Source organism: Mesocricetus auratus, unplaced genomic scaffold (genome assembly GCF_017639785.1).
Source record: "Mesocricetus auratus isolate SY011 unplaced genomic scaffold, BCM_Maur_2.0 Super-Scaffold_100045, whole genome shotgun sequence".
Taxonomy (NCBI): domain Eukaryota; kingdom Metazoa; phylum Chordata; class Mammalia; order Rodentia; family Cricetidae; genus Mesocricetus; species Mesocricetus auratus.
The window spans coordinates 4,862,008-4,934,096 of record NW_024429222.1 but is presented as its reverse complement, the minus strand read 5'-3'; the positions used below and the strand labels follow the sequence as shown (position 1 = coordinate 4,934,096).

The 72,089-nt window shown below is 44.0% G+C and overlaps 1 long non-coding RNA gene across 3 annotated transcripts; it reads right to left on the bottom strand.

Annotated features, from left to right (window-relative positions):
• Positions 1 to 14,547: 14,547 nt before the first annotated feature.
• On the bottom strand, positions 14,548 to 56,861 carry LOC110342657. Of its 3 annotated transcripts, none has more exons than XR_005873071.1 (5): positions 56,653 to 56,861; positions 32,495 to 32,641; positions 22,288 to 22,343; positions 17,866 to 17,974; positions 14,548 to 15,445 (listed from the first exon to the last, which is right to left on the bottom strand). It is a non-coding gene; the product is annotated as an uncharacterized LOC110342657 (long non-coding RNA). The 3 variants fall into 3 exon arrangements; XR_005873072.1 differs by having other exon boundaries at positions 32,511 to 32,641; XR_005873073.1 differs by lacking the exon at positions 17,866 to 17,974 and having other exon boundaries at positions 32,511 to 32,641.
• Between the last annotated feature and the right edge of the window lie 15,228 nt (positions 56,862 to 72,089).

Here is a 72,089-nt window from a genome sequence, read left to right as displayed (position 1 = left end):
GGTTCAAGTCGTCTCTCACCTGATAGGAGAGCTTTTTGAAGGATGTTATTGACTCTGGACCCTTGGCTTATTCCAATACAATTTCCACATGCTGGTGAGATGATTTCATTAGCCTCACCCCGACCATGGTATTTCCTCGTGTCAAAACAACTTTGATTCTTCTACACTAAAAAGGTAACTTTAAATACAATGTTTTGGGACGTGTGACCCTTAATAGCATTGCGTCCCTCCTCTACCCAGCCTCTTCTCTGCCCTATGAACCATCTAGTCAAATCTTATCACATACTACACTTTCCTTCTTGTTATTGCATAGCCTAGGCTAGCCTCCTGACTCTACCTTCAGAGCACTAGAATTACAGGAGTGCACCACCCTGCCCGGCATGCACCGTGCTTTCTAATGATTGGACTGCATGGTTTTAATTTTGGTTTTTTTGTTTTTATATTATCTCCGATGCTCCCCTTACCGTGAAGCTCAGCCCTGCTCCTGTTAGAATTCTTACTTCACAGGGTCCTTCAATAAAATACTGCCAACTCAGGTGTTAGTCCCATTTTAGCTCCTTATGTATTTATATATCTCGGCTTTCCTTTTAAAAACCATTTTAATTATGTTTCTCTGTGTCTGTGTGAACGTACGTCCCTTCCATGCTGGTGTGTAAGGAGGCCAGAAGAGGGTGTCAGAGCCCCTGGAGCTGTGATCGCAGGTAAGTAGCCTGAACAGGGTGCTGAGAACCGAACTCAAGGCCTCTGGGAAAGCAGCAAGCTCCCTTAGCTGCTGAGCCGCGTTGTCAGCCTCCTGTTTCAGTTTTCTTCTCTGGTCCTGTAGAAAGGGTCTGACATCAATAAAGGCCTTAAACTTAATAACTATTCCTCCCGGTGTTTTGGAATGAGTTAACACACAAATGAATGCAAGTGTGAATAAAGAAATGCTCAGGCTCACACTCCAGTTGCTTCTAAGGGAACGGCTTGGGGAAAACATCGTAACCTAGAGCAATTTGCTCAGACTCCTTTTGCTTCAGCCTCGTGTGGTGATGGAAAGTCTAGATTCTGAGCACCATCTTAGATTTGCTACTTACTGTATGATGCTCTCAAGTTGCTTGCCTTGTCTTGCCTCAACTACTTTGTCTATATATGGGAATGGTGATACGATCGTTTTTGAATAGTCAGTTTTTGTAAGGATGCAACAAATCTGTATAGCTAAAAAGGAACTCTGAAGCTAGGAGTGTGCTGAGTACATTTTTAGCATTACCCAGCCTTCTTTGGCTCCTAGTGAGGTTTTCTGTCTTCCACAGGGGAATCACCTTGGGTAATAGGAAGAAAGAAAGACAGAAAGAAAGAAAGAAAGAAAGAAAGAAAGAAAGAAAGAAAGAAAGAAAGAAAGAAAGAAAGGAAGGAAGGAAGGAAGGAAGGAAGGAAGAAAGAAAGAGGAGAAAGAGGTAGGGGAGGGAGGGAGAGAGAGAGAGAGAGAGAGAGAGAGAGAGAGAGAGAGAGAGAGAGAGAGAGAGAGAGAGAGAGAGAGAGAGAGAATAGAGTAAAGACAGTGGGCCCTGTTCTAGGCCACTGGAGTCTCTTGGCTGCCTCCAGGCTTGACTTAGTTCTAATGAAGACACTTTACTGCGGGCTTTTATAGAGCAGATAGCAGAGAATGGGGTGAAGAGACCCATGGTGGACGGCGAGGCCCCCCACTAGCTAATCATGGTGAGGAGCCATTGGTATGTGAGGACAAGGGGAGGAGCTGTAGGACAGGCTACATCGGGTGGTGGTCTCCAGAGAAGGAGCGGAGCTGCAGGAGCCCTGCACTGGGCAGGACCCCAACCACTCCTGTCCTCTTTGATCTTCTTACAGCAGCCTGGCAGAGTTCAGCAGCATTCACTGGCTGGGGCTGAGACGTCCCAGGTCCCTATCCTGGAAAGCACACTCCAGGGGACCAGTGGGGCGTGAGTGTAAGGAATCAGAGAGGAAAAGGTCAGCATTCATATCCTGGACAAGCCTGGTGCTGGCTGAACATGGAACACAGGTTGTTAAAGCCAGCTGATTACCCTTGCCTCAGTTTCCCCTTAACCTTGTCCAAAAAACGCTCAGTCAGACACTGACAGAGTCAGTCACTGCTACCCTTCTATTCAAGTGCCAGGATCTGGGCACAGGGTGTCTAGAACTACTGTGAGCTCACAGATTGGGCAATTTGATGGTCAGCGTATTGGCAGCCTCCCTTCTGGAAATCTGTGTCCTGGCTCTACTTGAACCTCCATCTCTGGGAGTGGCAGTGTACCCCCTTCGGTTTGGGAAGGAAGTTCACAGCTCTTGCTTTTGTGTTTGTATCCAAGAAAATGTGCCAGAAGTAGCCCTGGAGACTTCACCATATGTCAGATCAAATGACTCTGCCTGATTTGCATAACCCCAAGATGGAATTTGGGAGTGGAAGGGTGCACCTCACCCCTGATAAAGGACCCTGGTCCTCACTGAACCCACCAGCTTGTTTTCCCATAGACTGTGTCGGCATTTTTAAGCTTTCATTCCAGCCGCTTCCTTTCCAAAGGGGGGAAAGATATAAATCACAGGCGCAGAAGTAACTAGCAGTTGTGACATTTTGTTACAGAGTTTAATTACATGAATCATAAAATATTGCTACAATTTTCCAAACTGTTAAACCTTAATTAATATGAACCCACAGGGACCACCTTGATCGCTCTAAATATTCTGAATCACAGCTCCTTCAGTAGTGCCTTCATCTGCCTGAAGTGCTTGGCAATGTGTAAAAAGTGATTAATTATTAGAAATGAAACCAGACAAATTAATTTAATATAAATGAGGCTGTACATGGTTTGATTAATTCTTTTTAATTACCTATATGTTATTTTTTCAATAGTTGAACAAAGGACCCCATTCTTCTCCTGCATGTTCATATTCATTAATCTCATTAGCAGAGTATTAATATAATTTTATCGCACATTCCAGAAGTACAGCACATTGACAAACCATAATGGATCACAGCATTAGTGTCCTACCACTACATTAATTTCAAGACATGCCTGGCTCGTCTGTAATTTACTTTGAGACGTAGTTTAAAATGAGCTGAATAAGCGTGTAATTATGACATCTGCTTCTTTTCAGGTACCTCTTTGTAAATCAGTGACAAAGGAATAGCAGGTTTAAATATGTGTTAACACTCGGGTAGCATGTATAATTGCAATATGGCCATGTGTAATGAAGATTAAATTAGACTGTACTATACCTGACATATTCAGGAACATAATTTGAACTGCAGTTATTGTTGCAGGAGAAGCACCTGCAAAATATGAATATTTGATTCAAACACAGAGATAATAGGCAAAGAAGGTGACATGGATAATCGTCAGTGAGTCCCCAAAGCAGGAACCACACTAAAGCAGGTGCCACAGGCTCTGACTTTCAGCCTCATCTCCTCTCATGTATGATGACAGTTGGTCATGAATTTCATGACGTTTTCCAGAAGGGTCCATTTCGGATGCTGCCGGGGCACGACCTCACGCTGCATATCTTGGATGCACAGCACTTCTGCTCAGGGCACTGGAATGGGCACAGTGCCCAAAGTTCCCATCAGGAGCCTCAGGCTGGAAACTGGAATTCTGGGAAAGAAATCTAAAGTCTCTGTCTGAATGGTTAATCTCAGCTTTCCCCGAGCAAGACTCTTGGGTGATAAATGAAATGGTTAGAGATATTGCCTGAAATCTGGGGTGACGCTGGAAATATCTGTCAGGACAAACACATTGAGGAAAGAAAAGATTGAAGAGGTTGGTGTCTTCAGAGGTCCATGCAGAAGGGGGATAAAGGACAACCTTGCATCTTCCATCTCAAACCTCCCTGAACCCCTAAAAGTGAACAAGTGTGCTGTCTTTTTGGATTTATTCAGTATTTGACAAAGATTTGTCACCTGCCCTGGCTAGTACACAGCCCAGGATGCTCTTGAGCAAAGCAGGATCTCCACTGCACTGTGCATTTGGTTCTTTCTTGGAATCCCCAAAGCTTTGGAGTCATGGGCTTGACAGCAGCCGACAAATATTGCCTTTTAGTTTAACAAGCACACCGAAGGAATTTGATCTATATCACAAAACAATTTTAAGAAATTGGCTTATTTAATGAAATCCCCATGCCAGCCTTTTTAAATTGATGCTGCGGACATGAGAAGAGGAGCTAAAAAAAAAAAGAAAGAAAGAAAGAAAAAGAAAGAAAGAAAGAAAATGAAAGGAATCCTGCATTGTCAAAGACGCCAGCAGAAGGCTGGCGTGGGCCTGAGCAACCATGAGAGAGGTAGTGGGGAGAGTCCTAGGTGAGGTAGAATGACTGCTGAGGACATCTCAGAGCAGCGGAGACTGCTTAGGGTACCTTCTGGGAGAGAGCCTGACAGTTACAGAACAGTTTTGAACGAACCATTGAAGGTTACCCCTTTGAAAGTAACTTAAGCGCCTCTATCTGATGATGCTTAGCAACATCACCTTGGAGGTTTATTTAAAAACAGCTTCCTAACTTCCTATTTTATAGAGAAGCAGACAAAATGTCCCAAGAAAAGGAAAGTATGGAATAGAGCTTCAATTAGAAGCCACATGACCCATCCCGGAGACTTCGGGTGCTCTTCTTCTCTGTGCCTGAGACTTTGAGTGTGCTTGGGAAGGCAAAGGCAGGTCCCAGCAACTGTGACCACACAGCACCATCACTTGATGCCTTGAGTTGGCACTCTGCCAGATCTACTCATTATAGATGATATAATACAGCATAATAATATAATATAATATAATGATGCTGCTCACTGATATGGGCACACCACAAATTGGTTGTGAGAAATTGGTTGTTCCGAGATCAGAGCACTCATGGGAAATCTTTCAGGAGGTTTTTGAACAAGACAGGAAAACCTGACTATCGAATCAACAGTGAATAAGACTTCTCCATCCGTTTTCACCTCCTCCCATTGATTTCATCACACCACAAAGCGCCTCCTCCATGCCAGACGTTACAGTAAGCACCAAACAGGGAGCAAGGAGGATGTCAGCCTAATAGGAATCACTTTCATGAAACCTTCTTAGATTCCAAAGGCGATTGCAGGGGAACAATTTAGTGATCAGTTTCTCCTATCCCCTTCCCTCCCCGCACGGCCCTCTCCTTCCCCCTTCTTCCTCCCTTCCCCTCCCATCTGCTTCCTTCTTTCCTCTCCCTCCTCACAGTCCTGCGCAGGAGGACTGAGTGGTACACAGAGGATAAACAGGCTGGAGGTGCTCATCTTTCCCTGCCCTTCTCTAGCCCTATGGTCTGCCTAAAAAGCAGTTTACTTCTAGGTAGCCGGATGAGTGAGAAGCCACCTTGCAGGACTAATATTAATAATGGGTTCCAATGCCTCCACTTCTGCTCACCAACTCTGTGTAACCTTCATGCCAGTACTTCACCACAGCATACCCAGATGACACCAGACCTCTTTCATGTTAGCTACTTGTCAATTCCTGGCCGCGTAGTGCACAATAGTTCATCAAACGTACACTGCCTACTATGCCCCCTGAGAACATCCATGGTCAATGGTCTCCAACATGCAGACAGATGCATCCTCCACTCCTTGTTAGAATTTCTTCAAAAGAACCCCTATCTTGAGGTTTTGGTTACTTAGAGACTCAAATCAAACAACCAACGACATATTTACATATTTAAATGGTAGATGAGAGTGTAAACCACAGAGACTGTATTGGCAGTATAAACGGAGACGCAGGCTAAGAAACTGTGGCAGACAGCAGAAAATGAAATGTCATTCTGTATGGTAAGGCAGCCCCTCCATATCACCTCCATAGGGAACTGTCATCTCCATCTGTTTGTGCTCTAAAGGGCCTGGGACACAAATGCCACCACCTGTCTGGAATGAGTCAGGAGCAGAAAATGAGCTTAGTTTGCATGAGGGCCTAGGATCCATCCCAAGAGCAAAATAGCCTTACCTCTACTCATAACTTGTCTAGCATAGTCTCATGGCTTTACCCCTTGAGGAGTAACCCAGCCACATGAGGAGCTTTAGTGATACCCTTATCAGAGAGGGAGAAACAATGTAAGACTTAGCAAAGAGTACTAACTGTAAACCCAGTGGGTAATGGGAGGTCCCTGGCACGAGGTTCCTCCATGTTGAATAAACTGTATAAATCCTATCTGAATTTCTTCCCTTCGTTATTGAACAGCTTATCTGCCCCCCCCCAAAAAAAGCTTACTCTGAGGACCTGTCTCCATCCTTCAGCGAAAAATGAAAGTTCTTAGAAAGTTCAAGGAAAAGCCAGGCCCTTGCTCTTCCTGTCTGTGAATTACAGTGAAGCACAGGGAGCTTCTAGCTGCCTTGGGGCCATCTCTTCTCATATGTGGAAAGCAGGTTGGGGACTCTTTTTGGTATGGGACACTTTCTATGAGTACTTGGAGCTGTAGGTCACAAGTCCATAGATTACACATTATAAAAGCAGTTGAATGGTGTGGATGAATGGGGAGTAGATGGTTCATTGGAACTTCACAAATTCTTTGAAACCATGGGGTTCTTTAAGTAAGGCATCCCATGACAGAGAGATATCTGTAACGTGTACTCTTCTGGCCAGCTGCCTGGGTCCCGTCACTACCTTAGGCCCCAAATAACACACAAGACACTATATTAATTATAAAATTGTTGGCCTTTGTTATTGTTTTTTAATGGCTAGCTCTGACTTAATTATTAACCCATAATTACTAATATATATTTTTATAAGGTCTTATCTTACTGGGGACGTAGCCTCATGCATCCTCTCCCTGCGATCACATGGCTGACGACTCTCTTCACTACATTTCCCATAATCCTCCTAGACTCCTAGTGCCACCTATCTTGCTTCCCTATTGGCCAACAGTGTTTTATTTACATATACACAGAAGGACTTCCCCCATCAGGGAGCTATTTCTGCCCAGGAGAGGGGAGTTAATGTTTTCATAATGATCAGTTTCACCCTCACAACACAGATGAAGTTTCAATGATTGTCTTGCCTCTCCCTGGGCATGCCTAACTATCTAAAAGTCAAGTGGTGAGACGGAGCAGGTAGAAGTCATGGCTGCACAATGCTATGTAAGATAGAGCTGTGGGCCTGGACTTTCTGTAGGATCTACAATAAGGCTCTATGGAGTGGATAGCTCATTGCAGAGTAGGTACCTTCATCTTCAGAGCACCTGACATGCCTGCATGTGGAGGGCTCAAATGCAAACACTGGACGGTCATATCCTGCTGGTGGGAAATTCACAACAACATGTACTACAGTCAAGCACAGGCTTTCGTTTTCTGACTCATAGACCACTTCTAGGCATATGCATGGCAGTGTTGGTTATAGGTACTCATCAAACGTGTGTGTGAAAAAGTCCATGGCAACAGTAGGCATACCAACCCCAAACTGGAAAGAAAGCATGCAAACTAACAGCAGAATGAAGACAACATGGTAAGGTCATGAAATACTGAGCCAAAATGAAAACACAGCACCATTTCAGTGAATCTCTAGACACGGCGCAGATTAAAAGAGGGTACACAATGAAGAATCTACAGCGTTCATCTAGATGTGTAAAACTCAGGGTGCAGAGCTGAGGTGCCGCAGAAGGCGGGGTGGCAGGTATCTGTGGGTGCAGGGGGCAGGAAGGAGACTTTGAGATGGTCAGAATAAGATTGTGGCTGAGAGAGAACTTGAGTATGTGGTTCTGGGACATGCGCACGCGCAAACAGAAGAAAACAAACTTACATCCGCTCGCCCTGGCCTCTTCCTTACACCTGCTTGCCCTGGCCTCTTCCTTACTGCCACTCACACTTGATCACCTATCTGCAGCATCTGCTCTGAGTTTCTGTCTTATGGAGTAAGGATAGGTTGGTGGATGCGACATCTGAGACCCTTGCCCTCAAAGTGCCTGTATTACAGTTGGAAGACAATGGACAAACAGACAGAGGTTTCCAGTCTGGGAAGAACAGGTCATAGGAGGCAGCGGCCCTTCAGGTGATAGAGGACAGGGCTGTCTCCCTGACAACACAGTCAGGGACAACTTTCTGATGGAAAGAGCCTAGCACTGAGACTTGAGGAATAAGAATGAGTCAGCTCAGGGAGGCGGCCTGGAAAAAGAATACTCTGGTAATCCAGAAGTGGGGAGAGCACAACCTGGGGGGGCTGCCGGGGGGGTAGGGTGGGAGGAGGAATAGAAGTTGAAGAGGCATGAGGAGCTGCACCGGTACAGCCAGGTTGGCCAGTAACAGAAACCATATTTTCAGTCCTCCTGGAAGCAATCAGGGGGGTTTTCATCTCTGGCCTACTGCTTTCAATCTCAGTTAGCCTCAGTGACTCATTCCAGCTATGTTAAGTCTTTCACAAGTCACAATTTTGCATCCTGAAGTTGTCGGAACAGGCTTCCTGCATAGAAAAATGGCTGCATCTACTTGTTAAAATAACTCCTTGGCGAAAGGCAAATGCCTGTGCGTGCTCAGAAGCTCTTCATTGAGCTCCTAACATAGGAGCAGACAATCTCAGACACTGGTAACATAATGTGTGTGAAGCAAACAGAGAAAAAGATGCAGCAGTGTGAGGTACTCAGAATCCAAGAATGAGGGCCAATCGTGGTGGCCTGCACATGCAATCCCAACACTCAGGGAGTGGAGGTAAGAGGATCAGTGTAAGCTCAAGGCCAGCCTGATCTACATAGTGCCTGGCTGATCACACCCAGACAGGGAGACCCTACTGTTCCGTTTATGTGTGGCTAACTGATATAATACCGTCTTTGATGCCCTCCAAACCCATTATAGCCTATGATACATTTTTAGACCAATATTTGTTTAACTTGGGGTTTGTAGACTTTAAGAAGGTGCTAAAGGTCTCACTGAAAGGGGGTGGGGTCCGGAGTAGAATGTGCAATGAAAGAGAGGTGGCAGGCACTGGGGCTACTGTCCAGCCCTAGTGCCTCCAAGGTGTCTCAGCAACTGTGACTTAGGCTTCAACGGGACATAGACCAGGAGACAGAAGATGCAGCCTTCTAATCACAGCTTCATGGATAAAACCAATCCAAAAACACAAGGCTCTGACTGCATAGCATGCCAGTCAAATTATATTAGCCTACAAGACAGTTTCTGGTAGAGTAGCAGACGATAACTTTTACCCCACCAAACAAAACCCAGAACTTTCTGGATTCCTGGAAAGCACAGTGAGAACTAAGCCTGAATAAAGCCAACGGATTCGTCATCCGAACCATGTGCAGCCTGCTTAGGCCTCTGCTTTGAAGAAGCAAGAACAGAAGCCGTGTCTCTCCTACAGAGGACACACACATGGCTGCAGGGCTTCCCAAGTTCCCTGGTTCAGCTGGCCGTGCTGCCCCCTCCTCCTCTTCACTCCAGCTCTTCTGCAGTCGGGATTCAGAGTGCTCAGCCACATGGATATACCCTCAGCTTGTATTCACAAAATGCGATGCATGCAGGTAGCTGGAGCCCAGGCTCTAGAGCTTACACAGCTTCCATCCTTCCCAAGATCAGCTGAGTAACATTGGCAAGCATACAGAACTGGGTCCTCTGGCCTCATGCTCTCACCTGAGACATGGGAATTATCATCAAAATTACCAAAACATGGTTCTTGTGAAGGTTAAATCAAAATGTGCTTTACTATGTGATTGATACATTATATAATACTTATATAGTAAAGTATTATAGCTGTAAAATTAAGATAGCTTATAAGATTGTCATAAACGGGTAAATGAATGTAACTATATCCATTTTATTTCTATACTGCATATCTATTCTGAATACGCTATGTTATTCATTTGTCTATCCATTGCCTAAGTGTTCATGTGTAATGTATATTATGTTACAGTGGAAACAGTCACTATAAATACATAAAGTATATATATATATACATATACATATACATATAGATGTATACATATGAATAATATATATCACATATTTATACATAAATATCCCTTAGAAGGATTCCTGGGTAAAAATATTGAAAATTTATGCAACCATTATAATTACAGACCACCCAACCCAGAAAGGCTAATGCTGCAGCCAGCCTCTAACACACTCCTCTCTGAGCTTCCTTTTCAGTGTGTGTAGGAAGACCTCCAAAGCGGCTGAATCTGAAGACTGTTTTCTCCTGCACCTCCTAGAGCAGGAAAGGAAGGCAGTAAGAAAATCCACCTTTATCCACTGCTTAATGAGACATCACAAACACAGAGGAGATGGCTAGTCTATGTCTGACAGTCCTTTGCATGCCATCTTCCAGCCAAATGGCTTTCCTCTCCAGCAGACGCCTTCTCCCTGCTCTTTCATTTCTTGTCTCCCTTCTCCTGGCTCTCCACCCGTTTCCCTTTTTGTTTCTTTGCAGTGCCAACTTCATCTCACTGGCAAGTAAAATTCTCACACCCAAATAGCCACACCAAACAGTCTGGAGCCCTTGATTTCTGAAATGGTAGTTCCTGGGGCATGCGTACCACATTTTCTTATCCTTTTCCAGGATCACTCAACAAGGCTGGTAATGCTGCTGCTTAAGTAACCCTAATTTCTCAGCAGACTGGGCTGGCCTGCACCTGGACCTCCCACAGGACTTTGGATTTATTGTTTTCTGAGCCCAAAGTTTTAATCAAAATCCATCCTGAGCATCTGGGTACCTGCTGAGCCAAAGACCTTGTGAATATTCACACGAAGGAGAGCTAGGTCAGAGCTTCCTAAATTTTGTTAACTTACATCTCCTTTCATGCAAAAAATTTTATGTGACCCCACATATATAGGTATATGAAATAGATATACAAATTAAGCATTTACTGATGATAAATTACAGAGAAATTTATTTTTAAAGTCTTTGATATAAAGATAATCTTACCATTTAATAAAGACAAAAGCAATTTTTCATGTTAATGAGATAGATGTGTCTATTTTTATAAGCATTAAATCTTGGCTGAACATTGGATACTGCAGGTCATAGAATACCTTCCATATTTTCAGATCCCAGATACCTTGACCCTCCAGTTATCAATGCTGACATCACAGCTTCACATAAATACAAAATAAAAAGTGGTAGAAGTAAATGTAGGGATGTCTAGGAACTTGTTGGAAGCCCTGTCCTAATCCTAACTAAAATCCACTTAAGGAATTTCTCTGAAACTCAAGTCAACAACTCAAATGGCAGTTTTAAAAAACAAACATTCTAACACAATGCAGCCCAGAAAAACTGACTTGATGCTTGTGAGCTAAGAGTTGATGATCAGGAAGTATTAAGAGTCTGCATTTTCAAGAATTTAACTGTTGTGTGTCTGTAAGAGCAAAAAAAAATATGTTGTATAGTGAAGACACTGCAATTCTTTTTTAAATTTATCTTCATTGTGTGTGCATTGGTGTTTTGCCTACCTGTATGTCAGTGTGAAGGTGCCAGATTCCCTGGAACTGGAGTTACAGACAGTTGTGAGCTGCTGTGTAGGTGCTGAGAATTGAACACTGGTCCTCTGGAAGAACAGCCAGTGCTCTTAGCTGCTAAGCAATCTCCAGCCCTAACACCGCAGTTTATAACACACAATAATCTTGAATGGTGTCCAAGATTTTTAGGCAGTGCTGTGACTATGTAGATCAGTGGTTCTCAGCCTATGGGTCATGATCCCCACAGGGGTCACATATCAGATATCCTGCTTATCAGATATTTACTTTGCAATTCATGACAGTAGCAAAATTACTGGTATGAAGTAACAATAAAGTAATTTTATGGTTGGGGGTCACCACAACCATTTCAAAGAGTTGCAGCATTAGGAAGGTTGAGAACCACTGGTGTAGAGCAAAGTATACCCATGTGCTCAGACCAAGACTGGAGTAAAGTCATGTGACGCAACATGGATGATCACTGACAAGAACATGTCGAATTCATTGCTTGTTTGAATTTGAATTAATTTTTGGTCACTATAAGCTCAGAAATCTGACTGTTGGTGAGTTTTTCCAAACTCCAGTATGCAGTTATGTAGTCACACATAGGATGAGAATCCATAGGAAACTGTGGTCCTGGTGGATTCATCTGCACAGGATGAGCTGAAAACTGGCTTTTGGCTCAGCAGGACCAACCCTGGACAGCCGGGGTGGAGACACAGGGTTAGGATGCATCATTCTGTTGCTCCCATTCATCTCTTCTTTATCTTGTTTCTCATGCCTGCTCCTCTGGATAAGATCAAAGAGAGCCACCAGAGAGCCTCTGTCTTAAGAGCAAAGCAATAAAATCCCTACTGCCCCATGCTAGGCAAGAAGCCAATTCCAGGGAGGGAGCTCTTGGTTTGTAGCTCAGACCAACAAAACAGGAGAACTCTGGGTAACCTGTCTGAACAGAAGTCCTTGAAGATCCCCTCTCAGGTCTCATCTGGCTCGGGAGGCCTGCTGATGACTCAGGGTTTTAGCAGGAAGAAGTATCTCAGAGAGAAAAAAAAGCCTTACACCCAGCACTTTACAGCCAGGACTTGAACCTGATTTCCTGCTTGTACTAGTTGTTCAAACATGTAAAAGCCCCTTCATCTGCCTATATCTCAGATTCTTCTGTGTGAACTGGATGGAACAGGGCTTGATCAAATACTGTTTCCAACAGGGAATCTCGAACTCAATTCAACCCTCTGCTGGTAAGTGCATTTACAGCTCCGTAGATCAGGGTATGCAGTACGGACTGTAGGAATTCAGGATTCCTTTGGAATATAGCCCACCTAAGATAGCCTCCTGCTTGTCTGGAAAACAAAGGAACCATCTGAGTTTTGTCCATTGGGTGCTTTTGCCCCCCCCATCATTCCCCCCCCCCTATCCACAAGCAGGTCTTCTTCCTGCCTCTCTGTTCCACAGGCACAGTTCCCACAGCCCTGCTGGGATGCAGCCACACAGGGCGTCAGTTGAGAAATGAGCAGTTATTTGCGATGACAACTCAAACCACAACGCTGTCAAGAAGCCCTGGCTGGAGGGGCCCCTGGGAATAAGCAGAAGTCCCACAACCTCCCTCCAATTTGTGTCACATCAGGGGAGGGCGGAATGGCTCCCACATGAGTAAGATCCCTGCTATTCACATACCCACAGCCCCCATGGACCGAACTTGTTCCAGAGGCCAATCAGGAAATGTTTCAGGAATTCGATGAACAGAAACATGATGACACATTTATGAACACAGGTCCAAACTTTGCAGAGGAAAAATTCCCTGCTGAAACAGAGCACGTGCTATATTACATAGCAGTGTCCTAATGCCCACCTTGCTCTAGCTCCAATGGCTGAAGTCAAGATGTTCTTTAATGGTACTAAAGCTACTGTTTGTTTATTTAGCCGCAATTAGGAGTCAGGTCTTCCAGCAGAGCCTGAATGGCCAGCTTCTACTGGGATCCCAGCTCTTTCCTGATGTGATTCCTAATGCTGTGATCTCTTCACACTCCTACAGAGAGAGGTTCATTTATTTGCACCAAGTCACACACTTCCTGATGGAGCTGAGACTTGGCTCAACATGAGAAATCATGTTTTCAGCCACTGCTTGATTTTGCCTTCCAGTTGCCAGCACTATGCAGGCTGGTGTTTTTTAGGAGTGCTTCTATTTTGTAATCCAGCCTACCGTCTTCAAGGGAATAGGATTTACTTTCCTCCTTATCCCATAATTCTTTACTTCGGCCACAATCCTTCAGCCACTGTTGTTGATGGAAGAAGCCAGATTGTTTTACTAAGTTTATACACCCATAGCTCAGCCCAGTGTTTTACACATAATACCACATAATACGTGTGAATGAATGGATGCTTGCATGCATGCACGAATGAATGAATGAATGAATGAATGAAAGATCTTCCAACTTCTAGCTCAGTGTTCTTCCTACAACTCTCAATAGGCCAACTTCTTGCAGTTGCCTTTAAATGGACTTTTCCATGAATTAACCTAGATTTAACATTGACTGATGACATTTAGGATTAATGGAGATCACCTCCCCCTGGGACATCAAAAGACATGGACCAAATTTACAAATCAAACCAAGGAGACTTTGTTTTCTCTCAACATGCAGGGACTCCTTCCTGTGATACAATTGGTAGAAAGAGGGCAGACAAAGATGTTGATACTGTATGGTTATTTGAAAATATTGGCCAGAGTAATTTTAAGATAAATGTGAAACAGACATTCTTTAGCAGTTCACACATTTGAGAGTGGTTTTCTCAGAAGGCCTACACATACTCCGGTTACCATCTGTGTCTTTGTTGTCAGGGGTTCCAAGTATCACTGTTTAAGTTTCTTTCATCTATTGGATATATGGCTTTATAAAACTTTTTTTTCTGATCCTTGTGCTGGTAGAACTTAGCTGATTTTTTGTGCTTTATAATTAGCATTTTCTAGGATATTGTAAAGTATCAGATGCTTCCATTTTGTAATATTTCCAAGTAAGTATGTCATCATTTATTTAGTTCTTCCCCTATTGTGCAATTTGTGTTGCAGCCAATATTACAGTCTTACAAAACGGCATTGTGATAAATCACTCCAAGGAAGGGGCTCTCTCTGAGCTCTCTTCTTGGACTGTGGCCTTAGGGTCAGTCCCCAGCAGCCTGCCATCTATTCTTAATAACTGGATTTGTGAACAAGAGCTGAGCCCACTAGGGGATACAGAGCAAGAGAAGAAGGTTAACTCACTAGTCACTGCAGACCCTGACAGTGTCGCCTGCCTGAACTGTGTGCCCCATTCTAATGAAAATTTGCTAAATTCTGTTCTCTGTAGTGTGTGTTTATTCAAAAACAATACATTTATTGGAACAATTAAGTCAAGGTAAGTATATAGAGAGGAAATTTAAAAACTGGCTTCTGCCACAGTCTTTCCCATTTGATTGTGATGACATGTTTTAATAAGCTGTGTGTGTATCTTTCCCTGAATTTCTCGGTACTTACATTAATAAATGGATGCTATAATACAATTGTTTTGTACAAGTAGATTCATACATAAAACACATAAGATAACATTTTTTCTCATGTATTCAACATCCTCTTGTATTCCATGGAAGAATCAGGGACATAGCTTAGTGTAGTGTACTTGACTGGCGCACACAGGGATGGTTTCTGGTGCAAAAAGAAAACAAGAATAACAAAAACCCACAGCAATCTTTTTAGGTCAGCAAGCGGTTAGCTCCTTCTTTTTGAGAACTGATAGTGTTCCATCGTAGGGTTCGGCCATAGTTAACTCAGACTTTTCTTTTTCTTCAATTAATGAAGTTCACATTGGTTCTATGTAAGTGGTTTGTTTTTACCAAAGATATGTGAACATTGAGATAGATTGTCTTACTGCTACTAGAAAATGTTTCCTTTCTCCCCAACTTCCCTTATGAGTTCCCAATTACTTTGATAGTGTTATTGTTTTGAATCTGAAATGTCACCCAGAGGTTCATGCTTTAAACGCTTGTTCCCAGCTGGAGACACTGTATTCCAAGGCTCTGGAACTCCTAGGGGGTAGGACCTGGCTGGAGGAAGTACAACACTAGAGGTGAGCTTTTGAGGATTATACACCTACTCTCTCTCTCTCTCTCTCTCTCTCTCTCTCTCTGTGTGTGTGTGTGTGTCTCTCTCTCCCTCCCTCCCTCCCTCCCTCCCTCCCTCCCTCCCTCTCTCTCTCTCTCTCTCTCTCTCTCTCTCTCTCTCTCTCTCTCTCTCTCTCTCTCTCTCTCTCTCTCTGTGTGTGTGTGTGTGTGTCTCTCTCCCTTCCTCTCTCTCTCTCTCTTTCTCTTTCTGTCTCTCTCTCCCTCCCTCCCTCCCTCCCTCCCTCCCTCCCTCCTCTCCCTCCCTCCCTTTCTTTCTCTCTCTCTCTCCCCCTAGCTGTGGTGTAAAGGTACTGCAGGCTTTCATCCTCTCCACTGTGATGGACTGAAACACTCTGAAACTGTGAACCAGAATAAGGCAGAAAAGTCATGTTTGGTTGCAACAAACACATATTGAATCTCCACTGTAAGCCTATAGCACTTAGATTTATAGCACACATAAGGAGAGAGAGAAACTAGTCTCGTTAAAAAGGCTATAACGGTCAACTGTTTAATCACACTTAATGAAAGCCTGATCATTTATAACCAGGTGTACTGTTCTGCGAGGTCCTCAGAGAAACCTGCAGTTTATGAATGGAAACTCACCTTCATTAGTGGCACAGCAGTGACAGGTGTCTATACACTGAGGAGGATATACTATCATGTATGAGAACTGAGCATGGAAGTGACAGGTTTGAGCACACCCCAAGAATGTTTACAGCAATGTTTAGAATTAAACAGACATCTTATAAAGCAGGTGTGATCCTTGCTGTGTATCAGGTATTAGTAGCTCACTTGACGGTATTTGTTGTTAGGCTACAAGAACAAATTTCCCCATCATGGAGCCACTAGGGCTGAATTCATAAGCACCAACTTTAGGCAAGGCAACAAGAGGATACTGTGGGTTCAGCAGAGATCAAGGCAAAATTCCCCAAAAGAAGTGTTTAACCCAAAGGAAAACAGACAGTGAGCAAGGCATCCTAGTGAGTGAGCAAGCTCAAAGGTTATCAGGGACAATATGGCAGAGAGAGGGAGAAGGTGCCAACCACAGAGCATCAGGAAGAGGCATGCCAGTGCTGCAATGGTGTTTGAGTTGACTCCTTGAAGAGTAGCAAGTCACCCACCCGGGAGAAGAGCCTTCAGGGCAGATAGAAAGTTTGGTGGGACACAAAATAACAGAAAGGGGGCTGAAATTCGGGAAAGGAGGGGAGTAAGGAGGAGGAGAAAGGTGAGGCCAAGGAGGGAGTTTGGATTGTATCTTAACTACAGTGAGACTTAATGGGTTCTATGCAGGAAGTGATGTGGTCCAAGCTAAAGTCTTGAAAACTTCCTCTCTGGCTTCTATGTAATATGTGCACCCTGAGGGAAGTGGGAAAGCATGACTGTGGGGTATGGAAAGAGAAAAAGCCATGGACCAGACAGGAGAGGGTGGAGACCTGGACACTGGGAATCTCAGAAGATAGTGATTTCCAGATTTCCACTCAGGAGCAAGGAGGTCAGTAGCTCTGAGTCTCAGAGTCTGAGCTTCTCCCTGTCAAACAGAGCTGGTAATCCTTCTTCGCTTTCCAAGGCTGCTGAAAGTGGGGGCCATGAGAGCTGTAAACTGATACCTAGTCTAGTACCCAGCCCCAGAGCTGGTCAACCAATGCCAACCAATGCCAGCCTCCAGCTGCCCTACTTCTGTGCAGAATGGATGCCACAGTGATGGAGGGAGTGATACCATGCTGAATGCTGTAACACATTAAAATGAGATGAAACATGAGAATTCTTAGATTCCTCTCAACCTGTTAGAGACTGCTCAGTGAAGCAAACACAAATGACAGCTTTAATTCCCATCTATCCAGTCACAACATCTCAAGTAGCTGTGCCCAAACTCTCAAGCCCAGGAATCCTATTGCCAGATGAAGACAGATAGCTGCAAAATGGGCCTTTTTTGTTAAATTTCCAAATGGTCTGTGAGTAGGAGAGGCCCTTTATGTCTCTGGTAAACTTGAGCTCTACTGCAGGTGTCTGAGTTTATCACTGAGAGGAAATGACTTTTTTTACACCTAATTTAATCTGAAGCTATTCACAGTTTAAAATGTTTAGTGACATGACCTTTTTAATGACTAACACATTGCAGGTGGTCCTGTTGTAGCCAGCAGTTAATGTTTGGCATCAGAGAGAAAGACAAAGAACATTCAAGGACCACTCCAAGGCAATTGCCTCCTTTTGCCTGGTTCAAAGGACAGCTGGCTCTAAATAGAGCCTAGAGAGGCACCTAGGATGAAAGGATGAAGTCATTTCTTGGTAGGAAAACTCTTGTTCTTCTGGGTGTTTCTCAGAGTCATAGCATAGACAACACATCCTAGAATTATGAAGCAGACCTTGTAAGCTGTGTGCCTGGACTTCAGATGAGTCTTCCTCTCTGGATGACAGATGGGTTTACAGCTTCCAGTAGCCAAGAGAGGAATTGCTTGAGTGGTTCCAGAATATCTAGGCAAAATCCAACATCCTAGATGAGTTGAAAGAGCCCAGAGAGGGACTGGTTCATGGTTAAGAGCACTGGATACTCTTTCAGAAGACCTGAATTTGGTTCCCAACACATGGCAGTTCACAACTTTAACTCTAGAACTAGGGGCTTAGAATCCCTCCTCTGGCTTCTGAAAGCAAGAGACACACATGTGATGCACGGACACACATGCTAGCAAAATACCGATACACATAAAACAAAGTGAACTTAAGTGGAATTAAGAGTCCGGAGAGACAGGGAGGAACTCCCCTTGTAGATAGCAGACCCCTCACACACCCAGAGCACTTGACAATGGCTGCCTTGCACATTGATGCACCCATGCAGCGCAAGGGTGTTTTTTTTTTTTTTTGCTTCTTTCTCAAGCTAGATGACATATAAGGATACATTCCTTTTAGGGCTTTCTCACAACCTCATGCTCTGAAGGTCACCTTTAGAAAGATGGCATGGTCCACACGTCAATAATGAAAACAACTCACATGTACACCTGTCTTTCAGATTAGCCTGACACAGTACAGGATGCCAGCAAATACCATTTAGGTCAACAGCCAGGGAAGCAGACACGTAACTCAGCACCCATACTCTCCCAGCAATGACAAGTGAGCAGAAGCAAGTCAGAGCTCAAAGCAGCCCATCACACCAGTTAGGCTTCGTTTCCATCTCTGTGAACGCATACATCCACAGGCTGCACTCCTCAGCCACCACACATAGTGAGAAAAAGCAGTGCCAAGGTCCAGAAAAGAGAACAACAGGCTAGACAAGGTCATCACTAATGACCATGAAACCTAAGAGTCAGGAAGATCACAGTGAGGTCCGAGCTATTTTGAGCTTCATAGCAAATTTAAGTCAGTCTCAGATACCAGGTGAGACCCTATTTCAAAAATGACAAGAAAGCTCCCTCTTTCCTTGGGGACAACTGCTCTTCTCAGGCATGTCACTGCCCTCGGTAAGCAGGACTTCCTGGTTCCTGGATGGCATCACAATACCTACTTTGTTCAGATGTCCAGTGTCACTGGTTTCAGAGTGAGGACCTTTCTATCATTTGGGTCATGGGTTACACTTCTTTCTTTCTCATAGGCCTTAGCATCGTCCTGTTTGCCTGGGTCCCTAAGTTTTCCATTCTACACCAGAAGGAAAATGAGGGGAATACAAAGAAATAGAAGATGAGGTAGAGGATGTCCTCAAGGATTTTTATGGAATGCAAGCAACCTTCACAGTCTTCAATTCTTCTATGAAGAACAAAGAGGGTCAGTGTGAAAGTTGAAGCTGGACCCTGAGTTTACTCTACTTCTGAAGTCTTCTTGGAATTCACATATTCTCTTATGTTTTAGGGTATGTAACTGGAAAGTCGTCAGGCTCTGAAACTTGATTGTGCCAATCTTTATACAGCTTAGTAAAGCCATTAAAAATCACCGGGTCGTAGTCTCAAAAGGAGTGGGAGAAGCCAACTCCAAAACATGCTTCACCCTCCTGGCAGTTATCACTAGTAACCTTTGCCTTTACGTTCGTTATGCTCCAGCAAGAACTGATAAAAGGAAAAGGTTACTTGACCTTTTTCCTTAGCTGCTCTTAATATTCTTTCTTATTCTGTATGTTTGGGGTCTTGATTATTATGTGGCGAGGGGATTTTTTTTTTGTGGTCCACTCTATTTGGTGTTCTGTAGGCTTCTTTTACCTTCATTGGCATGTCTTTCTTAAGGTTGGGAAAGTTTTCTTCTATGATTTTGTTGAATATGCCTTCTGCCCCTTTGAGGTGGATTTCTTCTCCTTCTTCTATACCTATTATTCTTAGGTTTGGTCTTTTCATGGTGTCCCATAATTCCTGGATGTTTTGTGTTAAGGATTTGTTGGATTTAAGGTTTTCTTTGGTTGATAAATCCATTTCTCCTAATGTATCTTCAACACTTGAGATTCTCTCTTCCATCTCTTCTATTCTGTTGGTAATGCTTGTATTGGTAGTGCCTGACTGTTTGTCCAGCTTTTCTATTTTCTGCCTTTCTTCAGATTGTGTTTTTTTTTTTAGTGTCTCTATTTCAGTTTTCAACCCTTGCAGAAAAATGCGGATCGATCCATGTTTATCGCCATGCACAAAACTTAAGTCCAAATGGATCAAAGACCTCAACATAAATCCAGCCACACTGAACCTCTTAGAAGAGAAAGTGGGTGGTACCCTTGAACGAATTGGTACAGGAGACAGCTTCCTGAACATAACACCAGTAGCACAGACAGTGAGATCAACAATTAATAAATGGGACCTACTGAAACTGAGAAGCTTCTGTAAGGCAAAGGACACAGTCAGCAAGACAAAAAGGCAGCCCACAGAATGGGAAAAAATATTCACTAATCCCACATCTGACAGAGGGTTGATCTCCAAAATTTACAAAGAACTCAAGAAGCAAGTCTCCAAAACAGCAAAGGACCCAATTAAGAAGTGGGCTGCAGAACTAAATAGAGAGTTTTCAATAGAGGAGTCTAAAATGGCTGAGAGGCACTTGAGAAAGTGCTCAACATCCTTAGCCATCCGGGAAATGCAAATCAAAGCAACTCTGAGATACCATCTCACTCCTGTCAGAATGGCTAAAATCAAAAACACCAATGACAATTTATGCTGGAGAGGATGTGGTGAAAGGGGGACACTCCTCCATTGCTGGTGGGAGTGCCAACTGGTTCAGCCACTTTGGAAAGCAGTATGGAGATTCCTCAGAAAAATGGGAATAAACCTACCACAAGACCCAGCAACTCCACTCTTAGGCATATATCCAAAAGATGCCCATTCATATAACAAAGATGTCTGTTCCACTATGTTCATAGCAGCTTTATTTGTAATAGCCAGAACTTGGAAGCAACCTAGATGTCCCTCACCCGAAGAATGGATAGAGAAAATGTGGTACATCTACACAATGGAGCACTATTCAGCAGAAAAAAATAATGGAATCATGAGATTCGCAGGCAAATGGATGACACTAGAAGAAACCATCCTGAGTGAGGTAACCCAGTCACAAAAAGAGAAACATGGCATGTACTCTCTCATATATGGATTTTAGACATAGATCTGGGGAGTGCCAGCCTACAATCCTATTGCCAGAGAGTCTGGGAAACAGAAACTTCATTTACTGGCTGGTTAAGTACTGAGCTGAACTCAAGAAAGCCAGTATCAGAGAGGGAGGACTGATGATCAAAGGGATTAAGACTGGGCTGGTTGAACCCCCAGAAACAGCTGATCAGACAAAGGTTAACTCTTGAATCCCAGGCATCAGCCTGGGAATCCAGCATGGGACTGATCAAGACCCCCTGAATCTGGGTGTCAGTGAGGAGGCCTAGGTAATCTATTGAGCCTTGGACAGCAAATCAGTACCCATCCCAAGTATACACACGGTCTCTGGACTCCCATAGAACAATGTGAGGTGCACTCTCACCCTGAACTCTTGGGGAAGGGTCTAGGCCCTGCCCTATATGAAATGACAGACTATGGACACCCCCATGGAGGGCCTCACCCTCCCTGGGGGAATGAGGGGATAACGGGGGGGGGGATGGGGGGAGGGCACGGGAGGAGGGGAGGGAAAGGGAGAGGGACCTCGTACTGACTTGTGAAGCAACCTTGTTTCTTATCTAAATTTAAAATGGAAAATAAAAAAAATATTAATAAAAAAAATAAAAATAAATGCCAATATAACTACTAACAAATATAAAAAAAAAAAGGAAAAGGTTAGCCAAACAGTCCACAGAGTCCCAGCATACAGGAGGCAGAAGCAGGCAGAACTCTGTGAGTTTGAGGACATCCTGGTCTGCACAGCAAGTCCCAGCCCAGCCAGGGCTACCTGAGGAGTAACTAAATAACCATCAACAAACTCAAATTTGTGTTTCATATCTGACTAAACTCTCACCTTGCTGACATCATAGCAGGAAAAGAAAGGATAGCTTACAAGATGTCTAAATTTTTCTGTGGACAGTGGTGATTCCAGAATCGTTGAGCCATTAGGATAATCCAGCTATGCAACATATCCCATTAAGAGTTAAAGAAATGCAAAATAGATCATGTTTCAAACACAATGCATGAATTTCTCCCTCTGAGACATGGGAAAGCCCTGCAGAGGGCCATCTTTAGGTTCTGTTTAAAGCAGTGCCTACCTTACTGTCATTTATTCACATTTAAAATGTTATATGAAAGAAAATATAGGAATGTTTGATTTCTCCTTCCTTCTAACACATTCTCACCCTGAAACTTTCCTTTCTTTCTTCTATTTTTTTTTCAAAACTGAAGAACAGTTAAAGTTACTACCTATATTAGTGAGCACTAAATGTCTTGAAATTACGGCTTTTGAAGTTTCTTCGTTCCTGAAACAAAAAAGAAAGCCAGGGGTTGACATCAAAGAAGAGGCAATTCTCCTCAGTAGCAATTACGGTCTCAATGCTCCTCCATGCCCACCCCATCCCAAGATGCTTTGCCTTGTAACATGTACTTATTTTGATCAACACCCTTAGAAAGAGTAACTAAAAGTATCCAACTACCTATAAAATTCTCACTGAATTCTTCCTGCCGGTGCTTGTTGTGAATCAAAATACTCCGCTAATAATGCATTCAGCCGTATATGATGGGGCTTTTTTTTTCTTTTTAAGAAAACATTTAATTACTATTGGAGAGTTGAAACTGGTCTCTGTGACTTACCAGATGTTAAACCAGACACCAGGGTGAGATTTTACAATTTCGGCACAGCTGCTTACGACCAAATCTGGTTTAGGACACCTCCGGTGGATTTAAAAACATTACATTTATATTAAAAATAGCAGGGTCTCATATGCAGCCCAGCTGAAGGTCTTTTTGGCAAACTTGTTAAAATCAGAACGAATCCCCTCAGTCAAAAGTTCCCCAACAGTCTGTGCGCCTTGGCCAGTGTGACATGTGCTGTCACTCTGCCTGTCCCAACCCCCAGTCAAGCATTCTTACAGAGGCGCATGTGTCTGGGCTTTTTGTCCGGATTCTAAATTAAACCTCCAGTTCTTTTCATTCAGATATTATGAGCTCCGAAAACCAGAGTGTAAGACTGGAAAAAAAGAAAAGAAAAAGAAAGAAAAAAACGAAAAAAAAAGTCTCAATAGGGCTTGCAGGCCAGAAAGGCTCATTGAAGCCTGGATGGCTTGAGACAAAGGTGTTGTGGGTCCCTCCACCCACCCCCAACCCCACACCCATTCGAGTTCTTACAGTGTAGGAAGAAAATCGTTCACCAAAGCTTACTTTTCCTTCCTTCCCCCACCCTACTCTCAGGAGTTCTTGAATCTGCAGCCTTTTATTCGGCCCAAATTGTCGCCACGCTTAGTGGAGCGTGCTGGACCCGCGGGATAGCTGGAATAACTGAGAGACAGGGAGGGAGCCAGGCCCTTGCGCCCTGCACCAAGCCTCACTCCCTGCTGCTGGCTTTCAAAAAAACGCGTTTTGAGAGTTTCCAAAAGTGTACCCAGCGAAAGGCGCTTCCTCTGCCCCCGACTCCCGGAAGTGAGGAAGGGAGAATCCTCTTTATTCTTTTGCCGCCCAGCAGAAGCTGTGCTGGGACTGGAAAGGGGTCTCTCTCACAAGAGATGGAGCATCCTTTAAAAGGCTGCATGGTGAGACTTTCTCTGCCTCGCCTCCGGCAGACCCGTCCTTGGTTTCACATCAGGTTTCTTTGCAGCCTTCTAACTGACATGCAGGGCAGCAAATCCCTGGGTTGCTGTGTGTATAGACACGTGCGCACACATACAAGCCCTGTGCTTGGCTGTGACTCAGTAGTGGATCCTGGAGACCTTACCAGACAGAGCAAACATCACCTTCAACCTCCTTATATTCACGAAGTATGTCATTAAACAAGCATGTCGACCATGTTCAACTTTCTTGCTAACATGTAAAGGTTAAGATGAAACAGACTCGCTCTGGTATCTTGGCAAATTATCTCAGAAGACTAAATTCCCAGGAGCGGTTTCTCTTCTAAACAATTTTTTCTGTGTTTAAAGTCCATACCACTTCTAATGGGTCCTTGTTTCCCTGCCCTTCGGTCACCTCCGTACTGTGAACCAGAGATCCCCTGACTCGGTGATACTCGGCATTGCCGCATAGGCTGGAAAAGGTCTCAGTGTAGTCTGCATTTGCTCAGGCAAAGTCCACATGAAATAGGGAAGAATAACATGGAACCTTCATCAGGGAGTTGGGTTGATGGATTTAAAGGGCCGGCTTCCCAGCGGCCTTCACCCCACTCCAAAATTACTGTCCCGAGGAAGTTCCGCAGAGCTGAGGCTAAAGGGAACACGGCGGCGAGAAAAGGCGATACCAGAGTGAAGAGAGTGTGAACCACAAGATGAGCAGGACTTAGCTGCCACCACAGCCAGCTAAGTCAGCACAGGCCACAAGCGCTTGCTGGGTCACACCTTCCCCTCCCAGTCAAGGGCCTTGGCCTCATCGGCAGTTCTCAGAGCCTGTGCCCAGGTGTACTACTCTGAAGATTTCTCCAAGGACAGGATTTTAAAATCAAATAGATTTGGGGAAAGGGGGGTATCACTGCACTTCACAGCTTTATAGGGTTTGGGGTGTTTTTAAAGGTTAGTGTGCTTCAGACATGCTTTCTTTCTTTCTTTTTTTTTTTTTTTTTTTTTTGACAGGGGACTGGGATGGGTGCCTCTGTGCTCCGTTGCTGTGTTGTCAAATCTGCTCTTGAACTCAGGGGTTCAAGCAACCCTCCTTCCTCAGCTTCCCATACACCTGGGACTACACACACCACCACAACCAGCTTAGTGCTCTGCAGACCCCACTGGGGAATGCTGAGGACCCACCATGGTATTTTCCAATTTGAAAGTTGTCCAGTCAGCTGATTTTAAAGAGACATCCCCTGCCTCCCTGACTCTACAGCACTCCCTGTTCTCCCTCCTCTCCCCCTGTATCCCAGATGGTGCAAGCCTTGCCCTTAGTGGGCTTAGCAGACAGGTAGGAGCTCAACCAATGCCCAGGGCTGAAATGGCAGGATCTGTTCTTCAAACGCTTGCAGCTTTTAGATTGGACCAAATGGCAGTTAGGTTTTGTCTGTGCTGGATACAAGATTGAATGAGGAGACATGAAGAAGAAAAGGGAGGAGTACGAAGGGAGGGATGGGGGGGGGGGACAGTAGAGGAAAAAGAAAATAAAAGAAAAAATAATTTTATTTTACTTGGAAGATGTCCCCAAGTAAATTTGGCAAACACGTGTAATATACACAAAATCCAAAGGGTCTAGAAGCCTGTTTGGGAGGAGATGCCCAGCCTCTGCTTTTTCACAGCCTGTGGTGGGTGCTTATGGATATTTATTAAATGAATAGTCAGGGTCCAACATGATGTTGACTGGTATGCGCTGGGCTGTGTGTACGGGCTGAACAGTCTCCTTCAATGTGTGTAACAACCTTGTAAGGCGGACAGCGCACCCTCTGATGTGGAAACGGAAGCTCTATGTTTAGTCACCTTCCCTATGCTAACTCTCCTGACCTCCGGTCTCTCTGTGCACGGTACCTCCTCTGGCACGCCTGGGGGTGGGGGGGTGGGGGGCACATTCTGCTTTCTCCAGCTCCTAGGCACACTTGTGTTTGTGGAATAGAAAACACTGAGAGCATCTCCCATAACATAGCACTCCTTCTGTCCCAATGTCTGCAGCATGAATGGCTAGTGTAAGGGCAAGGATCACAAGAATCACTCCATGCTGGTGGGCTTGCATACCCCCCCAGCTTCTGTGAGGCCCTCTCTGGGATTCAGGGCAAGAAGGCCAGTGAAGGGATGTGTTCAGGAAGCCACCAGCTTCTTTGTACACACCCATCTGAGGAGGTTGTATAAACATTGACGAGTTAGGGATGGCTCCACCATGGTTTGGGGGATCAGGGTCCGCACTACCCATCTGCTGAAGTCTTTTTCCATCCTCACTGTCAAGTGCCCTGCTTCTTGATCTCCTTCTCCTGGGTCCTTTGGCCTTAAAGGCTACAACTCACAGAGGAGAAAACTCCCAGGGTAAAGATTGTTATGCACAAAACCTTCAAAATACCAATATTTTTTAAATAAAAGATCTCAGTTAGCCTTTGTGATATCATGACACTTGTGGTCCTCCCACTGTACCTTAGAACAAAAGCACATGAGAACAGCTGCACCCTCCTGTCCTTCCATGTCCTCCCAGACCTCCCAGTGTCCCTTGGTCACTAACCTATAGACAGTAATCTATTAGATTCTAGTATCCAGTGGGGACATCTGGGCGGGCACATCTGGGTTTAGACAAAGGAGACAAAGGAGACTTGAGAAACCATGTGCTCGGTAGAAAATGGAGTCCCAGGGGTGGAGGCCTCCCAGGAGAGGCTGAGACTGAAGGGTGCTTCATTTGGAGGAGACAGAGGGGAGACACAGACTCCTGCAAGATATGACAATAGGACAAAGAGCAGAGAGGCATGGGGGCGATGTGCTGCCCATGTATCCGGCATTAGCATGTCCCTTCTTTTCTAGACCATTTTGTGATTGTTGGTATCTTTAAAAACAACATCTGCTTTTTAAAATGTCGTTGTGGACAGCCACAAGACAGCTCTATTTGTCTCAGATGCAGCATGACGGGTCATCCGATTTGTCCTGGAAGAGTCCCCACCTCCAATTTAACCTGTACTATCCCAGTGTTGTCTCCACTTCCATGCTACCCTAGATATTGTACGATGACCTCTGAATGAGGCAGAGATGGTATGCTGAGGGTAAGCATTGGGATACGGTGTGCAGATGTTCCTACCTCTCAATAAACCCATCATAAATGTGTAGACATGGTTTCTGTTCTACCTGGTCCCTCAACTGATTCGGCCCAAATTGGTTTCTGTCCAGCCTGGTCCCATAGCCACTTTGCCCCAAATAAGCTCACAAAGACTTATAGTATAAAATGTTTGGCCGATGGTTCAGTCTTCTTATTGGCATGCTCTGTCTTAATTATTAAGCCATTTCTATCAATCTATGTATTGCCACGAGTTTGTGATTTAGCTGTAATCTGACATGTTACTCCTTGGGCAGCATGGCATCACTTGGTGGCTCCTCTCTGCCTTCCTCTCCCCAGTCTTCTCCTGGTCTGGTAGCCCCACCTATGCTTCCTGCCTGGCTACTGGCCAATCAGTGTTTTAGTCATCAACCAATAAGAGAAACATACATACAGAAGGACGTCTCCCATCATAAGTGGGAAACCATGCAAGTCGTGAGAGCATTGGCAGCACCTAGCTCACTATACATCAGGGTTTAACACTACAGCACACTGTACAACTTCCTATAGGAAACTACTGACTGAGTGGGATCACTCGACTGAGCGGGAGCTGAGCTCACTGCCTTTCTCAAGCATCAGGAGAGAATGTTGCACCACATATTTCTAGGCCCAGAAATAATCACAATTAAAGATTTGGTGTGTGGTATTACAGACGTCATGTGTCCTCCATGAGATAGAGTTGGAACACTTGCTCCTCGTCTGTTGCTACTATCTGAAAGGTTGTAGAATTTGTTGGCCAGGAGGATGGAAGTCACCAGGCTTGGAAGATTACCAGATGACCTCCACTTCTAGTCCAAGTTGCCTCTTTCTTAGCCTGCTACAATGCGGAGAATCTCAGGGATCACACTGTTGCTGCCGTGATCTCCACCATGCATTTTCTGCAATGGAGAACTCCATCACCATCATCTGTGAGCCAATATACATCCTTTCTCCTTTAAGTTGCTTCGGCCAGGTGTCCTGGGTGTCACACAATGAGCAGAGTAACTAGTTCAGGAAATGAACCAAGAAAGTGCTGATGCTCTGATAGAGCAGACTGTGTGGCTTGTAGACCTTTGGAACTGATTTGTGGAAGGAACGTGGCAGAAAAAGAAGATGTAGACTAAAGAAGCCTAGAAACCCAGGATCACAGCTTTGTGTGAGGTCAAGCAAGCCATTGTTCTGGGAGTTCAGAAGATCAGAATGGTAAGAGAAATGCAGATCATGAAGGCCAGGCCCATGACATTTCAGCTAAAAACAAGGAGTCCCTGAGACACTGGACTAGAGACCATTCTTGTTACATTCTGTCAAAGTGTCTGGCTACTTCTGGCCCATGTTCTGAAAATATGAACGGTGCTAAGTTCTAAAATAAATGATTAGGTTGTGTGATGAAAGAAATTTCAAGGAAGCATAGTATCCAAGCTATTGTGTGTTTTGCTGCTCTCTGCTGTTAGCGAAGTTCCAAGTGAGGATGCAAAGCAAAAGCCTATCAGAAAGGTATGAAATATGTGCAGACCAGCAGGAAAATGAGTTTACTTAAAGTTGGCATTCAAGGTGGCTGCCAACACAGCAGGGGCAGCTGTTAGAGAGATAAACACCACTGTGGAGAAACTGCACACTTTGTAATTGGGTGAGACAAAAGTGGGTATGGAGGGCCAGGCCCCATCCACTGACAACTCAAATGCAGCACAATTGAAAACATTCAGAGGCTGTGAGCTTGATGGTTCAGGGAGATTGGGTTATATCTCAAGCTAATATCAGAATTTGGCATCATCCACGTGATGCTGGTTTTGAAAGCATGAAGAATGCAAGAATCTCAAGTTGATGGGGGTTTGCACCAAGGTACCAAGGGAAAAAGGCACCGAGGCCAGGCAGTTCCATGAAGAGGGGTATTAAGGGGCTAACCTGTGAAGCTGTGAAGGTGAAATACGATCTACAATGGCAACTTCAGGATGTTGGACACACTGGGTTAGTGGGTATATGTGAGCTGCAGGCGGCAAGATGATTGAGCGAGGTGACGGGACCACTTTGAATCCAGGCAATGCTATCAGAACATCAACACTGTTTCTTGGTTAATTTCCTGAACTAGTTACTCTGCTCATTGTGTGTTAGACACGAAGTTGTAGCACTGTGTGTTTGCCCTGTGGGTTTTTGTCTTTCTTTGATGTAGCAGTTTGAATGTAATTGGTCCCCAAAAGCCCACAGAAAGTAGAATGTTTGGAGGCGTGGTCTTGTTGAAGGAAGTGTGTCACTGTGGGGGCGGGCTTTCAGGTCTCTTTTGCTTAAGTATCACTCAAGTGTCACAGTCCATTTCCTGTTGCCTTCTGATCAAGATGTAGCCAGCATCATGTCTGCCTGCATGTCACCACGCTCCCTGACATGATAATTATGGACTGAAACTCTGAACTGTAAGCTGCCATCTCAGTTAAATGCTTTCCTTTGTAAGTGTTGCCATGGCCATGGCGTCTCTTCAGAGCAATTGAAACCCTAAGACATTTGGTCTAGTCTTTCCTTGCTGTTCCCTTGTTTCTCCCTTTGGAAATGGGAATGATTACCCCATTGTGTGCTGAGTGTGTTTTACTTGTTTATCTCACTTCTCAGGGCCTCACTGAGTCTTAGAAGAGACTCCATGAGTGTGTGCGTGTGTGTGTGTGTAAAGGTTTTACTAATTCTTTGACAATTTCATACATAAAATGCATTTTGATCATTTTTACCTTAAGTCCTTCCCCCAACTTCTAGATCCAACCCCACTCCTCAACTTCGTGACCTCTTGTTTTTCTAACTCCCTGAGTCTAACTGGGCTACCCATGCACATGGGTTCCTGGATGATGGTCTATCTAGTAAGGAGGATACCCCTAAGGAAAACAGACTTTCCTTGAACCGGCAGTTATCCGTTGTCAATAGCTTCTAAGCTCAGGGTGGGGGCTCATGAGCCTCTTCCGCCCACCCCAGGCAGGGATATTGACTAATTTGATTTTGTTCAGGCCCTGGAAAAGCAAGCACAGCTGTTGTGAGTTTTGAGTGCAGTGGTCCTGTTACAGCCAGAAACATCGCTTCTCCCAGATCCTCCTTGACCCTTCCATCTTTCTCTCCTGTCGTGCTCTCTAAACACACAGGCCTAGAACCTCAGACACGACAGGAGTGGAGACTTCAAACTTTTGAACAGTGTTGAGTCTGTATAGACTGTGAGGACCCAGGAGGATAGACTGGATACATTTTGTGTTAGGAGATGACCTTGAACCTTTGTGGGTCAGGGGTAGAATGTTACCAATTGAAAGAGAAATGTCTTCTATGGGTTTGCATATTTAAACCCTTGATCCTCAGCTGGCAGCACTGTTTAAGGGTGTTGAGGAACCTTTGGAACACTGGGCCTGCCTGTCCAGTGTAAGTCACCAGAAGTGAGTCAAGGATATCCCATTTCCAATTGTAGTCTAACTCTCTGTTTCCTCTTGATTGATGTTCCCACTGCCCTGAGCTATGCCAGACCTTCCTTTCACAAGGGATCACCCTGTCTTACAGTAGGATCATCGAAGGAAATCTTTTCTCCATTAAATGGCTTCCATAAGGTATTTTGTCACAGTGGTGAGAAAGGTTACAAGCACTTATGCTTCCTAATAAATGCACAGAGAGGTTGGTTGGTTTTGCTTTTTGTAGCAATGCAAATTCAGTAAGCAAACAAAGCCCCAAAGCCCAGACCTCCCATATTAAAACTTGCCTTTCTTCCATGCCGCCCTGGCCGTGGTATTCTCTGCCCCTTTGCTCAGCCCCCTTCTTGTCCCCTTGTCCTGGGATTCTCTCCTTGTTTTCATTTCCTTTATGCACTTCTTTTCTTCATTGTTTCTCTTTCTCCCGAGTCATTCTTTGTCCACCATTGTCCACACATCTACACCCCCCTCTTGGTCCTCTTCTCCTCTTTCCATCCTCCTTCCCCCATTCCGAAGCCCTTTTGCCTGTCTTCACTTTAGCCCAGCTGCCCACCCTCACCCACCAGTGCCATCAAGGACCAAAGGGCCTTAAAATAAAAAAATGAGCTAGTCATTAAAGAAATATGTTGCCATGACAAGCCCCCCCCAGTGAAGTTGAGAGGTTCAGGGACTTAATCACCTCTGTGTAGGACCAAGTCACACTCCTCTCATAACTGTCTTCCCAGGAAAAAAATGATTGATGGGCGAGGAAGTCTACATGAAGTAGAACAGAGTCTCCATTTTACAAAACAAACATTTTGGAACACTCCACTCACTCAGGATATGCAAAACCCCACTTGGGTCTTGCTTGTGTATTTGGCCAAGAGTTCCTGAAAAAGTCATAATCTGGGAAAACCAGCAGATGGAAAGGGCATGTGTCAGAAATTCAAGTGTCTAAAAAGACAAACGTGGAAAGCCTGACACCATGGTTTCTGGGAGTTTGTGTAAGCACATGTGAATGGAAGAACCTTTGGTGAGAAGTGGGGAACCCAATGTAGCCCCCATGTCTGCTCCTGCTGCCTCCCTTCTGAGCTTCCAATCTCCATGTTAAATTGGAAGTTTGGAGTGATGATCTCTCTGGTTCTCATTCCATCTTCTGTGACTGTTTGGACAGTTATGAACTAATGCTACAAGCAAAAAAAAGTGTGAAACTATCATCTCCTATTTGCCCAGCTGGTCTCTGTCCAGCACACCACCCTAAGAAATATTATTGTGGCATACAAAGGCAGGTGGTGTGGACAGGTGGGGGATTTGAAAAGTGTTTTCCTAAACAGTTTTAATTTAGCATCAGAGGAGAAGGGAGGGAGAAAGAGAGAGTGAGGAAAAGAGGGGGGAGGGAAAGAGGAAAGGGATGGGAGCAGAATGAAGAGAACAAAATCCAGCAGTGCTACTTTCTAATCAAATAGACCAGAGTCCCTATGATCCTTCTCTGCAAAGTGGAGGCATAAGACATGAGGAGAGGATGTTGGATGGTTGAGGATTGGGTACCAAGCCATCCAGAAGAGTAGAGTTTGAAGGAAGGACAGGTAAAAACAGCAACTCAACATAAACTTAACTATAAATACAAAAACAGTGATGAAAACCCCAGTCCCAGGAGTGCCGGATAATTTCTGAGACTTGGAGATGTTGTTAAATGATCCAGCTGTAAGAGCCAAGAAATGGCTACTGCAGGTCTTGAGGCAGATGCCCAGAAACACAGCTCTAAGCATCATTCATGGCACTTAAGGTGTCAGTCTCCCAGTGGAAAATATCCCAGTAAGAGGAGTAGCTGGCAATAGCGAGAGAAAATTCAGTAGAGCCACCACCATAGGGTTCATGAAGAAACAGATCGGGAAACTGTCTACTGTGGATAGGAAGGAATCTGGCCCTGACTGAAGACCTCAGACACATCATGAAGCTGGATCTCTCCACATTTGCTACTCTTAAGAGTGTTGATGAGGACAGCATCAGATACACAAACTAAGTGTGCAGCACAGTGCCTGTCTTGAGTTGGTTGAAAGACACGTAGTGTTAGCCTGAGCCCTTTAGCCAAAGAAGGCTAATTTGATTGCATCTTCAGAGTCCCTTTTGCTGTTTGAGTATCATGTTTCAGGTAATGTAGAACTTCCTTGACCCAGGAATTATTATAATGTGAAGACTCTATAGATTCAAAAAACAGAACAAGTCTTTGGGATGGAATACACACAATAATCTGCAACTATTACTTTTTGAAGGGATGAGTATGTGTTCTTCAGCATTTACATTTTTAAAAGATAGCATAGAGGTTGGCTCTGAAACTATCTTACCTGTTGGCATACTCACCAGGACTAATGAAATAGTAGCTGGCATTGGTGAGGTCTCTACCATGACAAAGACATTGGCTGGGGTGATGCTTTTCTTTCATATACACAACCTTCTCTAGTCACAGTAACCTTGGGTATACCCACAACTGCCTATTTAGAAACAATGAGAAGACAATTTCAAACATTAGAGGGAACATTCCTGGTGTCCCACAGGCAGGAGGTGGAAGAACTGGGAAGCTTCTAGATTCACTTTCAAGCTCAAGTTCAGCTGATTGGGAAAAGAATATCTTTTGAATAAACTGGCCAGTCTGTAAGATGGGGTACTGTGCTGGAACTAGATTTTCTGTCCCCGAAGACCAACATGGAGACAGGATCATGAACAATCTCAACCTAGTACTCTGTAGTCGTTGTTGGGAGTTAAGAGAAGAAACATGAGCCCAGGTTTCGGTAGTCCTCAAAGTAGGTGAAGCACAGTACCCCATCCTGGGAGTGCCGAGACACTGTGTGACACAACTGGGTTCCACGAAAGGCTAACACAACCTTGTCTCTAGGAACATGACCACACAAATAAGCCCCCAGTTTGCACTATATCTTTCTCCTATGAGCAGAAAGCAGAATTGTATGTGACTTGCTGGTTTTCTACAAGACCATATAAAATTTCACATTACGATGAATGGCTAAGACTTGGGTTTCATAAAACCATTGAGTGTATTACAGTCTATTAACCAGACTGAAATCATGACCCTCGTTTAGCAGTTATAGACTGTGGCAGCACTTAATCCATATGGGTTGATTTGTATAGCATTTATGATCTGAACCAGATCCCTTAATGCCTAAACTCATAACTGTGGCTTGAAATATGAGTATCTGGGAAGCACAGTGGATAGGGTCCCGTGTTGTGTTGGAAGAGAGGGCATGCACTCACACGTTTCCTAAGAACAAAAGGGCTTGGGTTAGCTTTCCTCAAATGGAAACTCATTCACTACACCTGATGTAGTGAATGAGCTGCCCTCACAATATTCATCACCTCTTTCTCATCCCCTGAAGAACCCAGGATTGATCTGTGTGTCATTTCAGTTTGTACCACCCTATGAACTTCCTGAGGGCCAGCTTCATCCTAGGTGTCAGTAAGCAGATCAAGAACCATGCTTAAGTAAGGACCACCCCATTCTCCCCTGAGAAAATGCTTTGTCCAAGAGTTAGGCTCCAGACTATGTTGATCCAATGTGAACGAAGGTTAGGGCCAATATTTACAATTAAAAGAGTGGCTCCCACTTTCTCTTGGAGTCCTTAAACAAGTAGGCCTGTCACCTTACTTCTATTGACAGCTACAGTCTGTCTTCCCTTACCAAAATCCAATTGGAAGAACAGGGTATTATGAAAGATCTGGTGTTTTATCCCATTTGTAAGCTACAAATTATATTGATGCAGTTTTCATAGATGAGACCATAACATGCAAGATTCCTGGGTCATAGCAAAGGACTTTATTACTCATGGTACATCAAACAGCATGATCATATGTGTACTTGTATCATCTGGTCTTTTAATTCACTATCCGCAGAACAATGGGAAGCTGATGAAGAGGTGCCTACAAGTGCACCAAGACCCCACATCTTTTATAACAGACAGATGGGTACCCATTCTGTGTGCAGGAGAAGATGTATATACTCCACTCTATTCACTGAACTAACATCCTTATAAACCTAGTGGGGAGTCAGAGTCCATGCTTATGAAGTACATATAAAAACAAGAGACTCATGCTGACACCAAGAAGAGGCTAGATCAGAGCTGAGGACAAAGCTGGGGCCAGGATTGTGCTGTGATGATCAGAGCCTACATTTTTATCTTCTTATTAAATGAGGTTTCTTTTGTTTACTTAAGATCATTTGAACACAGTTTAACTCCTTAGTTAAATAACCAAAACTCTGAACATTGTGTGGACCACAGAATTCTCTATAGAGGGCTCTCATTCCTCGGCTCCTTACAAAGATCTGACCTCAGCTGCCAAGTGCATCATTCTATTACACTATGTCTATCTTTGAGAAGTCAGAGGTGTCTGGTCTTCGATAAGGTCATCTGACGCCTCAACTAACAGTGAGAGAATTTAACTCCGGAGGGTTGAGAGACCTACAGTGATTTAATTATAGCTCAATGACTGAATCACACAAAGCACTGTACGAAGGCCTCAGTATCACACTCCTCGTTGGAAGTTTGGTTTTCCCGTTGCACTATGGCTATTGCCCCATCAACAAACATGTGGAGTTGTTCATCAGATTGCAGCTTGGGCAAGCATACTTCTCCTAACTGGGTGTGACGATGTGTCTTGAGACCATTAGATCTTGTGTATGTCCTCAAAACATCGGATGAGATACCCCAGGAAGTTCATCCTGGAGTCAAAGAACCTCTGTCATGTATGACTTCACTTTGTAGGCAACTCTCATGTCTATATCTATAGTCCTGGAGATATACTATGATAAGAGAGGGTAAATGAAAGTTTTCTCGGGTTACTACAGTGTGCTTCTGTCACCTCATTGGGCCGCACTGTCTCTAATGCCTGGAAACAATCCTCATTTTCATTCATTCCTTTCCTTTTTTGGACAGGGAATCACTACAGTCCAGGCAAAGCTTTAAGTCACTGTGCAGTCTGAACTAGTCTCACTTCACACTCCCTATCCCTTTGTGTCAGCCTTCCAAGCGCTGGGGTTACAGCCACATGCTGTCAACGCCTGCCTTCAAAGTGGTAACTTTTATAAACTACAGTTCTCTTATCAACACATAATCTGACTCTTATCGATACACAATCTGAATTGATCTCAGCATTTGTGTTGTCTTTGTCCTAAAGGCTCTATTTCATTCTTGTAAATGATTTAAAAAAAACAACAATGTGGGATTAATTAATAAACCCACTTTAGGACTTATGTATCTTCGGTGCCCTTGGAGCTGCATAGGTAGGCCAGGCCTGCGGCAACACTGAAAAAAACATCCTGAAAGTCATTGACACACTCCATTTCTGCATTTCTCTGGCTCTCTGATGACCCATCTGCCCAAGGGATGGCTCCTGAGAACTGGGGCAGTTCAAGGGACCACACCTTTCATATGGACTAGCGCCCGGCTTGCCTCGGCCCTCTCCCAGGCCCGAGGAAGCTGTGTAACTGGAATCCTGGAGTCCTCACATTTCTCTGGGCGAGGCTGAGCACACAGGAGCGGGCATTAGTCAGTCTTCACGACGCGCCAGGGCGATCGAAGGGCACCTCGTTCTTTCCCCTTGCTTTTCATTCCTGTAATGCGGTGCATTTTCTAAAGGTATTAATAACACGCAGCCATTAAAGAAGGAGGCGGAAAGCAAATGAGATGCTTGGCATAAAAGCTGCGTTAAAGGACGCCCATTCTTCCTGCGCACTGTACGGCAGTAATTTCTAAATCCGTTTTTAAGACTCCAAGTGGCTAAGTCAGACCGTTCTGACTTCCCGTGCCACCAGCAATGTCATCGCTATTAGAACTGAGAAGCTTGTGTCAAAGAATCTGTCTCTTGGCTTTTCTCTTTGCTGAACTTCCCTTGGGGAGGACAGTTTACCAGCAGAAGGGACAGGAGACGGCGGCAGGACCGGAATGCAGCAGCAGTGCTCAGGAGACAGCCTTACGACCGTGGAATTGGAAGTGAAAAATAAATGTCTTTTATTTTGTGCGACTTCTTTGTCCTCCGAGAGTGGGCTGGGGACTGATGACTGGGACATATCACATACTAGTTAGCAGCCAAGTTTAGGGAGATTGTTTCAGTTAGATTTGGAAAAGAAAAAGACCGCACCTACAGTTTTTCTTATTTAGGCACCGGGTCAACAGGACTCTGTGGGCATGGCTGTGGAGTTGGTTTGATCTGGAAGACAGGAAACTGAGCTAATAGTAACGGGACAGGTGTGGCACAGTTGTGTAGTACGGTGGGACGAAGAATGGCAGAGCCCAGGATCTGCTCACACCAGGCTTGCCACTTAGCGAATCCCAACCTCCACTTTCTCCCGGAGATCAGAATGCCCTCTTTTAGGGTTAGGAGAGGGTAAAATAAAATAACTGAACGGCGAACATGTACCGTATATAGATGTCAGTCTCTGCTTGTTCACTGTAAGACTTGAAGAAGTCCAGCATGAGGCAGCCTCTCTGCCAAGCAAGCATCTTGTAAGACACCATCCAAGCCATGTGCTGAGCTTGAAAGGTGGCTGCTCACCCCTGAATAGACTGGATAATGCTGTGCTACCAAAGGGCCACATTGCATCATATAACATCAGCCTTCCCATCCCAATGACAGCTCTGGACAGGGCTTAGGCTGAGTGAACACCTTTCTGCGTCTCCTGTTATTTGATTCTTGATCACAGATCATTGTGTCCTGTGAGGCTGGGTCCTATAAATCTGGCTGGGGCAATAAAAGAATGCAGAAAACACAGAAATGCCTACATACACACACACACACACACACACACACACACACACACACACACACGTTGAGATCAGCTGGGTCCTGCATGCTCTGAAGAAGTCGCACCTACTGCACCATGCAACAACCCATAGCCTTGGTGTCTCTACTACGTACAACCCAGGGGAAGGGGTTAGCTAGGCTTGGTAGGAGGTTGCTGTAGGCAGCAGTCACAGACTGTAAATATCTGAGGAGGGGGGCAGCTTCTGCCCATGCTTTCTGTATATTTTGTCAACATTTGCACAGCTACCAGATGAAGAGTTTTTGGTGGACCTGAGGGATCAGGGTCTTGTCAATCATACGTATTCACTCAGGACTTTATCTGCTTACGCATTCACTCAGGGCTTCCTCTGCTCCCCACAAGAGTATCTGTGTGTCTCTGGAAATACAAGAAATGGACCAATGGACAACTGTGACTCTAGAGAGTTGTAACTCAGAACAGGGACTACCAGAGAGGATTTGTCTCAGCAAAGGCACCATAGCACTCTTCCAGAGGCTGTCTGCCACGTCTCTGCCTAGTCCAGAAGAGTGAGTCTGTGTTCCACTGTCTGGCAGGCCTGAGGATGATCATCAAGGTTATGGGAAGCAATGAACCCAGACTGGATCTATGCACAGTGAAGCCCCAAACCATGATCTCTTGCTGGGTCTGAAAGTAGTCAAGCTGAGAAAGACTGAAGCCATGAGTCCGTCCTAGGTCTGTGTACAGTGAAGCCAAAGGAAACCCAATAAGACTAGCATTTCCCTTCCTCTTAGCTTTGACTTAGAATTTAGAAGGCAGTGCTTGAACAAAATCTTATTTTAAGAGATTACAATTCACAGTAACATGGTTACAAGGCTGTTATTGGGACTACAGTACAAGTAGAATCAAAGACAAAAATGTGCAAATACACCAATAAGAACAGCAGAAGGCAAAGGCGTCTACTCATAATAAGACATATATGTGGTATTTTATGGGGTATGAAACACCTTCATATAGCATTTAATTTAATTCATAACTCTACCCTCCAAATTAAGAAATGTTATCACTTCTTGAGCAGGAAATAGAGGCTCAGAGATCACATGGCATCACCAGGTCACACAGCAGTGGTGAAGCCAGGATCCAAAACAGATCTCTGACTGTTGAGTTCAAAACCTTTCACCACATCACAGATAAAAATTTAGCAAGAGAATGAGACCTGGGATAGACATGTGCTCCATGCAAACGTTCTCAGCTATTTTAATTTTGGAGTCATTTATGTGATGCTGGGGAGCTCTTAAAAATTATCAATAAAGGCAAAAATTCCAAAAAACACTCTCAGAGCCAGTAATACAAGGAAACCCAAAGCTGTTAGGAAATTGGTTATGATATGGCATGTGATTATTAAAATTCCATAAACTTCATTAAAATTCTAAATATGTAACTAGAGTTTTTACTAAGTTCATAAAACATAATACTGGGGGACACAGCATCTTTGTAAACCTCTTGGTTCATGTGTCAATTACCTGGTTACTTAGTAACCAAGTAGTCCAGTAACCAAGGAGTCAAGCCATAGATTAAATAGTCCCCAACCAGGCAATAAAAAGTCCCTGAGTACAAATTTGCAGAATTATGGTTTATTGTGTTAATAATCTCCCCGTGTCTGTTAGCCAGGCTTCCAAGGACAGGCTAGAGAGTGTGTGCTGGCCCTCGCTATTTTGTTATAGTACTGGCTTTCAGAAGAGGAAATTAAAACACAAAGCATACTCTGGCTTTAAGTCACTTGGAGGAAATGAGAGGCCGAGCACACAGCAGCTGACCTGGGGCTGTGGGGGAGTCCAGACCTGAGTTCTGAGAGATGGTGATTTGGGGGGTAAATGTTATCACATCCTAGCTATGGTTTTGTTTTGAGACTCACCAGCTGATTCTTAGGGGGCCCCTGTCACAACCACCATTTCTTGGGGGCAATGCATAACTTCATCCAGCAGGTATTGACTGAGGACTGTCGTGTGTGCCAGGCTCTGTGGTAACACTGTGGTAGGCCAAGGCTATGAAGTTTTAAACTCTGGCATTCCCGGAGTGTGGCCTCAGCTGGTCGTGTGCAAGGAAGAAAGGCATATTCATCAAATAATCACATGGGAAAGTACGCATGTGATAAGTACTTTGCATTAAGGGTAGAGGGTGGTGTGAATGGCCAGCACTAAGATGGGATCTAAAGCAGGGTAGGGGGGAAGTGGTGCAAGTGAGATTTCCCAAAGCACAGGGAAATGTCATGGGGGGGGGGCAGGAACCTAATGGGTGAGGGGAAACTGAACTGGCAAAAGAATGTAAAATGGTAAAAAGAACAAACTATGAAGAGTGTTTCACTAAAGGATCCTGAAACAGGAGTTGGGGAGAGACAAGGGGCTTGGGTACAGGCCTTGAGGACTAGACAGGAACACATGAAGATGCTGTACTGTACTGCAGTGTGTGTCCAGTGGAAAGGAGCAGGGGTGGGGTGGGGGAGACAACAGAGTGCTGGTTACAGTCGGTGACTGTCCCCGTGTAGACAAAGTTTGGCTTGTTGGAGCACACTAATCTTTCTTATTGCCTTCTTTCCCAGTCCCACCCTAGCCAGTGCCTCAGTCTCCTCAGAATCCCTTGCTGACTTCAGAGCAAACGATCAAAGAACCAGAATTCTTATAGAAACCAACATTAAGTGAATTTTAGATCTCGCTTTGGCTAATAAGAGAAGCAACTCTTTGAATAAACCCACATTTCCTTTCCAGGGAGTGGTTGTAATGTTCTGGGTATCTTCACTCTTGACTAGAACCTGGGACTGTTGTTTCCTTAGTTGCGCAGTGGTCACAGAACTGCCCTCTCCTGAGGGATTGTCTAGAATAAAAAAATAGTATGTCCTATGGAAAAGACACTGAGCACACACTAGGCTGGCCGCCAGGAACACCTTTGGCAGAATCTACAATAGAGAAGTGATTGGAGAGTCTCAAGATCCTAATTTCTAACCTCACTTACCCTGATTTGATTATCTGTTTTGGTAACTAATTTTAGCAGCATGCTGTCTAGACCATTGATTCCAGTGACCAGAGTTAAAACACAGTGAGGCTCACCTTCGGCAAGGCAGACAGGATGCTGCATAGCACATCGGGCAAGGCAGACAGGATGCCGCATAGCACATCGGGCAAGGCAGACAGGATGCCGCATAGCACATCGGGCAAGGCAGACAGGATGCCGCATAGCACATCGGGCAAGGCAGACAGGATGCCGCATAGCACATCGGGCAAGGCAGACAGGATGCCGCATAGCACATCGGGCAAGGCAGACAGGATGCTGCATAGCACATCGGGCAAGGCAGACAGGATGCTGCATAGCACATCGGGCAAGGCAGACAGGATGCTGCATAGCACATCGGGCAAGGGGGAGCAAACACCACAAAGATTCGGCCGCCACAGATCTGACGGTAAGGGAAACCTCATAGAAGCAACTCCATATGTCTGGCCTGTTATGGAGGAATGCTAATGCCTACCTACAACCAACTTTAATGCTTGGTTTTTCTAGGCTGTAGCACAGAGCCCAGCATATAGTAGATGCTAAATACATGGTCATTCACTTTCCCTCGCCAAGGTTTGCCTTTCCAAGTTCACCTTCCTTTAGAAACATGAGCTGCCTCGACTTCATCTTGATTATAACCTGGTGTGTATGTATGTGTGTACATATGTGTGTGTATGTATATGTATATATAATAATGTGTGTGTCTTAAGATGTGTGTCTTATGTGTATTAATAAATTAATATATGTATACATATATTGATCCAATCATTTGCATAGTAACATGATATGCATTCATCTAAGACTATGTACATTAGTATGTACTTTAAAGTAGAGAATAAACATACATTTATTTGTACATATATAGAACACATTAATATGTAGTATGCATAGTTTATTGTTTAAGAATACAAATATTAATATCTGCACTTGTACATACATATAGTCTTTAAATAGAAAATTGTTTTTTGTACATCAATTGGGGTATCAATTTCCCAGATGGTAACTGAAGAGGGTGACCTGTTTGGTTCTACCGTTCCTGAGAGCTCTTGACTTAAACATAGAAACACTTTGTATAGTAGTCACTAAGGGAAAGAACCACCATTGACCTAGAAGACTTCTTGATAGAAAAGGCATTTTAGAAATCACTTGGTTGGTGCATGGGTTCCAATTCTGTAGGAGCTGATTAAGAAAGCAGCTGTATTTAATTTCTTAACCTTGACTTCCACTCAAGAATCCCCTCACTCTGCACAGTGCCACCTCCTGGTGGCTCCAAGATGGCATTCATGCATGCCACCGTACTTCTAAAAGCAGTCTTCATAGAGGTGCTTGCTGCTTCTATGCTTCATAGAGGCATGTGCTGACTGCTTCTTCAGCTAGACACAGTCCTTGGACCAGTGCTGTATGGTTTCCATTGGTTCCTGATAAGACTTTTCCAAGAGTCATTCTACTGTCCACTGCTATCCACCATTTGACATAACTAGGTCTAAGTCTAACAAAAGATGTCTGACATACATACTCTAAAGACAGTATCACTGGGGTAATAAGGTAATTGCCTCAGTGGATAGATATCCTATATTCATAGATCAGAAAACTCAATATTAGATCAATGTTTATCCCTGGCATCCAAATGGACTTTAGGAGCCCATTCCACATAGAGGGATGCTCTCTTAGCTTGAACACATGGGGGAGGGCCTAGGCCCTGCCCCAGACATGACATGACAGACTTTGTAGATCCCCCACGAAGGGCCTCACCCTCCCTGGAGAGTCGCATGGGGATTGGATGGGAGGTTGGGAGGCTGGAAGAGTGGTGACATTCCACTTTTTTCATGGGAAAGATAGGCAGCATTATTAGAGAAAAATCTTAGATGGGGATCGTTTCATTAAATTTACTAAAACAAGAGAAGACTGTGACATATAGGTCAATATTCCAGACCAAAGCTAGTTCCGTTGCCCACTCCACTTGTGTACACATCATATTTATAGCCAACAGTGAGAGTGACATACAGAAGCAACTTGGACATTGTTGATTAGCAGCTGGCAGCCTGTGATTGGCCGAAGTTTGGCTGCTGTGAAAGGCTACAACTCAGTTGCTTGGTTACCAGAGTATATCTACTCTTAGCTGTTTTCACATCAAGCTAGGACACCTTTCAGATGTATGGATGTTGTTTGGACCAGTACTTTACAAGCCAGGCACAGAGACAGGTCTATATCCCAAGTGACTTAGTTTCACAACACTATCAGTTGAGTTTGTGTGATTGTCATCTAAATACTTCAAAATGCATTGCTCTCTAAATCCATCATCTACCCTAGGAACCACGTCCCCTACTTCTCTGTCTGTATGACACTTATTGTGTACTCTTTCTTTACAAGCCATACAAGCATGTTCAGACATGGGCTTGACTTCCTAGCCTGGCTGTAGTGCCTGGCCTCTCCTGCCCCTCTTACCTCTGGCTCCAAAGGCTGGACTCAAGCATAATGTCAAAGGCTGGACAATGAATGAGGTGGTAAGGATAAGAGATTATGGTAAGCCTTCTTGCCTCGACCTCTAGCCTTTTAACGAATGGCAGGCACTCAGCCCTATGACTGGTTTATCCCATTTTATGGATTTGATATTAATCTTCACCTTTGAAGGTTGTTCTGCTATTGAATAAAATAATCCATGAAGTTTATCGATGCAGTATTAACTGCCCCATAACTTGATGATGATAACATACACATGCCTTCCCTTCATGTTACCTTCTACCCACACCTGCACTTTCCTACTCCAAAGCCTTGGGGTGGAGAAAGTAGTTCTGATAACCCAAGCCACGTCCTTTTTCATAAGGTGCAAGTAAATAGGGTAGAAATGGACAGAGACAATAAAATGTGTCTAGAAGAGGCCTTTCTCTTCTTCACTGGTCCTTTCCCTTAGTGGCTGCTTCCACAACTGAACACTGACTCTCAGACTCCTTAGAGGAACTGGAGTACGGGATTCTTTACCACTTCCAAGGCAGGGGTCAATGACCAGGGATGATGCTAAAGACTGTCTCATCCACAGACAGATCATCTTACAGGCTTGGTGTTAGATCAGGATTGTGTTTTCAGTGATTTCAATAATCAGGTCTCAAAAGCTGGCCCTAGTTATATTTTCACCCTGAACTGCACAGTTATAGGCCAGCTCTCACGGCATCGTGGCCCTTGACATCCTTCTCTATACAATGGACCCTGTTCTTTATCTTTGGTTCTCAGCTGAGACTGTAGCCCTCCTTTACTGATCCCCCTTTTGGGGACAGATCTCTGGGTCCTGCCGCTAAGCTGGGCATTCCCTGTTGGCAGCAGAACATTACCCTTTGTTTCTTTAGAACACCTGCTGAGTTACTTTTGCCCTTCCTGGAACTTTGTTGAATAATCCAATTTGGAAGACATTTAATTGCAAAAGAATGTAAAATCAAATATATGGTGGGTCCAGTTACCATCCAATTATCTATTCATTCCACCACTCTTCACTGGGCACTGTATGACTTGGTCTTACTATAATAACTCCTGCTTTTTGGACGTCTTAATCCCACACCCACCTTTAAGGAGGAAAATCCTTGGATTCTCTAAAAGCGACGTGTCAGCTCTGCATCATTGTGAAGAAGCCTTTTCAGGCAGGTTCAGCCCAAATTTGCTTACACGTGTTCCCTACTCAACCAGGCATGTAAAGCATGCTGCTCCATGAGCTTTCCTATATGATACAGTCCTGTATATTATACTACACTTATAAAATACCACGAAGCCCTTACGAATTAAAAGATAATTAGTGGTTCAACACACACAAGACATTAAGCCCAAAGTGTCAAAAATGTCATGAAAGACCATAAATCATGGTCTGCTTGCATTGATCCCTTACAGAGTTAGTTTTTAAATCATCTCTTTAACACCTTGTAAATGTACAAACAGCTACAGACCCAAGGGAAACTTTAATATGTTTTTCATACATATTTTAATTTCATCTCAAAGTGCTAGCTGCATAAAAATTAAGTCAAACTCACAAAAACTCATTGATTTCCACAGGATAAAACCCATCTGTCCAAACTAATTGAGAGGCTTTCCGAAGCCGTGAAGTTGGTCCTGCAACACTGAGGCCATTATGGGCGCCCCGAGCTGGAGGGACTCTTGTGTCATTTTAAGAAGGCAATTTTGCTATATTTACTGTATTTAAATACAGTGCTACTCTGGGGGAACAAAAGGCGCCCTGTGTAACTGTACTGAAAGTAAACCAGAAGCTGTGAAAAGAGAGATCTGTGCTACTGCTGTGATTAATGCCCCTTTCTGCCAAAGAGACTCCTTAACCAAGCTCATTTAATACAAAGTAAACGAATCTTGCTCTTGGATTTGATCCTCTGCATAAACCCCCTAGATAAGGCTCTCGCCATGAATAGCTTTTCATTCTAAACAAAGGATGTTTTGATAGAAAGGTCGCTGCTAAAGCCCTTTATATTGTGATACAGGGAAGGGAAATAACATATTAACGGCCACCCATGCCACGGTGGCCTGGGCTGGGGGGACACACGGAGCAGAGCCCATTCGGAAGTTGGAGAAGGCCTGGTCAGCTTTCAAAAATCTGCTCCAAAAGACACTTTGCTTTTATGAAGTGAAATGAACTGGAGCAATCAGCATGCATCTTCCAGGAGATGGGATGAGCGCATGTTGTCTCCACACTGCAGCTCAGCACTAGCTATATCACCTAAGACTGATGTTGCTGTTCATAGTGAATTGTTGTGATGGACATGCCCTTGAACAGGACAGATAAGCTGAAGGCACCACGTGGGATGCACGACGTAAGAGCTTTCCACGCTGCAGCAAGCTGCACAAGCCAGCTTTCTGTCACTGTAGCAAACGGCCTGAGAAACCGAATTCACAGAACAGGTTTACGGTGACTTACGGATTTAGGACTCTAAGTCCGTAATCAGGTGGAGCCATTGCTTTTAGGCTTCTTGTTGGGTGTGGAATGGCAAAGGGAGAAACCTCCTGGCAAGGACACAAAGGAAAGATCAAAGGATTGGGTGTTCCTGAACCCCCTAGGAGGCGGCATGCAACCAACAGCTTGAGGACTGACCACCAGCTGCCACTTCCAAACAGCATATCCCAAGAGACCAGGAGACATTCAACATCCAAATTCTGGTAGCCTCCCTGACAGCCTTGGCCAGTTCAGGGGCACCTCTGTTCAAGGCTTTGAATTGGCACAGAAGGCTGAGTGGGTGGTAAAAGCCAGCCTCTCTCTTCCTCACCACTGTTACTTTATTTTTCTTTCTCTACTTGGTGAGGAAGATTTCACAATAACCCAGCTCGTGGAGTGGAAAGCTTTTCATAACTCATGGTAAAACTGGTTTCCTTTAGTGGAAACATCCCATTCCTTTAGGAAATTCCTGTTCATTATGGGAAAGACAGAAAGGGGTGAAGTGAATTCTGGGAAAATGTACTCTTTTGCTGACCTCACTTTTTCTACTCATTTATTCAACAAATATTTGAGTAGACATTAGGTTCTAATGTCAGTCCTTGTCTCAGGGCATGAGAAAGATAGAAACCAGGGTGAACTCTTTGGCATCTCTAGTCAGGGTGGTAGATTCCAGCCTTTGTTTCCCTTCTGGGACACTGACCATCTGACTCAGGCTGACAAGCAAAAGGTAATTTTGGACTTCACATCCCCTGATGTGCACAGAAGGCTTTGGGAGTGCAGTTCACTGTGTCTTCCAGAAGGAGGCAGAAGAGAAGGTGGTAAGAGTAGTCAAGCATTCTCAACAATCCAGACCAGAACTCAGTGTTTCTTGGCAGGAGGGCTGGCCCCATAGCACCCCCTGCTGGAAGGATACCCTATGATGGTCACCCAAAAAAAAAAAAAAAGCATCAGAAAGCACAAGTGAGTTAAGTCCATTCTAGGGAACATTGGCCCACTCATCAACCCTTCAGGAAAGGATACACTTCGTCTCCATCTTACAGAAGAGGTTCAGTGAGGTCTAAGACCTGAGCAAAGCTATTTACCCATGTGCACCAGGAACAGGGAAACCCAGTCTCCATGGCTCTGGTGCACATTTAACTATCTTGATTTTTCTGACTTTACAGTTTATGAGTCGGTTAACAAACAATAAATCCCCATTGACATGGTGCTACACACAGAGAACAAAGGCTTTGCCCTCAACGGCACCATGGGTCTCTTCATACGGTAGGGCCCCAGAAAAAGGGGAGCAGTCATAGGCTAGAGGATCCAGCTTGGCCAAGAACTTAGCAAGGTAGAGCAGGAGGCAATATTAACCAACAGAAACACTTGCAAATAGCTAAATTTGGTACAGCTGGCTGAACAGAACGAGCCTCATCCAGCCAGTTTATTCAGGCAGAGGCCCCATATTATTTAGCTTGTATGAACACCAACTTGGAGTCTAAACAAGGGCATAATGATCTTCTGTTTACTATTGGAAAAAGTCAACATTATACAGACTTTACAAATAGAAATCTTTTCCAGCTATATACCTGACGGAAAATTCAAATTTATAATACGCAAGAACTCAAAACACTCAAAACAGGAAAACAACAACCCAATCAAAGAACAGCTAACGGGACCAAACTGAAAGTTCTCAAAAGAAGAACTTTTTTTATGTGTTCAATATCCTTAGGCATAAGAAAAATCAACCTACTTTGAGGTCATCATAGTCAGATGGATGTCATCATGAAAACAAAGGCAGAGGAGGGTTTGAGGAAAAGGGGGCATATATGCACTTCTGGTGGGAGTGTAACTTAGTGCCCCTAATGTGGAAAATCCATGTGAATAGATTGCCAAAACCTAAAAACAGAGCTGCTACCATAAGACTCTATCATACCACTCACGGGTGTACATCCAAGGGACACCACATCCTACTACAGTGACACTAGCCCATTTTCATTGCTGCTCTGTTCACCATAGGAAGGAAAATGAATCAACCTAGATGTCCATCAACTGAGGAATAGGTAGTGAAAATATGATATATATTACACTGTGGAGTTATATTCAGTCACAAAGAAAAATAAAATTACCAATTTGTAGGAAAAAAAGACAAAATTGGGAAATACTGTATTAACTGACACAATCCAGGCTCAGAAAGATACACACTGTAAATTCTTTCTCATATCCACCCCATAGTGGTTAACTTTTCCCTGGAATCACTCAAGGGAGCTTCTACATAATAAAGAACACTGGCAGCTTGCAACCACACATTTCAAATCATGTTTAGACATATTAGAAAAAAAAACCTGAAATCACAGAAGCTGAAGTTAACACAAGTTCCTTTTCTCAAAAGGTATTTGTGGCGATATCACAGATAGCATGGTGGCTTCATGAATACTTGAAGGTTGTATTTAAGGGGACTTAGTGCATGTCTATACCACATTCCCACCCACATCTCATTGGCCTGGACTTGGTCACCTGAAGTGCCTTCACTCAGCTATTTTAAGTAGGAACGGGAAAGTCGTGTCTGTGGTTAACTAAAACTTAAGCTATGAAGAAAGACAAGAATGTTCAATGGTTACCCACCAAGCCTTTCCCTAACAATGCTAACAGAAAAATGAGAAAACCTGTTTGAAAACAGAATTTTCTTTCTTTTTAAAGTTAATTTTATTTAGACAATTTCATGCATATCTAGTGCATTCTGTGTACCCTCATACCTCCCTCTCAACCATCTACCCCCTTCCTACAAGAACTTTCCGACAGCCGCGCTTTTACATATACGTTAATAACGTCTGAGGTTTGGTAGCATGAAATGAAACTAAGGCTTGTGTTAACAGCTGGCATAAAATTTGGATATTTGCTTTTCTGGTTTTGTGGATTCTCCAGGATATGCACTCACATCTGAAGACTTGGAGCTGGGAACCACAAATGAGAGGGAACGTGTGGTGTTTGTGTCTCTCGGTCTGGACCGCTGCAGAAGAGGTGAGGGTGTGAGGACGAAGCTGCAGAGAGGGAATTCCCCTGGATACGGTGATACAACATGGAAAAGGGAAGAATGAGGGTGGAGGGGCTTTGGTTGGGAGGGGGAGATATAGAAGAAGAAGGGAGGGAAGATAAATAAAACTTCACATGAAGGATGCTTGGAAAACAGAAAACAACATAGGAATTCATGCTATTTTGCATTTACCTAAAGTTACACAAACGCAAACACACAAAGAGAGAGAGAGAGAGAGAGAGAGAGAGAGAGAGAGAGTACACCACCTGAGGTGATAATGCTCCTCCCCCAGGACCAGGCATGAGAAAGCACCTTTGGAGCTGTTGGTCAAGGGAGTACTATTGCTGTTATCCATCATTCCTCCAAGACACTGCAGGGAAGTAACTATTGCCTGAGACACCGTGAAACTCGGACAGAGGACTCAGGATCAGAGCTGGATCTGGCACCTCAGAGCCTCTGTACCGAGGACGAGCTTTCATAGAATCAGGGGGTATGTAAGACGCCAAGGGGGGAAAGTAATCAACAGTCCACCAAGCAGTGACGACAATGAACCACAACAATAACCAGCATGGCAAACTATTCCTAGAGATGCAATAATGGCATACATCTTGGTGGTGAGCAACAGATGTCTAGTTGGACTTACAGTCCACTCAACAGGAGGGGATCATGCCTGGTACTTGAAACCTAGTCAACTACCGGTGGCTCGTAAAGGCATGGAACTTGGAGGAGAGTCTATATTAAACAAACATGATTCTTAACTGCATTCTACACAGACAGGGCATCAAGATCACCCCTCATCAAAGAAGGCTTTTGTTTTGTTTTGTTTTGTTTTTTGAAGCAGCAGGAGACCATTACGGAGAACAACAATTGATCAAAATGCAGAGAACCACTGACTGTGGGGTGCCTGGCCTGAGTGAATACATTTATCAAACAACCCCTGCATCTCAGGGTTGGGGGAGGGGGGTATTGCAGAAGTGGGTGGAGAAATTTTAAGAACCAAAGGACCAGGAAGTATGCTACAAGACTACATCGTCCAGATATGACAGGAAATCTACACCCGTGAAATCTCAACAGGACAGCCGCCTAAACAAGACCTGATCAATTCCAACACCATTTGACACCCCCACATAGGTGGGGAAAATCTCATGGGGCCCCATCCTGAGGCAGAGAGCAACAAGCAATTAACAATTGCTGAGAAAGAGAGAATATCTTCCCCAGGCATGAACCTCCATATTGATTATCCAAGGGGTCAGCCCTTGGGTAGGCATACAAATAACACCAGGTAGGCTAAATAGGCTGTGTGTCTATTTGTTTTTTTGAGACCTCTGCATAGCCCTGGCTGTCCTGGAACTCATTTTGTAGACTAGGATGGCCTCGAACTCAGAGATCTACCTGCTTCAGCCTCCTGAGTGCTGGGATTAAAGGCGTGCACCACCACCCATATATTTAATATATTTAATAATTAAAGAAAAAGAAAATGAATTTGAATGGAGTAAAAGAGGCATGGAGGGGTTGGAGAAAGGAAAGGGAGAGAAATGAGGTAATATTTTAATTCAAACAAAGTTTTTAAAGAAACAAATAAAGTTTGAATGTTTAAAAAACAGAAAAATTTAGCATTCAGGAGGCAGAGGCAGGCAGATCTTTGTGAGTTCGAGGTCAGCCTGGTCTACAGAGCAAGTTCCAGGACAGCCTCCAAAGCAACACAGAGAAACCCTGTCTTGAAAAACAAAACAAAACAAACAAACAAAACCAGAAAAATTAGAACTTTTACAAAATATTCGGAGATTCCATGTTAGCATTACAGTTTCCATGTATATGAAACATAAGCACATACACTTCAGTTTTAAAACAGCTTCTAACAACTCAGAACAAATCATATCTAAAAGTTCCCATTTAAATACTGGCAGGCAATATAATGTGTTATATAATGAACATGCTGCAGATTAACACTTGGAGTAAACTCACTACTTTTAATGAAATTCCATACTACTTCTATATCACCTTGCATCAACCCTCCCCCTCGTATTGTAACCTACCCTGTGATTAAAAAACGAATCATTCAGGTGATAACCTTACCTATTTTCATAGCATGCACAATACAGTCACTTATATTATTATGCATAGTATTCTTCCGTAATGTCACACAGCTCCTTTCTCTAGCTCTTCTAATTTCCATTCTCTAGTCTTATTCTAGAATACAATTTTTAAACATCTTCAGGGTGGAGTAGAAAGAAAAGTTTGTTTGTTTGCTTCAAAAAGAAAAAATTTCATGTCCTAAGAAGAAAGGTCAGCCTGGGAGACTGAGATGAAATAAAACGATCAGAGAGGCGTTATGTACTCGGAGACCCGTAATTTCTCTACTAAAATTTCTATGGAAGTGGTGGTCCCTGCGAAGCAGCCTGGCTATGAATTGTGGGAAGGAGCAGGTTGTCAGAAGACTTCTCATTGGCTGTGAATGATGTCATGGCTGCTGCCAGGATGCCCATAATGCTTAGCTAATACATCGCATCTAGTGGTTCTCCTGATTTTTATGTATACATTTCATTATGTAACTGCAATAAAACAGTGCAAGCATCGAGTTTCTGGGTAATTACTGTGCTTTTCAAACCCCTTGGGATCAGAGGTACACTGTGTACAGAGTTAGGAAAACACTTGTAGGCAAAAGAATTCCTACTAGCTGTAAATCTCAGTTGAGCTCAGTGATAGAAGCACGTAAGAAGTAAATCAGACCTGGGATCACTAGTGGCTTGGCCAGAAACGCACAGAAAAGGGGCAACAGGAATGGTCTTGAGGATGGTCCCCTAGGCCTGAGCAGTCCAAAGCAAAGAGCGAGGGAGCATTTGAGAGCCTGGAGCTGCTGTGTAGTCTAGCCCTGTGTAGATGGAGTGCCCCAAGGTCGGGGGATGGACTCTCCGCGGATGCTGGACACTCAGGTTTGCCCAGCTTTCCAACCTTTAGATTCTGATGGAGGGTTTCTATGTTCTCTAACACTTTCCCAGCCCGATGCAGCATGGCTCTGCTTCCTGTTTCAGACTGCTGGCTCCTTGACCCCTGGGAAGCAAATTCCTAAATTCTTCAGGGTCTCCACTCACGCTGTAGCTGCTCCCCGATGTCCTGCTCTTTCAGATAGCTGTTTGATCCTTCTGTGTGTGAAGTTGCTCAGGAAAAGGCATTTACCATCTAAGGCCATTTCACTTCTTTTTCTTCAAAACCATGTCCTGTAACATCATTTGTTTTTTCTCAGTTAGAAAGAGGAAATGGCGTTTTATCAAAGGTAAATAGGCTCTCTCTGGTGGCTAGGGTTCTGCTTACCAGCCAGAGAGCCGGGGAAGTTTGATTAGGTACTAAACTTGGCACAGAGAATCCTTCATTCATCCCATCAGCCAAGTCACACCAGGGGGCTCAACTCCTGGAAAGTTAATGACCTACACTTTCCTCCTGAAGACTGTGGCCAGCTTATCTAGGAGTAATGAACCTTCCATCAGATCCGACCAGAAAGATCTGAGATTCAGAACCCACTGATTGTCCATCGAAATCTGAATTCAGGAAGGGTTTTATATGTTATTCTAATGGCTGAAGTCTTACTGTTAGAAAAAATGAATAAAAATATTCCATGTTAGATACATACATGGTATCAGTTGAATTGCTAAGTACACCGGCTTTGGTTGCTGTAGGAATTAAACAGAAGAGGAAATTTTACATGAAATTTACATTTGTCTGTAGCTCTGCCTATTATTATTCCAATGTATAGGCCACTATTAACAGAGATCACTAACAGGCAATATATAGTCTCCAAATGATGAGTGCTTGTTTTACAAACTTTCCCATGAACTCGATTCTGTTTTTAACCTGCACCCTACCTTTCAACAAAACAGACAGCACATTGGCAACTGCCCCATCCTGGGCCATCCTGTCACCTGGTGACTGAGACAGGGACAGACTTCCCATTGCCTTCCCCTCCTGTTCTGTTATTACAGTAATCCCTGGAATCCTTGGAGGACTGGTTCCCTGTTCCCTGAGGATCCCCAAATCCCATTTCTGCATTATATAAGACTGCAATAATCTTTTCATATAAAATATGTGAAGGGAATGAAATGCGCATGGCGTGAGAGTAGATGAGAGGGAACCACTTAGAGGGGAAAGAGGGCTTGAAAGAGAAGAAAGCAAGGAAGAGAAAGAAAGAAAGAAAGAAAGAAAGAAAGAAAGAAAGAAAGAAAGAAAGAAAGAAAGAAAGAGGAGAGAGAGGGAGGGGGAACAGATGGAATGAACATGTGCACATCCTTCTAGTCTTGAAATCACCCTCCAGGGGCATATAAGACTAATTCAAGGGGGCTAGAGAGATGGCTCAGACGTTAAGAGCATTGGCTGCTCTTGCAGTGGTTGTGAGTTCAATTCCCAGCAACCACATGGTGGCTCACAACCATCTATAATGAGATCTGGTGCCCTCTTCTGATGTGCAGGCAGAACACTATATATAATAAATAAATCTTTTAAAAACATAGTAATTCATTATAAACTTTATAGACTGATAAGCTATTGTTATACTTTCTCTTTAGCTGTGGCTAGCTTTGTGTTCTGGTCTTCAGGCAAGCTTTATTAGATCTTTAACAATAGATCACCACACAGGACTCCTTTCCTGAAATCACATGAGCTAAGAGGGGGAAAAGAGAACATAAGCATGACCTGTATGTCTTCTTGAGATCTTATAAAATATACTTTGTGTGTAGTAGTCTTCAAATCAAGCTGAGTGTAATTTACAATGTTACTTTCATGTATTTTTCCAATAAAATTTAAGACAAGGATGGAAAAGACAGGATGGGGGAAGGGAGACACCGTATGTTGTTTTAACATTTGCTTAGTTTCAATTTTTCTAAAAATATTGTTTCCTACTATGATTCTTAGCAGGTATGGTTTTCCGTCTATTGAGCTTTTAGACTCAATGGCAGATATGTGTAGCATTGCTTCTACTGAATTGTGGGGCACTTTCCAAGGTCACCCCTGAAGCTAATATATGTATACACCCCTGACATCTGCCCGTCTTTTGAAAGCCAAGATTATTTATAGAGGAGAAGGCAGCTTGGAAGTAGATATTTTTAAGTAGTATTGTTTTTGAAACAGAAGTATAAAATTCAGGTCGATTCAGAAGTGGATCTTACATAATGCCAACTTTATATCCATGGTTTAGAGCTACCGTCTGTTTGAGACTTGCCTTCATCCCTTATCCTCAATGTATTAGTCGGTGGATTACAATAGTCTGGCTGCTGATTCGGGTTTTCTAATATCCAGCTTCTTTTCTTTACACACACACACACACACACACACACACACACACACACACACACACATACTATTAAGGCAAGCTTCCCAGAGTGCCAATCAATACGGCAGATAAAACATCTCTGAAAATGCCAGTAGATGGGGGAAAGTGTGTTTAGCTGGGCTCTCATGTAGAAAGAGGCATATGAACACATTGGAAAGCCCCTTGTGAGATGTGAGGGAGAGAGAGACACTCCTGTAGGACAGAACAGAGGAACTAGAACAATCCAACACTCCATGAAGGTGGGGTCTTATTGACTGAAGTGTTTCTTAGTTCACAGTCCCACTATTGGCAGAGGGATCTCCTACCCTAATGACATCCAATACTGACCGCTGAGACTGGCAGTATGTTATACCCTCCACCCTGGGAACACCACATGACATGCAAGGTCACATGATGGCTGCACTAGAGCAGGATGAAGCTGCAGGACTATGGTATGCAAATTTTGTCCTGACTCCTACAAAGGAATAAAATCCATTCTCCTGAATATTTTCCCAGGCTGTGAGGTGGGGGGGGGGAAGCTTCTTAGGTGAGGGCCTGTGGGCACAGTTCATTCAGCTGCAAACACTGGGTGCAGAGAATCTCCTGCAAACGTCAGGGGAATTTACAGTCCTCCCTTGGTAACTGTAGGGTTCACAGGCACCAGAGAAGGCATTAAAATGTTAGGTCAGAGGCTACAGTTGGGTACAAATTTGGGGACAAAAAGAGAAACCATTTCCATCCACAGCACGCAGGTTCTCCAACCTGAACCCTCAGCTCCTCCTCTGATGCTGTACGTGATGTTATGGACTGAGCTGTGTGCCCCCCAACTTCATAGGTTGAATCTCAAACCCACAAAGTAATGGTGCTCCTGATAAAACTAGCCTGCTTCTCGTTTCTGTCTCTCTGTCTCTCACTCTGTGTGTGCGTGCGTGTGTGTGTTATGTGTTTGTGTCTGTGCATATACGTGCATGTGCATGCACTCTTACATGGTATATGAAGAAATAGTTCAATGATTGATATTTACAATCCAAGAAGAGATATTTCACCGGATACCAGACACTACAGTACCTGCATCCTGGCTTCTGCTGCAATTGTTCAGGCCATGAAGATTTGTGGAGGCAGCCCTAGCCACCTAAGTGTGCATTCTATGCACACCCGATTGGGCTATATATATGTACAGAGTGGTCCAGAGGCTGGGGTATTAGAAGACACTGTGGACCTATAAAGGGTGGTACCTAATGTGAGGATCTTAGGTAGTAGAGGGTGTGTCCTCGCAGGGACTTCAGGCCCTTTGCCTTTCCCTAGTTTGTTTTCTATTGCTCTGAGAAAGACCAGGGCCAAAGCAACCATTGTGTGGGGAGAGGAGGCGGGGCATGTTATCTCGATTACACTTCCAGTTCATAGTTCATCACTGAAGGAAATCAGGGTAGGAACACAAGGTAGGAGATGGGAACTGAAGCAGAAACCACCATGGAAGAAGGCTGCTTACTGGCTTGTTTTCCCTGACTTGCTCAGCTTAAGGTATTTTTACAACCCAGGACCACCTGCCCAGGATTGGCAACACCCACAGCGGCTGGGCCCTCCCACAGCAATGACTAATCAAGGAAATGCACCACAGCCTGCACCGGCCCATCTGAGGGAAGTATTTTCTCGGTTGAGGTGCTACCTTCTATCTGCTTATATCAAACCGATAGAAAAGCTAAGGTGTGCAGGCCTGACATCATTCTGTTGTTATCATCTGGTCCTCTCATTCTAGACTAGAAGCTTTAGTCTGTGAGTTAAATAAACATTTTCTCTTGGTAAGTTAATAGATCGGGTATTTTATCACAGTAACAATAAGCTAATACACCATATCAAATAAAAATTGGTTTAAGTACCACATTCTTATGCTGCTGACAGGCATTCTTGTCTCCATCTGGCCTCTACACACTCTTATCATTTACACATGAAATTGTATTCTCCCTCCAATTTTCAAGAGTAAAGAACAGATTAAAGTTCAACTTGAGAATGTTTTCTTAAAAAAAAAAAAACTAACAACAATGAAAGTTTCCCATTTCAACCCCTCTCTTCAGCTAGCTAAATTAGAACCTTTCTGGCTATTAGAATGACAAGAGGCAATGACAAGAGGCTCCCTCAGTTTCCCCAGTAGTCAAGTAAGAGGACAGTAGTGACAGATAACTCTGTAAATCCTCTTTCCGCTGTAATAGTTGGTGGCTCTAGACAATAATTGTTTAGGTCCTATAGAGCTTTCAGAATTCCATTTGCTAACAGTCTGATTTGTAATTTTGAATAGGATACAGTAGCAATTAGTCAAATCTGAGTTCATGGAGACAGCTTCTTTACGAAGCACCCCTCTGGCTATAATTTCCATATGCATATTTACCTCGATTACTTCTCTCCCTGTAATACTAATTTTAACAACCTTATTGAGCACACCATGCATTTGAAATGCCAGGAGAGAACTAAATAGAGTCAAGGGTCAGAAGCCAGATCTGCTTCTGTATAAAATTACAAGTTAATTACTAGCTGCATCCAGGGGCCAGGCCGATTTTAATTTGGGAGTCATTGGACAGACTATTTAGAATCTATGTTTTAACTATAGCTTTAGGGAGTCACTCATGTCCCTTCTCTGCCTCTGAGCAGAAATGCTATACGTCACGGCTTTCCCAACCTCTCCCCTAGCTGCTTGCTGCACATACTGAAATCACCATCTCTTGCTTGTTTGCCGCAGTCTCCATAGAATTTAATGTGCCTTTTTAAAATGTCCTTTAGCAAATGCATTTAGGAAGGAGTCCACAGGAATAAGGCTTCCTTGCTTATGCTAAAGGACTCAACATGTGGCAATACAGATTCAGTTTTGACATTCATTTAACATAATAGTAGAAGCCCCAATAAGCTCGGTGGCACAAGGCACAGCAGCAAGGTGCCCCAGGACATGCCTGTGAATAAGGAAATGGAGTTCTGCAGGGGTTCAAATGAAAACAGCAATCAATATGGAACATGACAAGAGAGGGCCATTCCTGAGGTATGGTCTGTAGATCACTAATGCTGTAGCTGGAGGAGCTGGTTGCTGGAGAGAGAGAGCACACCATCTAACAGGTTGGAGAAAGCGTACTCAAATAAAACAACATGTAAAAGATTCCTGCTAAGGCGGACTTTTCATAGCTTATGACACACCGAGGCTCTCCGAGAGGGAGGAAGGGTTTGCTAGTGGAGAAAGTTGATATATTTTCTTGCAGAACTAATTTTTGGTTTTAAAAAGTGAAAACTTAAAAGTGTTGACATTGAGTAGTCTTCTAGTAATATGGCTAAGGAAAATTTTCCTCCTTAATGTAAAGGGAACTACAAAGAAATCACAACAATGTGATTTGAGCCAATTTAGCCTCTATGAAAGGCAGAAGTAGACTGGCCCAAGTATTTGGGGGGGTGGAGTTACATCGTGGGGGTGATTCCACTTACCTGCCTGCCCTCTGTATGAAAAGCTCCTCTTGGCTTCCCTTCAGAAATGGCTCACCAATTAGTGCAAAGTTAATTGTGTGTACACGCATGCGCGCACGCACGTGCATACACACTGTTGTTTTCAAGGCTTGGAGGAGTCCTGCTTAGTGGTAACATGTGAGCTTGGTGCAATTCTATGAATCTCCTTCAACAAACTTCTCTGAGCAGATCCCTGTAATTGTATCTGAAGGGGAAATAAATGGGTCTTTTTGGAAACTGGATGTCCCTTGGGGAGACCCAGCATTCCCATCATAGTTATATACTGATGAGTTCACGATAAATAAAGGTTTATTAATCCCTACTGAGACACATAACTATGGAGCAGCCTAGATGCTCAGGAGGTGACTCTGCAGATCTTCATACATAAAAGTCTGCATTGGGAACAAAATCAGATGGGCCTTCCTATATGTCTTTTAAGCACGAGTTACATAAGTTAGATGAATCCTTTTGCAAAATGCTGAATAGCACATTTAGGCTTGGCGTAAGCTGTAGGAGCAGCTCAGCACTGACAGCTAAGTCAAAGTATCCCATTGAGAGAGGACCATAGTGAGCTCAGTGAAGCAGACTGTGTATATGGAGATGCAGACAGCAGCATAAGGACAGTGTCAGGAGGACCCTGTCTCTCTGCTCTGCTGTCCTCAACCTTGCACAAAGATGCCTCACTGTACCCCCTTCCCTGAGCTGTATTGTGTTCTGAGTATGCCAAGATCTGATTCTAGGGCTCTTTTTCCAGGAAAAACGTGTATCCTGGAGCTTCCTCTGTGCTCATGCTAACTCTCAGTTCTGAGAACAACAAACAGCAACTCATGGTTAAGAAGTGCTGAAAACAACAAGGACTCCTGAGCAATCAGCCACTCACCCTGTGGGACATCGAGAGCAGACCCCCAGCTCAGATCAGGCAACTGCGGCTGCTGCAGGAGAGTTAATGAAATACACATGGTACTCACAGGCTATCCCTACCGGGGAAGGGCTGCCAAAGTCCTTCACTGTCAGAACATTCGTTTTTCTTATTCTGAAGCACTTTCTGGAAAGTTTCTTCACATCAGCTAAATTCTTTTTTTTCCACTTTTTTTTTACAGTTGTATCTGATCCATGTACAGCCACATAGTCAAAATCATATCCAGGGGCTGGAGAGATAGCTCAGGGCTTAAGAGCACTGGAACCACCTGGGTTCAATTGCCAGCACCCACTTGGCTGCTCTCAATCATTTCTAACTCTAGTTCCAGGAGTTCTGATGCCCTCCTCTGTCCTCCAAGGGAACTGCATGCACGTGCTGCACTGACATACATGTAGGTAAAATACCCATACACGTAAAAAATCAAAATCAGAAAGAGACCTTAAAAAATCATAGCCGACAAAAGGGCCAACCTAGGGCTTTGGAGTCAATTCTGTGGTAGAGCACTCAGCTAGCTAGCACCAGGCCCCCCATTGATTCCCAGCATTAGAGAAAAAAGTAGGGGGCTTATAGAGAAAGAGGCAGGAATTAGGGATTAGCCTGAGTATTCTTTCTCTCAGGAAAGGCCAGTCAGGAGGAACATTGACTTGTAGATTGTGGAACTGAGTTGTTTGAAAGGGCAAAGGAAGAGTTGAGTATGGAAGCTTGTCCATTAGACATGAACTTCAGAAACACCGGTAACGTCACGGTGGAGACGCTGAAACCTCTCTAGTGTCCTCCAGAGGCAAGCTGCCTATTGAACCAAGATCAGCCCACACGTCACTGTCTTAGCTCCCCAGAGTTTCCGAAATCAGCCCCAAATAGCGCCACATTCATGGTGGCGATGACTTGAAAGGCTTTCTAGTTCTTGGGCACCAGCAAGGACGTTAGACTCTCTCTTCGTTGCTGTCGTGAGTGCCTGCGGCGCACTAACTTAGTAAAGAAAGAGGCTCATCAGGCCACGGTTGTGGAGGCTGCAGGAAGAATCGTCACGGCAAAAAGCTGAGCCAGGGCGTCCCAGGAGCTGCCTTGCCCCATTGTCATAGTGGGAACAAGTATGAGAGCATTCACGTAAAACCGGAAGAAGGGGAGAGCCTGGGTGGTGCAGGCGTAGGCCGACGTAACAAATAGGCAGTCTCTGCCATTTGGGGACCTAGCTCTTAATACATGAGCCTTATGGGGCCAGGGTGGGGTGAATAATAATCTATAAACCATAGTTGCGGTGTTGTGACTGCTCCCTGGTTCCGGCTGCTAGGGGGAGCGGTTCTCCCATAGCCCGTGGAGTTAACTGAGCATAGGGAGTCTCCATCTGTTGCCCCCATCATCTCCCATATCCCAGCTCCGGCAATGGGAATTGCTTGTGGGGTATGCTGAGGAGCCGTATAATCAAAAATCAATGATCCAAACGGAGGTCTGTTGTTCTACAGCTCAGCTGGTGTAATATTACAATGCCAATCCTAATGGAGTTACATAGAATCCATCAAAATACCAGGATGCAGGGGTCAATGAGAACGGCAATGCCTCACTTCCCGGCAATTACCACTTATTACTGGGGCAGAGCTTCCCCTCTGCTATTCAGCTTACTTCAATAAATAATACTACACAACCCTTCGGGGCGGTCAGGGGAGCATTGTTCCACAGCGGCTGCGGCTTCACAGTCAGATCAATACCCCGCTCTTTTGAGATACAGGTGAGAACCCTGATATGGCCGTAGAGGAAGTCACCGCTGCTGCAGGTTTCAGAATTGCATATCGTAGCCGCTTTTCATCTGTGACACCAACAGGGGTGTCAGGGAAGTTCCTGTCTTCTACCCTGTCTGTACCCACCGAGAGCAGGCATTTATTCCTAAAAAGGAAAAGTAAAATGCGCCCTGAAACTTCACTTCTTTCGATCCTGCCTCAGTGGTCCCTGCCTGCCTTACTTGGTTCTCTGGATTCTTTATATAGATTTTAGCAGCCTTGGCTTTAAAGAGAAAATATAAGTGACTGAGGTTTCATAATTTTAAGAGGTAGCTGTAGAAGGAAGTGACGTAACGCTGGGCCCGCCTCTGCATCTCTCGCCCCATTCTGTCATTAACTCCCTGTCTCAGGTAGTCAGTCTTTCTTTCCTCATAATTACAGTGAAAATTGGATTAGAAGAGTGGTTATAAACTGGTGGTTGACGTGGGAGCCCTGCACCGCAGAGATGTGTACAGTTGTTGTAGTGTTACTGACAGTATTACTTCAACGTTTGGAACCAGAGTGCCCTTCCCATTCTACCATGCCCCCCTGCAATTCCTGTTGTGTATCCTAGACCTATGCCCATCATCTACGTTTCATAACCTGATCCTGTGGTTTGTCTCGGTAGTCTAGCCTCGAGATGGTTATAGTAAACAACATATAATGATCTGGTTGAACATCCTTACTCCCAAAATGTATAACCTAAAGTACCCCCGCATCTGAAGCTTACTGATCATCAGACAACAGCACTTTCATATGGAAAAACCCACACCCAACCTCATATGACAGGTCACGGTCACCACTAACGACACTGTCTGAAATGACTTTCAGCCTGTCTGTACAAGGTATTGATCAAACAGTCATGCATTTCATGCTTAGATTTGGGTCCACTTCCAAAGATCCATCATTGTATATAAGCAACTATTCCAAATACAAAGCTGCAAGACACTCATGATTGTCCCAAGGAATTTCTGAACAAGAAGGGCAACCAGTACTCCAGCTCCAGAACTGAAAGCTCTTTTTCTTTGAACCCATAAAGCAGAGTTTCTCAGCCTCTACATCATCAATATTTTAGACCAGTTCCTTTTCAGTTGTCATGGCAACTGTCTTGAGCATTGTAGGATGTTTACCAATGTCCTTGACCACTGCTCACCCTCTAGAATCCTTCTGTGGTGGCAATAAAAGTGTTTCTATACATGACCAAATATCCCTTGTGGGGCAAAATTCATCCCCGATGTTAACCAGATCTATTGAACCTCTTTGCTCAGAGGGACAAAAATTCACCTGATTTCATAAGACAATAGTAAACTTTTCCCAATTTTAAGTGAGTAGACATTTGCTTTCTTGACATTTCTGCAATTGGAGTTTATTTTCTTTAGCAAGTGAATTGATTGTCTGGGCTTTGAAACATGTCTTCTGGTGATGAAATAGACTTTGCAACAGAAAAGCCAGGAAGCATTCTGTGTATCAGGGTTCTGAGGGTTACAAAGGGATTGCACACACAGCTGGACTGCCTTGTAGCCTTTATGACCTTACAACCTATTTTGAGAGATCCAGTAGTAGGAACACAAGAAAACTGTGTGTCTCTCAACTCCATACCAGAGGAAGCCAGTGGAGGTAAAGCAGGGGCCCCCTCAGCTCCAACCATGTACATGCCGCATCACACAGGTCTATCTTGTGCCTAGATAAAGAACATGTATGACAATCTTCTGCTTCCTCCTAGGAAACACCATGTCCAGGCTAGGAGACATTTACAGATGTAAACACAACCTCATTATCTCCTTCCAGATTGAATAAGTGGCCAAATACAGAGGTATAAATTTCCTGCGTTACCTTCTTTTTGGAGAGTACGGAGAGACAGACCGATTGCCGTTCTCTGTTCCACTTTAACTCGATCAGAGCAGCAGAGGAACATGGTAATTCACCCACTCGGCTGGGTGTGAACACCTCATAAGTCCCCAGTCTGCACTTGTACATGTGCAGTATGTTTTCAGCAGCACTAATTATATGACTGCTCATGGTCTCCTACTTTGAGTTCTGGTTTTGGGTGAAATATAGACCAGTCTGAAGCAGGTTGTCCAAGAAAAAGTCTTGGCAGCCCACACATCCAATTGTTTCCTGAAGCCCAAATAGGGAAGAAGTCTGAGAAACTCAAAATGGAGGAAAGATTGCACACAGTGTAATTTTGACTTGTAACGCTAGGCCAAGAAAGAAAATGCATGTGTGGAAGCTGCCAGAACCCTGCCGAGGATTAGATACAGCCCAGTTCTTTAAGCCTCACCTCAAACATCACTTCCCTGTGGCCTTCCATAACTCTGTCCCAGCATCCTTTGGCTCCTCCATACACTTTTGGTCTTGCTCTTCTGTTACCCTATGGTATCTGCACATCTGCAAGGGATTCCAACACCCTCGACAAATGTCTGAAACCATAGACAGCGCCAAATCCTACCTGTAGTACGATTTTTCCTATAGCTGCATAACCATGGCAAAATTTTATTTTATAAATTAGACCTCATGGATGATTAACAACTGAAAATAAAATAGAAAATGATAGCAAAATAGTCAAATAAAACGGTGTCTTTGTGTATTGTACTCTCTAGGACTGTGAGGTAGCTCGATGTCTACATAATGAAATGAGCTGAGGTGAAAGGCATAGACACTGTGATATGGTGCCATGCTGCATGCTGTATGAGGGTCACATAAACACAAGCAATGTTATGTCATACAGTCAGTCTGACATCAGGCATGGCCACTATGTGACTGACAGGCAGTTGACATACACAATCTCCATGCCCGGAACAAAAGAATGTTTTATATCCCTGGCAGGGAGCCATATGAGGAGGCGTCATGCCACTCCAGATGAACACTGTTAGCATTATGAGCCGTTAGTTTCTGTAATTTTTCATGTAATATTTTCAGATAGCAGTTGATCACAGACAACTGAAGCTGTGAAAAGCCAAGGCATAAGTGATGGTTGGGGGAGAACTACCTAATATCTTACCAGTATGTTATTCATTTTAACATTTGTCTTCCCTGTGTCTGCTTCACTGCTATGTATATAGTACACTGAAGAAATCTAAAAGACCGCTCCTTTTCAATAAATGGCCAGCTAGGGTGACTTACTAGGTGAGTGGACCTTGTCATCCTGACCTGTCCACTTCCCCAGTAATGACAAAGTAGAATAGCTTTTGTTGCCGAGAAAGATAGGCATAAATTCTGATGAACCTAAGTAGCTCTAGTCTCCCTATTTGTTGAACACAGAGGATGACATGAAGCTTTCAAGAGGGTCTTCAAGAGAGGTCTTCATGAGGGTGCTGGAGAGATCTGTTAGCATCAGGGTTTGGAAAGGCTGGAACCAAACTCACTACCTATTACTTGAGCCACCCCACCCCAACCCCTTACTTCCATCTCCCACCCATCACCCTTTACCATTGTTAGGAGGGTGGCTTCATCTCTTTGTTTTTGAAATGGTGACTGGATCGCCTCCTTCGCTGGACAAGTGGGAAATACGCATGTGAAAAAGTTTAGAGAAGAAACACAGAGGCAGGCACAGCGTTCATTGTAAAGTTTGTTATGGTTGGGACAGCTGCTCAGAAGGACTAGTGGATACTAAAGGTCAGTGTCTGAGCCAGCAACAGGCTCAAGAAGGCCAAGAAAGCTGAGTCACTGCCTGAAAGAAGCAACCAGGATTTACTTGTTTTTCACAGGACACAGGGAGAAATGGGGATTGGGACAAGAGCAGGTGGCCTCTAATGCAATATAAAGCTTCTCATGCCATTAAACCTTAATTCCCCAGGAGTGGCTTCCCATCTTTTCTTACTGATGGACTATGGGACTGTTCTAACCCTATGAATGACAGCTAACAAGTCCTAATTAAGCGCAGTGTACAAAGGTCAAATATTGGATGCATTGGCTTAGAGAACTCTGGTGACCAGGAGTCAAGGTAAAGACTTTCATAGAGAAATCCAGTGTCATTGAGATGTCTCTCTCAGCCTTGCTGTCCTCTGAGCTGGCTGCAATCTCTTCTCCACAAAGTGGCCAAGGGCTGCTCGTCATTATAAACCTTTTTCAGGTCATACAGTCACACCTACACAAGCTGGTCATCGGCTTGTCCTGCACCTTCAGTGTTAACAGCATCCTCAAGTCCTGCTCCAGTCCTGCTCCTCGGAGTGCACATCTGATAAGGAAGGTAGGTGGATGGTATTCTCTAAAGCATTCTAGGGAAGCAGGAGGCACAGCCGCCCTTCACATTATCTTACCATCTTTGTGATAAGTGAGACCACTCAGGTCTAGCTTAACAATAGTCCCTAATGCTCCACTCCACTGGTGAAGATGTATCCCAGTGACTTTTCCTAATGAGAAGCCCACGTCTTTGAAAGATCTTCTCTCCCAGTAGTTATCCTGGTGGCCTTCTGACACTGAGCTCTGCCAGGACCAAAGACACAGTACCCCTTTCTGATGGTGCCCCAGAAGCCATATGATAAAAATCTAATTTGGAAGCTTATAGTGTCACTGGTTCTGGAGTTAATTCACATGCTACTTTTAAAGGCAGATATATCTGTTGTGGCGAGTGTCACAAATTGTACTGAAAAGTCTTAACACCTTTTAAAACTCGATTCACTTTTGTTGCTTTAAGAAAGACTGAGCCAATAAATAGGAAGTGGAATCTGTTTGCGGTCCATTTTGCTAATGTATATTAAATATCACCTGCAATTTGAACTTACCTCATAAAATGTTTACATGCCATTAAATACTCCTAGCATCCCTTGTGTAAATTAAGCAGACTGTGATGTTCCTCATTCCAAGGAGTAACATGACTTAAAGCTGTAAAACACTTTCACACAATAAATCAAATAGTTTGCTCCTTTCAAGCAGGGTTATAAATATGAAAGGCAGCGATGCTGACCCCCAATGTCTGTACTTGAAATACTTTGGGAAAAATAGAAGAGAAAGAAATAGTGTGATTTAGATGGTCAATTCACCTGATCACTGTGCTTTGGGCATCTGTGTTCCTGGAAAATGTTTTCTACAAGTAAGCTTTTCAAATCACACAACTATTCTTTATGTAAAAGGGACAAGTCCACAGGAACCCATTCATCCAGGGGCTGCCATCTCAGCCGGCAACTTCTCCAGCACGTAAGTGGTCTTCTCGGTTGGAAGAATTCTATAAAGAGCTTCCTGGTTGAGAAGTGCTTAGAAGTCTCACTTGCACCCCATGTGCCTTCCACACTGTTGCTTTTTATAAAACCTCTTCCTCCTCCCTCGGCTGAGCCATCAATGGGCTGTTTTCTTGCAAGTGCTCCAAGTTTAATGGAGCTTAAGTGAGACACAGACCATTAACACAGTATCAATATTTATTTTTGGTTGCCACAGTAACAGATAGCAGACAGTGGGTGACTTCTTTCCCCATCTGAGCCAAAGGTTCTTTTGCAGACTAATATTCTGTTTAGTTTCTTGGGGGTGAAAAGTGGTTCCTATGAGGGTTAGTAAACCATCATTTATTTAATAAACAGAATCATATAGATGAGAAATGACTTAGTGGGTTCAGACACTGTGTGTGTATATATATATGCGTGCACGTGCTCATTTGAGTATATGTTTGTGCTCATAGATCTCTCTCCTTTCTCATCTCCCAACCTGGTCACTCTTTAGCCCCTTTGTTGCCAGGCAAAAGCTTCCTGGCATCACCTCTCGTGTTTCAGGGGTTCTGTTTTCTAACCTGTTAATCAGGTTCAAGGCTCCATGGAAGTGCATGCCCCGCTTGCTAATTGTATTTGCCTTTGCAACAAAACTGTAGATGGCTATGGAGCAAAGGCCATCAGGTTTGGGCTTGAAATAATCCGTCAGACTGGGGCATTCACGGTGTGGCTCTTTTCTGCAGGTCTCTGTTCTGTTTTGCACGGCTGGACATACTGCTGCTTCTCCATGTTGAAGGGCGTGTTCTAACTCAGAAAGTGCCACAGAATCCAGAGGCAGCGCCAGATGTGAGTTTAGTTGCTGACTCAGAAACTAACCTTGAATTTGTATAGTTCTTCGGCATCTAAAATTTCGCCCAACAGAAATAAAGAATCAAGTTCTATGGTCTCTGGGATGCCTTTGGGTTATGGGGTGCTGTAAGGGCGTGGCTCTGAGTCATTAGCAGGTTACACAATCCCTGTCATGTCACAGCATGAGCCCCTTCCACACGCACACCCCCCAATTCGGTCCTGGCAGCTTCTGAATTCTGACCTCTCTTTGGTTGCAACTCTATCTCTAAAATAACCATTAGTTTTCCTTTTCCTTCCAATGTTCGTCTTCACTGAGATGCATTTCCCCCCAGGGGTCCACCCACTCCTTTTTCATGTGTTACCATGCAGTTCTAAGCAACTGACTATCTTGTCATTCCAAAAGGTTGAATTCCACATTCCAGTTGTGATATTCTCTTTCAAGCTGTACTTGTTTCCTTAAACTATTCCAGTTGTGATAATCTCGTTCAATTTGCATTTGTTCTTTAAGCTCCGTTAAGTCACCACTGAACAGCTGAGAAATGCATCCATCTATTGGTTCATAATTAAGTAACCCTCCCATCAGTTACGGCATAGTCGGGTTCTGGGCTTCAAGTATAAACAAACTAAAATCAAGGCACCAGTCAAGCTGAGAGTTCATTCTGACTCTTCAGAGAAACCCAGGCGCAAACTCGCAAAGGCTGCAGTGTGAATCCGGCTCTGAGGCTGAGGACTGAGGTCCCATTTCTGTGTTCTTTCCCATACAGCTACCTCCATCCTCCAAATTAGAGGCAACGTAACAAGTCCTTGCCTTCAAACCTTTCTGATTGATCCTTCTGTCACCAACTGAAGAATTGTCTCTGCTCTTCAAAACTCACAGAATTGGGTAGGTCACCACCTTACCCTCAAGTTGGCTGACTGGGGAACTTATGTCACATTTGAAAATTTATTTCAAGTATCTAAGGCAATGTTGACTAGATAGCCAGGAAATGGGACTTTTTTTAAGGCCTTGGAATTTTGGATTATATTTTTCTATTTTTTTATTTTCACGATTAGGATTACATAAGGTCCTTTGCAAATATGTAATGCACTTGAAACATTTTCCTTCCCATACTCAAATGTGCTCCTCTTCCTTGACCTTAAGATAGGAATCTTGAAGGCATTCTGGGTAGCTCAGGATTCTGCCCATCTCACAGAGTAGGACTAAGTCAAGATGAAACTGGACTAGTTACACCAAACCAACATGAGTGCCCTTGCCTTTCTAACTGCAGAGGACTCTTCAGAGAGAGAGACAGAGGCCTAGAGGCATGCAAATCCATGCTTCCCTTCTGGGCTAGAAACTAAGCCTGTCCACCAAAGCTGTCAGGATAAACAGTTGATGAGCACAAAAATAATGTTACACACCACACTACACACACACACACATACACACAACCACATCTCCCTCACTGTAATGAGCCTCATAGTTTAGCAGGAGTCAGAATCACTTAGACGATCATTCTGGGACCACCGGAGTTCCTGATTCAGGAGGTTTGTGAGGATGGAGCCTAGGGATCCCCCAAGGGCTGCGGATGCTGAAGGTCTAAGAGCAGAACTTTGAGAAGCAACGTGAGCTTTTCCCATCAGAAACATCACTGTATTCTGTCACTATATGAATTCATGCTATATTTAGAGATTTTATACACACACAAATGCTGTGTTTGGATATTAAGAAATACTTTTGTAAATGTTGGTGCATTGTATACATCTATTTATAAAATACTTAGAAGAGATCCAGACAGTGGGTCTTCCCCTGAGAATGTAAGCGCCCACCCTTGCTGAAGTCCATTCTGCTTTCAGACACTGTTTCTTTTAGTAAACTCAGCTCTAGTTGTCTTCTATCTCTTTCATATTTGCAAATTTCAGCATTCCCACCATCCCAGAAGACCTACAATGCCATAAGCCTGGCTCTGTTCTTACTCCTTTCACTTTCCTTTTAATGAGACCCTTAAACATTGTTTAGGGCTATAGCCTGCCAACTCTTTCCTTCCCATCCTCCCTTCGGATACACTTTGAAAATTCTCTGTAAAGTCCATATTCAAAGACAATGAAATGGCCCGATGCATGGCTGAGTGGATGCTATCCTGGGTTTTAACTTTTTCCCCCCTAATTGGACTTAATAGCCAAATCTCTGTCGACAAAAAGATGAGGACAAACTGGCTCCAACACAAAAGGTCCAAGATAGACTACTCTATGCTGATGAGAATCAACAGGGCTTAGGCTGTGTCCTCAGAACCCGGGTTACCTCCCTCGCCAGCCTTCGGCTATTGAACCGTCTCTCACCAAGCAAATCTCATGAAGCTCCGATGGCATCTTATGCTTAGTGATCCCACAAAGCAAGACCTTCCCTTCCCTAACAACCTCAAGTGAAACCAGGATTACGTTTCACTGGACAGACATGCATCATTACTTGACCATTGAATTTAGCTAGATGTCGTCTACCGACCTGTCATGGCCTGGGAAGTGAGGTAATGCTTTGATCTAGCATGGGTTAGTCTCACTTGGAAACCTACAGATGAAAATTGAGAGATGGGTGATTGCACAGAGCAAATGAAGGTGGTCATCAGAGTAAGTCAGAATGCCAGGCAGACAAAAAAACCTTGTGGTGTGCGTCCTACATAGGTTGCTGCAATGCCGTGCTCATAAAGGCACTTTCAGACCTAGTAGTCAGTGCAAGGTTTGATGGCAACAGTAGAGATGCTGACGGTCCCCAAGGGTGCAGTGTGTAGTATCCTGAGTCCAGCCACATTTATCGTACACAGGCTTTTCATACCCCTGGCAAAAGAGGGGGAGAAGGCAGAAGACTTCTTTACAAGCAAGCGTGATTACTTTCTCAACACCCAAAATACCAAGTAACCATATCCTGAGTTAAGTATTGTATTGTTCAGGCAAGACATGCAGCAATCACATCCTATGCCAAGAATCCTGTTGCATTCGCATCTTCGGCCAGACATCTTGTTGTTTCACCTTGGAGGAGCAAAGGCAGGCAAAAACTCTCTGACCTTAAGTCAAAATGGAATGGAGTCAATTCTTTGGGTTCCCACAGCAGTGGGGGTGGCCACACCTGCCTTTATTTGACAGTGGGATATTCGATGCCCACCTCTCAAAATTAGGAGAGACTACCAGTTTTCTTCACTTTGACTCTCAACTCATGGCAAAAATTTCCCGAACTGTCTCCCAGAAATCTTTTCTTCACTGTATTCATCCTTGCACTCACTCTTTTCAAAGAATTACTTTTTTAGTTTGTGTATATGTTTGTATTTTCATAAGTTTATTTTGCATCATTTGCATAAGCGCCTGGAAAGGCAAGCAGAGAGCAAAGATATTCTGGAAATGGAGTAAAGGTGGCTTGAGTTGCTGGATGTAGATGTTGTTGACTGAGCCAAAGTCCTCAGCAAGAGCACTAAGGTTCTTTTAGGATTTCTCTGTGTAGTCAGGGCTGTCCTGGCACTCACTCCGTAGACCAGGTTGGCTTTGAACTCACAGAGATCTGCCTGCGTCTGCCTCCCGAGTGCTAGGAGTGAAAGTGTGTGTCACCACTGCCGCACCACCTACTGGCAGTGAGCGGTAAAGGTCTGAAATGCTCTCTCCACCCCTGCACCCATATATTAAAGTCATCCTCTTCAAGGTGTTGATATCTATGACCAAAAGAGTGCCGGATGTGTGTCTTGCCTAGAGAAATGAGGTGGGCATTACTAGCTTCAATTCAGTAAAAGAAAGGATATGTGTCTGAAGACCAAGTTGAAGGGAAAGGAATACAAGCTCCAAATGCAATAGAGCTTCCATTGGTCCCTTGGTAACTAGGGAGAGGCAAAGAAATGCCACTACCCTGTGAAGGTCCTCTGGACTTGAGACACCAGAAGTCCTCTCCCTAATTTGATACTTACCTGAATTATCTCCCCATTGTTCCTATACATGCCTCAAGTGACCTGTGGGACTTTGAATTTCTCGCAACTAAAAATCCCCCTCAGGTGGTACTCTGATGCTGCCCAGGACACTGGCCCTCAAGCCATAAAAATGAAGTACAACATTGAAAAGTCACTGAAGACACCAGGATGTGCATCCTCCAGACACCAGAGCTTCAGGGCTAGAGAGAATCTTAGAAGAGGTTAGCCCATCCCCAGGTTTCAGAAGACAGTTACTGGAACACCTAGATTTTTTTTAAAAAATCATTTTATATCAAATGTTTATGTTTAGAGGTTTTCTTGTTCTCTTGTTTCCTGTCGCACATACAGAGTAGAAGGATGGGCTTCGTTGGTTTTATTTAACTAGAGGGAAGTAAGACCAGAAAGCTTATTTGTCTTCACACTAGAGCTGCATTATCCAAACAGCAGCACCCAGACACATGGTGCTATCCAGCAGTTGAATTACGGCCAGTGCAACTAGGGAACTGGAACGAGAGACAGAGAGACAGACAGATAAAGAGAAGGAAAGGGAGAGAAAGAGAAAACTTGGGGGTCTGAGCCAGAGCCTTGTGCACAGTAGGTGAATGTCATTCACAGACCTGTCTTTTTAAGAGTCTCATTAATACATCTTAGCTGGCTTGGGACCCCAACACCTTCCGGAGTAGCTGGAGTTGAACGCATCTACCTGATTTCTTAATTGCTCCTGATTTTATCTAACTTAACTCTAAATGCAAAAGAAACCGTGTAATCCATGGCCACTGCAGTGAATCACTTGTGCTGAATATGAAGTGAATGGCCTCTCGTAACTTTACAGGTTGAACCGGGATAAGCTCACTGGGTCTTCCGAATGTCTGATTTGCCGATTGCTCCCCAGATGTGGAGAAACTGGCTGTGCTTTGCTTCAGCAGCGCATGAGTTACCCGTGATAAAAACGCCAGGCTCATAACTCCATCAATGAAGCAGAGCAAAGGAGCTGAGGCTGCAGCCCCAATCATTCACCATAAAAGTCCTCACTGCCCACGAATCCCCTCAGCTGCTCAGATTTCCTCGGCCAGAGTTGATGATCCTAATTCCTTTCTCAATAATCCGTGTCCTGACTATCATAACACAGAACCCTTGGGGGCTCATTTCTTACTAACCTGGCACAGAGAAATCCATTCTGGGAGATACTCTTGATGGCAGGATGGAAAAGCCATTGCCCTAATTTGCTTTAGCAAAAGATATGAAGAGGCCTAGTTGTATGCCTTTATTACTGGTAATTGTTTCAGGACCGGCCTTGAGTGATTGTTGTAGAAGAAAGAAACTGAACACAGCCCTTTGGCAGCCATGAGTGGAGGTCAGATGGTGGAATGGAGCCTCACTTTCATCCCAAGAGATGAACGTGGGAGGGGGGAAGGGAGAGGACATCAGGTCAGTGACATCACTTGGATATCTCTGGTGATGTCTGAGGACTCCTAACAAAAAGTGTGTGGCAACAAACACTGAGGTCAGTCAAGAATCATGATTTACTAGAATCTTTGGAGGAGATAGAAGTAATTCTGATAATTCAGATAATCTGAAATTCTGGATTCTGGTTGACTGATACCTTCTAGGGATTTCACCAATGTACTAAAAATACTTTCAAGCAAAGGGAAAATGTCTTTCCTATGAGTTGGATTTTAAATGCATCAATAATTGTAGTACATTACCAATATTACGCATGTTCATCCCTTGAATGATCCAAAGAGACTGGTATTTGTGATTCTGCATTTGTATCCATATACTATATATAGTATAGCATGTATACAAATAATTTATGGATCCATGTTCATATATAAAGCACAGGTGGACTACAGGAATTAAATTTGGACATTTTAAATGATTTTTTGTTTTCTTTTTATCTCTCTTTTGAATTTTTGTGCAAGTAACTCAACTTGATTTTTTTTTTAGCTAGATAGGTGACTCAGTGGTTTAGAGCACTTTTGATCTCATGGATGACATGAGTTCAGTTCCCAACTCCCACATGACACCTGGCAACCATCTATAACTCCAGTTCCAGAGGATCCAGCACCTTCTTCTAGTATCCATGTACACTGCAAAGGCATGCATGCAGTTTAAAACACACACACACACATACACACACACAATTAACAAAATAAAAGAATTATAACATCCCTAATATGTTAAGGTATACCCTAGTCTGTATTCTTTACTGTGACTGATGTTTACTTTCTACAGTGGTCTGTTGGTGACGACGGTGATAACAAATGTGACCCTTCTGGAAATCCATTCTCATCTCCTAGGACAAGCAAAGCAGTCTGTCCCCAAGAGGAACCTATGTAGTTGGTGTATGCATAACTTCCTAGTGGACTAGGTCCTACTCTTATGAATAACAGAGGTGAAGAACTCAGAACTGACAGCACTGCGTATTTCCCAAGAGTCAGGCACTGTTCCTCATTTTTCTATACATTATCTCACTTAACAAGGACCAGCGCAGTAACTCAGCAGCTGGCCTGTAGCTTGCTCACCTTCAGTGCAACTGAGAAAGCAGACGTCTAGATTAGTAAGACAGCTGAACAGCTATTGAAACCGTGGGGAATAAGGAGCAATGATGGGAAAGCTGACTTCAAAAATGCATTCTGAAAATATCACTGCTGCTTTGCATTCTGTTGCTGTAACCTAACACTCTGACCAAAAGCAACCAAGGGGAGGAAAGAGTTTATTTCATCTTACACTACCAAGTCACAGTTCAAAGTGCAGGGAAATGGGCAGGAACTAGAAGCAGCAACCATGGAAGAACGCCGCTGTTATACCGGCTCACTGGCTCACGCCCAGCTAG